The sequence below is a fragment of the Cervus canadensis genome, chromosome 2, assembly GCF_019320065.1.
Source record: "Cervus canadensis isolate Bull #8, Minnesota chromosome 2, ASM1932006v1, whole genome shotgun sequence".
In the NCBI taxonomy this organism is placed as follows: domain Eukaryota; kingdom Metazoa; phylum Chordata; class Mammalia; order Artiodactyla; family Cervidae; genus Cervus; species Cervus canadensis.
The window spans coordinates 94,592,976-94,653,923 of NC_057387.1; the positions used below are offsets into that span (position 1 = coordinate 94,592,976).

The 60,948-nt window shown below is 50.0% G+C and overlaps 2 protein-coding genes across 5 annotated transcripts; both read right to left on the reverse strand.

The window, feature by feature from the left end:
• Positions 1-2,353: 2,353 nt before the first annotated feature.
• Positions 2,354-24,795, reverse strand: LOC122437025 (vitamin D3 hydroxylase-associated protein-like). Of its 4 annotated transcripts, XM_043461446.1 has the most exons (16): positions 23,923-24,795; positions 17,812-17,925; positions 17,432-17,581; positions 16,985-17,118; positions 16,185-16,391; positions 14,534-14,574; positions 13,970-14,094; positions 12,724-12,849; positions 11,974-12,071; positions 11,555-11,654; positions 11,088-11,131; positions 10,354-10,393; positions 9,837-9,945; positions 4,487-4,632; positions 2,990-3,059; positions 2,355-2,883 (listed from the first exon to the last, which is right to left on the reverse strand). In XM_043461446.1, exons 1-16 carry the CDS (start codon positions 24,115-24,117, stop codon positions 2,417-2,419), a joined length of 2,166 nt encoding a protein of 721 aa, XP_043317381.1. In that variant the 5' UTR covers positions 24,118-24,795; the 3' UTR covers positions 2,355-2,416. The 4 variants fall into 4 exon arrangements, 3 of the variants coding, with proteins under 3 accessions (XP_043317382.1, XP_043317381.1, XP_043317383.1); XM_043461448.1 differs by lacking the exon at positions 2,990-3,059 and having other exon boundaries at positions 2,534-2,883; XR_006268164.1 differs by lacking the exon at positions 4,487-4,632 and having other exon boundaries at positions 2,752-2,883.
• Positions 24,796-33,489: 8,694 nt separating this feature from the next.
• LOC122437026 (fatty-acid amide hydrolase 1) lies at positions 33,490-52,580 on the reverse strand. Its single transcript, XM_043461449.1, has 15 exons — positions 52,154-52,580; positions 44,288-44,401; positions 42,316-42,450; positions 41,984-42,117; positions 41,695-41,901; positions 41,404-41,444; positions 41,059-41,183; positions 38,791-38,916; positions 38,176-38,273; positions 36,654-36,753; positions 36,361-36,401; positions 35,360-35,399; positions 34,756-34,864; positions 34,096-34,241; positions 33,490-33,876 (listed from the first exon to the last, which is right to left on the reverse strand). Exons 1-15 carry the CDS (start codon positions 52,346-52,348, stop codon positions 33,748-33,750), a joined length of 1,740 nt encoding a protein of 579 aa, XP_043317384.1. The 5' UTR covers positions 52,349-52,580; the 3' UTR covers positions 33,490-33,747.
• Between the last annotated feature and the right edge of the window lie 8,368 nt (positions 52,581-60,948).

Sequence of the window (60,948 nt, forward strand, 5' to 3'; positions counted from 1 at the left end):
TTCCTAAACGGTCCTAGGCTGGGGCCTCAGTCCCAGCCCCCGTAGAACCAACCACGACCCTGGTGAGATTTCCTGTCTCTGAGCTCAACCCCTCTCCGTGAGCGAACCACACTAAAGCTCTCAGAGTGGCCCCCCAGGAGGAGCTGGGGATTCTGGACACAGACTCGGAAACCTGAACCGACCTCTCGCCCCTTGGTGAACCTCAGGCCGAGGAGGGGCAGCCCTCGTCCTCTCCCACCTGGCCTTCACCTTCTGTGGAGGTCTTATCCTGAGGCGGTGACTGGGCCTCAGATACCATCATTATTTCCGTCTTAGAGAAGAAACTGAGGCTTAAAGAAGCTGGGAGACTTGCCCAAGGCCTTGGAGGAAGCAGAGCCAAAACCTGGACCTGTGGGCACCCAGATGAAGCTCCCCACGACGGGAAGTAATAGAAGTGGGAAAAGGAGGGCCAGGCGATGCCCTGTCTCTGGAGGTTCCATATACACCCAGGCACCTCGAAGAAGCCCCTAGGAAGAAAGGCTCTGAGAAAGCCAGTGACCTGCCTACAGTCAGGCAGACTGGGGTGGGGGTGGGGTGGGGGCGGGGAGGTAAGGGTTGGGGGAGAGGCTTCTGCTGAAGACGGTGCTGGCAGGAAGTGAGAGGTTAGAGGTCAGCGCTGGAGCTGGAGAGGAAGGCAGTTGTTGACCCCAAACTTCAGCTCAGGAGAAATGAGAGCAGCCCAGCCTGTAGGGAAGTCTGGCTCAGGGCAAGGGTTCCCATTTAACTATGCTCCTTGAGCTGGTATCTGCCACTCCCTTTCCCCAAGCTAATTTTAGCCAAAAATAGGATTCTTCCCCCATCTCCTAAAATCTGCAAATGCACCTGGTTTATTCCTGGTCCTCCTATCTCACTACATCTCCACCCAGTTTTCTTGGCAATGGAGCTAAGACTGGGAAAGTCCTGATGACAAGAAGAAGGCCAGGTAATGTCTGGACTATGTGAAGCTCAATGCTGCCCCCTGGTGCCCAGACTTGTGCGGCCAGCAGGGTGTAGGGAAAGGAGGCAAGAGGCATTTGAGATAGAAAGCCTCTCTGCTCCTCCACTTCTCTGAGCCTCTTGACAAGGTGTGTGTGTTGGTGCTCAGTCATGTGGTGCTCTTTTACGACCCCATGGACTGTAGCCCACCAGGCTTCTCTGTCCACGGGATTTCCCAGGCAAGAATACTGGAGTGGGTTGCCATTTCCTTCTCCAGGGGATTTTCCTGACCCAAACATCGAACCAAGTCTCCTGCTTTGCAGGCAGGTTCTTTACCTGCTGAGCCATCCGGGAAGGGCTGAGCCTTAGACCTCCCTCTTATGGGAGAGGAAGGACAGAGAAGGAGCCATACTAACCCTGACTGAGAAGATACCATGAGGATCCTTCTCCTGCAGAGATCTCAGACTCTGTGCTAGAGCCTAAAGAGAGGTGGAGGCCAAGGTGAAGTCAGCAGTAGTCCTGTCCAGCCTGCACCTGGACACCCCAGATGGCTGTTTGTATTGTAAGTGGAGTCAGAACTGCCTTTTTGGTATGATTCCTGGGGTCTCCATCTTAGTTCAACTCGAGCCTTTTTCTGCCTAAAATTCCATCATTTTTGTTCCTGAGAAGGTACTCAACAAATGTAGAATAAATGAATGGATGGGTGAATTCCATTTATTTGCACTGGGATATTATCTCCAGGAGTTCTGGGCTATCAAGCACAGGGAGGAATGAGTTCATAAGTTTGCCTTGTTGATTGGAAGTAGGGCTACAAAGAGGAATGGGATAGAGGAAGGGGAAGTTTTTTGGGGGGAGAACCTCAAGAGAGTTCAGGTGAACGGAAAATCATAGAGGAGATTGAGGGCTCAAAGAAGGCTTCCTGGAGGAAGTGACATTTGACACAGGACTTGAAGGGCAGTGAAGACAGTGATGATGTTTAGTTGAGGAGAACAGTATGGACAGAGGCACAGGCGTACGTTGTGCTGGCAAGAGGGCTCCAGTTTGAGAGAAAGGAGGGAGGTTACGCCGTGGTGGAGCATGCCAGAAGAGGCTGGAGAGGTCCTCGGAAAATTTAGCAGCTCGTGGGCAAAGCTCTGGACTGTGAGTGGGGGACTAACTCCTAACACAGGCTGTGTTCTGACTTGATTTCACTCCCATGGCCTTGCTCTATGGAACTTTCTCTAGAAAATGGGAGCCATGGCAAGTTCTTGATTAGAAAAATGCCTAGGAATCACCTCTCCCATAATAGTCAAGTACTGGCAGGTAGCACAGACTATATCAAATCTAACCCCCTCAATTTGTAGATGGTAAGACTGAGGTCCAGAGAGGGGAAGTAACTTGCCTAGCATCACACACCAAGCCAGTGGCAAGAGCCAAGATTTGGACCAGGTCTCCAAGCTCTCAGCTTGGGGCCTTCTCCCCTCTACTGCAGTCTGGGATAGCATCTCAGAAGCTGAACTGGAGGAGAGCAGCTGGAAGTAGAAGGCCACAGGAAGTCTACAGCCCTACCTCCCCATCTAGACCAGAGATCATGAAGCCAGCCGGTCAAAATGTTTATTGAACCCTTCACCCTGCTCCCCATGCTGGGATCATCTGGGAAGTCTGTGTACTCAGCAGCCACACAGAGGGACAACAAAGAAAACTTCTGGTGGGCTTCCAGGAGGAGGAGAAATGAGGCGGATCTGGTATTCTTGAGAAGGAAGGAACATTGAGTGCAGACTTGGATGAGGATGTAGAAAGACCTCCAGGAGGAGTGTCTTGTCACTTGGGTTCCATCTGGTTCTTGACCAAGGTCTCCACCTCCTTCATAAACCGGAGACACAGTTCCTCTTCCCATGGCAAAGCGATACACTGCACAGCCACCGAAAGCCCCACAGATCCTCTCACCGCCTGTAGGGAGAGAGGGTCTATGGACTCAGAGCCTGCTTCCTGCTCACAGGCCCCTTGCCCAGCCATCCTCACTACCCATAGGTGTGTATTAATCCAAATATCTCACCCCCAGTCTTTATTAAAGTAGACATGCCCTGGATCTCAGAGTTCCAGGCTTCCTCAGCTCTCAGCAAAACCTGGAAAAACTGTTCTGCTTTGGCTACAATTCTCCAGGGTTAGGATGGAAAACTTGCTCCCTGTGTAGACAGCTGACTTTAAGGATGAAATATAAAACTGAGTATCCACCCCATGTTCTCAGCAAAGGAAAAGAGAATGTGCAAATCCCTGACCCAGGGCCTGATTACACTTCTGCAAGGAAAGGAGTGTCTTGACCCCCAAACACAGTTCAAGGAGCATGGGGGTTTGAGCCTGAGTCCCTGCCATGAAAATCAAACATACTTGTAGGCATTCAAACATGTTTTCATTGCTTTAAGATACCATATAAGCCCTCACTTGCTTTTGTCTCTGGAGCCAGGTCCCATGGCTTCGAGTCCTGGCTCCTTCACTTCAGCTGGCTACGTGGCTTTGGTCAAGTCCCTTAACCTGCCTGTTCTTTCATTTCCTCGTTTGCAAAACCTCATGGGACAGTTATGGGATTTAATGATTTAATATATATACAGCACTTTTAAACAGCTCTTGGAACAGAGTAAGCGCTCAAGACACATTAGATAGTATCATTATTGTTATTTTCACAGAATTCAGGTCAGCAGTTCCACTGGGTAACTCTAGCACTAAAATCAATTTCCAGGAAAAATAAGTTACTTAATGTCTGACTCAGACACATGCATACTTTTCAGAGCCAGTTTCTCTTTCCCTCTCTCTCTTCCTCTGTCTCACCCAAGTCAGAGCTGTTATTTTAAACCATGAATTCAATAGGTCCATAGAAATATTTCCTTTGTGAAGCCCTCTCTGAATTAATAATAGCATTTTTTCAACAGTTCCTACATACTGGGCATTATGCTAATTGCTTCAGTCTTTTTCGATTTAACCTTTAGCACAACCCCACAAAGTGAAAGTAGAACAAAAAGTGAAAGTGAAAGTCGCTCAGTCATGTCAGACTCTTTGTGACCCCATGGACTGTATATAGAGTCCATGGGATTCTCCAGGCCAGAATACTGGAGTGGGTAGCCTTTCCCTTCTCCAGGGGATCTTCCCAACCCAGGGATTGAACCCAGGTCTCCTGCATTGCAGGTGGATTCTTTACCAACTGAGCCACAAGAGAAGCCCAAATCCTGTCTTCCTAGAGAAAAAACTGTGTCCAGTTGAGTTACATAGTGACCTGCTAACCAGTCCCTTCGCCTTGTAATCTTCACAGTAACCTCCTAGCCTTCACCTTGCTTCACCGGCCCTGTCTCTGGGACCGACCTTCCCCACAGAAGTGTCAAGGAAACCACTGCTTTTGCACAGTAGTCTCCCCTGACAAGGGCAAAGGCTGACTTGGAGGTCAAAATAGTGTGTCTTCAGTGATGGGGTGAAACTGTAGCTGAGGTGGTAAAGAGCAAACACTAAGAGGGACCGGCCCCACCCCACCCCAACAGCAGAAGAGGCAAAGAGGGCAACTGACCTCCAGGAAATTTTTGTCGGAGCTATCTCTGTAGTAGCCTTTGTAGAAGGCCAGTTCCTTCTCATCCTGTGGCGTCACAGTGGTGACGGGCACCACGCCGGCAGGGAAGTTCAGGAGGTTGTAAAGGGCCAAGTAGGAGATGCTTGCTGTAGAAAGATCCAGGTTAGCTCAGGAAAATGATCAGCTCGGAAAACTCAGGGGACTTCCCTAATGGCCCAGTAGTTAAGAATCCTCCTTGCAATGCAAGGGGTGTGGGTTTGACCCCTGGTCAGAGAACTAGGAGCCCCCATCCCTTGGAGCAACTAAGCCCAAGCAGCACAACTAGAGAGTCTGTATGCTGCAACAAAAGATCCCGCATGACACAATGAGAACTCCGAGTGCTGCAACCAAGACTGGAGGCAGCCAAATAAATAAGAGATTAATTTTTTAAAAAAGAAAAAGACAGGGGGGACAGAGTGTGGGTGGGTGCCCCCTTGGGATCTTTCCTGGAACTGCAGCCTTCTGCTTGCAATAGCCGTTTCAGTGCAGGGAGTCAGACAGCTGCCTACTGCTCCCCACAGTGGAGGGAAGGAGAGAGTCAGAATCTGCTCTGTGCAGATGGCCAAAAAGCACATGAAAAGATGCTCAACATCACTAATTACTGCAGAAAGGCAAATCAAAACTACAATGAGGTATCACCACACACAGGTCAGAATGGCCATCATCAAAAACTCTACAAAAAATAAATGCTGGAGAGGATATGGAGATAAAGGGACCCTCCTATCTACACTTACATTCATAAGAATGTAAATCAGTGCAGCCAGTATGGAGAACAGTGTGAAGGTTCCTTACTGTTAACAAAAAGTCAAAATAGAGCTATTCTATGATCCAGCAATCCCACTCCTGGGCATATATGCAGAGAAATCCATAATTCAAAAAGATACATGCACCTCAGTGTTCATCACAGCACTGTTTATAGTAGCCAAGATATGGATGAAGTCTAAATGCCTATTGACAGAGGAATGGCTAAAGAAGATGTGGTATGTACACACAATGGAATATTACTCAGCCATAAAAAGAACAAAATTATGTCATTTGCTACACGGATGGACCTAGAGATCATCATACTGAGTGAAGTAAGTCAGACACACAAGAACAAACACCATATGATACTATTTGTATGTGGATTCTAAAGTAAATGATACAAAAGAACTTAACTTATGAAACAGAGTCATGAACATAGGAAACAAACTTATGGTCATCAGAAGGGTGGCGGAGGGATAAATTGGCAGATTTGGATTGACGTATACAGTGGAAGTGACACATAGATTCACGGGATTAGATCTGATAGAGTGCCTGAAGAACTGTGGATGGAGGTTTGTAACATTGTACGGGAGGCAGTGATCAAGCCATCCCCAAGAAAAAGAAATGCAAAAAGGCAAAATGGTTGTCTGAGGAGGGCTTACAAATAGCTAAGAAAAGAAGAGAAGCGAAAGGCAAAGGAGAAAAGGAAAGATAGATCCATGTGAATGCATATTTCCCAAGAATAGCAAGGAGAGATAAGAAAACCTTCCTCAGATATCAATTCAAAGAAATAGAAGAAAACAATAGAATGGGAAAGACTAGAGATTTCTTCAAGAAAATTAGAGATACCAAGGGAATATTTCATGCAAAGATGCGCAAAATAAAGGAAAGAAGTGATATGGACCTAACAGAAGCAGAAGATTTTAAGAAGAAGTAGCAAGAATACACAGAAGAACTATACAAAAAAGATCTTAATGATCCAGATAACCACGATGGTGTGATCACTCATCTAGAGTCAGACATCTTAGAGTATGAAGTCAAGTGGGCCTTAGAAAGCATCACTACGAACAAAGTTAGTGGAGGTGATGGAATTCCAGCTGAGCTATTTCAAATCCTGAAAGATGATGCTGTTAAAGTGCTGCACTCAATATGCCAGCAAATTTGGAAAATTCATCAGTGGCCAAGAACTGGAAAAGGTCAGTTTTCATCCCAACCCCAAAGAAAGGCAATGCCAAAAAATGCTCAAAGTACCACAAAATTACACTCACCTCACATGCTAGCAAAGTAATGCTCAAAATTCTCCAAGCAAGGCTTCAGCAGTATGTGAACTGAGAAGCTCCAGATGTTCAAGCTGGATTTAGAAAAGGCAGAAAAGCCAGAGATCAAATTGCCAATATCCACTGGATCACAGAAAAAGCAAGAGAATTCAAAAAAAAAGTCTGCTTCATTGACCACACCAAAGCCTTTGACTGTGGAAAATTGTTAAAGAGACGGGAATACCAGACCACCTTACCTGCCTCCCGAGACATCTATGCAGGTCAAAAAGCAACAGTTAGAACCAGTCATGGAACAAAGATATGGTTCCAAATTGGGAAAGGAGTACATCAAGGCTGTATATTGTCACCCTGCTTATTAACTTATATACAGAGTACATCATGTGAAATACTGGGCCGGATGAAGCGCAAGCTGGAATCAAGACTGTCAGGAGAAATATCAATAACCTCAGATATGCAGATGACACCACCTTTATGGCAGAGAACGAAGAGGAACTAAAGAGCTTCTTGATGAACGTGAAAGAGGAGAGTGAAAAAGCTGGCTTAAAACTCAACATTCAAAAAACTAAGGTCATGGCATCTGGTCCCATCACTTTAAGGCAAATAGAGGGGGAAACAATAGAAACAGTGATGGACTTTATTTTCTTGGGCTCCAAAATCACTGCAGATGGTGACTGCAGCCATGAATTAAAAGATGCTTGCTCCTTAGAGGAAAAGCTATGACAAACCTAGACAGCATATTAAAAAGCAGAAGCATTACTTTGCCAACAAAGGTCCATCTAGTCAAAGCTATGGTTTTTCCAATAGTCATGTATGGATGTGAGAGTTGGACTATAAAGAAAGCTGAGTGCCAAAGAATTGATGCTTTTGAACTGTGGTGTTGGAGAAGACTCTTGAGAGTCCCTTGGACTGCAAGAAGATCAAGCCAGTCAATTGTAAAGGAAATCAGGCCTGAATATTCATGAGAAAGACTGATGCTGAAGCTGAAGTTCCAATACTTTGGCCACCTGATGCAAAGAACTGGCTCACTGGAAAAGACCCTGATGCTAAGAAAGATTGAAGGCAGGAGGAGAAGGGGATGACAGAGGACAAGAAGGTTGGATGGCATCACCGACTCAATGGACATGAGTTTGAGCAAGCTCCAGGAGTTGATGATGGACAGGGAAGCCTGGCATGCTGCAGTCCATGGGGTCACAAAGAGTCAGACACGACTTAACCGATACACACTACTATATATAAAATATATAACTAATAAGAACCAGCTGCATAGCACAGGGAAACTCTATTCAGTACTCTGTAATGGCCTATGTGGGAAAAGGATCTAAAAAAAAAAAATAGTGGGTATATGCATGTGTGTTAGTTGCTCGGATGTGTCCGTATCTTTGCAACCCCATGGACTGTAGCCTGCAAGGCTCCTCTGTCCATGGGATTCTCCAGGCAAGAATACTGGAGTGGGTTGCCACTCTTCTCCAGGGATCAAACCTGGGTCTCTTGCATCGAAGGCAGGTTCTTTACCATCTGTGCCACCAGGGAAGCCACCCTGGCCTCATTACATTGTTGTTGTTGTTGTTTTTTAATTTGACTGTGTCAGTTGTGGCTCATGGGGTATATGTGTGTGTGTGTGTGTGTGTGTAACTAATTCACTTTACTATACACCTGGAACTAAGACAACATTGTAAATCACTATATGCCAATAATTTTTTTATATATAAAAAGAATCCACACTGCAAAGCCTTATTCAGCGCCAGGCACTGCACTCCCCTCTCTACACTGCTGAGTCCTTGACTCCTCCCCTCCTCTGTGAGATGAGGATTACTATTCCCTGTGTACAAATGGGAAACCAAGGAGGCAGACAGATACACAAGTAGTGGCTGGCAGAGGATGCAGCTATGCCCTCCAGTACTCAGGGCTCCAAGAGGGCTGGAGTGCAATCCTGAGTTGAAAACGTAGCTCCTCCCAGGAGCCACCTGTGTGCAGGGAGTGAGCATCAGAGTGTCAGGGAGGTGGACAGAAGACACTAGAGCAGAGCCACGTGTGGGATATGCCTTGGGCGACCACTGTAGGGGGACCCAGAGGAAAGGAGCCCAGGCTTGAAGGGGATTTGCATTCTGCATGGCATTGCATCTGAGACCTGCACCTGCGCTACACATGGGTGGCTGCCCGGTGTTGAGGCTTGCTTGCATCTGCAGGTGGGCTGCTGGGCTGAGGTCACCTCTGGAAGTGAGGCTGCAGAAAGCATGTTAAGAGTGAATGGGTATGCTAAGAGAAAGAAGTCAGACCCCTGCACCTCATACCTTTTGATTTTACTTATATGAAATCCTAGATGAGGCAAAACTATAGTGATAGAAAGCAGACCAGTGGTGGCGTGAAACGCAACAGAACGTGAAGGAAATTTGGCTAATGATGGAAATAGTCTCTATTGTGATTAGGTGGTGGAGGAGAAGGGGAAGACAGACGATGAGATTGTTGGATGGCATCACCAACTTGATGGACATGAGTTTGAACAAACTCTGGGAGTTGATGATGGACAGGGAAGCCTGGCGTGCTGCAGTCCATGGGGTTGCAGAGTTGGACATGATTGAGCAACTGAACTGAACTGATACATGTATACATACATATGTTAAAATTCACCAAGTTACTTAAAACTGGTGAATTTTATCTCATGTAAATTATACTTCAATAAAGTTCATTTAAAAAGTGAATGGAGGGACTTCCCTGGTGGTCCAGTGGCTAAGACTCTATGCTTCCAGGGTAAGAGGCCCAGGTTCGATCCCCAGTCAGGAAACTAGATCCTGCCTGATGCGACTAAGATCCACTGCAGTGAAATAAATTAAAAAAAAATTTTTAAGTGAATGGAGGAAATCCCCTGGTCGTCCGTGCTTAGGACTCCGTGCTTCCATTGCAGGGGGCCACAGGTGCGATCCCTGGTCAGGGAACTAAGATCCCAGAAACTTCACAATAAAGCCAAAACAAACGAACAAACAAACAAAGGGAATGAAAATTGGTAGGGACTGATAACGGGTACGAGGTTTCTTTTCAGGATGATTAAAATGTTCTGGAACCAGATGGTGGTGGTGGTTGCATGACATTCTGAATATACTCAAAACCACTGAGTTGTAGGCTTTAAATGGTGAATTTATGTTATCTGAATTTTATCTCCATTTAAGAAAATTTTTTAAAATAATAACTAACATCAGAGGTAAAGGCCAGAGGCTGTGGGAGGACTCAGAACTCCTGGACACCACACCCCCACCCCAACCCCACCCCCTGCCAAGGACCCAATGTTCTCTCACTGTTTGCCTTGGCAGGATAGCCAATATAGAAGGCGGGGTCCAGAGCTGGAGACAGCAGCACATCCAGGTCCAGGGACCTCCACTTGGCTATGAACTCTTGCTGATATTCCTGCAGGAATAGTGGCAGGCAGGAAAGGTGAGACTGGCAGAGGTCACTGTTTGCAGGACAAAATCGGACGCCGCCAGGCTGAGTCAGGTTAAACACCAGGAAGAATTCCCAGGCTGTGAGGTGCAGACTGAGATGGGGGTGGGGCGGGGGGAAGTCAGGGTCTTCCCAGCGGCCAAGGAGGAAGGATGGGAAGGACAGTCTCAAGCTACAGTAATCTGGGGACAATGTATCATCCTGGCCCCAGGGAGACAGACTACATTAACTTCCTGGTCATCATCCGGGTGCAGCTGAGCTTCCCCTGAGGGCCAAGACAGAGATCTACCATCTGCTGGGCTACTTCTGTCACCACCCAGGGGTCTGCTGCCCCAGTTCTGACCATCCCTCGAGGTCTCCCCAGGCAGGTATTACCTCCACTGCTTGGTGCAGCTCCCACAGTTTCTTGGGTGTCCTGGGGAATGAGGAAGAAGGAGAAGTCCAAAGGTCAGCATGGGAGGACTGCTTTTATACAAACGAGGCATGACACCCAGGAGGCAAGTTCTGGACTCTATGCAGGCTGCAAATCAGCTGATGGGCTGGGAATCACCCTGTATCTTGTCCCCTGGCCAAGACCCATTACCTCTCCAATGTTCCCAAGGGGACCCATCCTCTGGTCAAAGCCCCACCACCTATGACAGGAACCTACAGGGTCCCTCGAAACCCCAGGTCCCTTCCCCTAAACTATGAGGCCCCAGGTCAACCCTCAGGCTGCTCCAGCCCCAGTTCCAACCAGCACCTCAATTCCAAGCCCACCAGGCCAAGCCCAACAGCAAACCCAAACCAGACTCCTCTCCCAACCACATCCCCACCCCAATTCCAATCTTAACCCCAACCCTGACCCAAACCTAACTTCAACTCAGGCCTGACTTTTGTCCCAACCTAACTCAATTCTAGTGTGTACTCAGAGTTCAACTCCAAAGTAAACCCCAGTCCTACCCAAAAGTCTAAATTTAACCCCATGCCAGGCATGATTCTAAAGCCGTTATTAGATCCCAAAGCCTTAAACAGCCCTGCTCACAGTGGACAAGGCCTCCAGCTACATGACCCTCACCTAGTTCCCAAGGAAACCCCTTGTGAACTGGACCTGAGGAGCCTTGATCACTTACCCTACTCCACACAACATTTCGAAAGTCTGGCTAACCCGGGGCTCCTGGAGGTGGGGAGGGAGGGGGAGGGCACTTTCAGAAACCATAGGGCGATGTCACCTGCCCGGGACAGGGGTCTAGGAAGGGAAACTCTGCCCCGCTGCCCCCCAAGCCCCTGACCACAGCACCAAACCCTCATCCCCCTCTGTAAATCCCCTTCCCTCTCGCTGAAGCCGCATCTCTCTGAGCTTCTCTGAAGCCCCCTCCCCTCTCAGACAGCACTGCTCTCTTTTGACCCCCATCTCCCTTCTTTCAGTTCCTCTCCCATTGAGTCTTTCTCTGAACCACCACATTCTCTGGGCCTCATCTTCCTCTCTGACCTGACCCCCACCCCCACCCCACTCCTCACCTCCAAGGGAGCCCCTTCCCCTTTCTGAGCCCCTTGTTCTCTCTGGGCACCCCCCCCCCAACTCTAAACCCACACTCACAATATACTTCCAGATCCAGGCCAAGAAACGTTTGAGTGAGTCTGGCAACCTGAGAGAGTTGACTGTGTTCTTCATGGAGGGGTCCACAATGTCCCCCTGACTGAGGAACCACAGACACACAGCTGGTCAGTTATGGCTTTCAGCTGGCCATCACCCAGCCATCAGCTTCCCCGCTGTAGATAAGCTACAGAGAGAGGTTTGACCCAAAGAAATACTCTGTTCCCAGCAGCACCACCCCAGAACATGTGCATCCTAAAGGCAGGGCTTCGTTGGGTGACTTGCTGCTTAGGGTCACACAATGAGCCAGAGGCACCAAAGCAGCCCAGGCCTGCAGCTCCCCACCTAGGGCTCTGCTGCCACCAGCCCCTTCCTCAACCCCATTTCCACCACACCCCACATCTGAGTCCCAGCAGACATACAGTTTCTCCAGAAGGGTGGCCCCTCCATCAGCAAACAGAGTCCCTTGGTACAGGTGAAAGAAGGCATACTCTGTTCGGGGGACAGAGAAGGGGATGACCTGGGGAGAGAGAGGCCGAGTCAGGGCCTGGAGCTCCTCCTGCTCTGCCCCATGTTCTCTCTGCATCCCTCAGGAATTAAAGAGAGAATACCACATCAGCTCCTCAGCAAGCTTGGGAAGCATTTGTGCTCTGCCCACTCCCTCACCCCCACACAGAGATGAGGCAGAATTTGAGCTGCTTGCTTAACAGTGATCCAACCCCTTGCCAAGTGCTTTATTGGGAGCTCATTCAATCATCACAGCCACCCAGTGCGGTAGCAACCTGAGGCTCATAGAGATGAAGAGACTGGCTCAGCAATTCTCAAAGGGGTGTGGGGGCAGGGACAAGCCACTGGGGCATGGGAAGTAGGGGAAGGAGGGGGGCACTCTGAGGACAAGAGGCTCCTTACAGCCATTTGATGGAGACAACAGAAACCCAAGCTCTAGGAATTACAGGACTGAGTCTCAGAGTTCCTGCTACTGAAGGGGGATGCCTTCCTCAGGGGATGGGACCCATTCTGCCCCCACCTCCACTCCGTCAGTCTCCAGGAAGCCTAGGGGAAACACAATAATCTCACCAGCACAAACTCAGAAGTAACCTTTCTCTCCAAGAATGGACCAGCCCAGCATCCTCACTGATCTGGCCTCCCTCCCAAGGGCTAAGTAAGCCTACCTGATGTCCAGCATCCCGGAGCAGCCTGGATGTGAGCTTCACAGCCCTGGCCATGCTAGGTGATGGCTGGGTGAAGCCATCTGATTCATAGTAGCCAATTCGAAGGGGACGGTTACTGGAGTACACCTTAGGGAAAGAGGGGCTGGGTAGGGCTCTGAGGGGAGATTGGCCAGAAGACAAGGTGGCCTCATTCCAAGGGCCCCTTGAAGCCTCCCTATATACTCTCCAGGGTTTAGGTCCTCTGAAGAACCCTCCAGAAGAGGAAGAAATGGATGGGGACATGACTGATTGGATAGCTGGAGTGGATAGTTAAACAGATTCACGAATGAATGGGTGGGTATATGAGATGGTAAATGGGTGAGTGGGCAAGGGTTAAACAGATAAATGGGTGGGTGGGTAAATGAATGGATGGAGGTGAGTGGGCAGGCAGACAAGTAAGTATATGAATAGACACAAATATCTTAAAGCCAAAGAAGGGTCAGGAGAGGAAAAGGATGAAGAGACCAATAGAGGCGAATAATAGATAACAGACTGACCACAGACTGATTGTACTACAATATGTGTAGGGAATCAGATGAATAGCCACTGGCTGAATGGTAGACAAAGACTCTCCCTACGCAGCAGATCCTGGAGTCAGATAGGGCTGGGTTCCAAGTCACTATGTGATCAGAAAGTCATTTCACTTCCCTTCAGTTTCCTCACTTGTCAATGGGAGGAGTGACACCCATTCTATAGAGTGAGTGTTAGAATGAACTACAAAGAGCCACCACATAGTAGGTACCAATAAGTATTCCTGAGTGAGTTCATGCAAAAATGAAGAGTCAGAGCTAGAAGAGTCTGGAGCAAAGTTCTCGTTCAACATCTTCATTATACCAATGTGGAGGCTGAGGCCTAGAGAAGAGATGTGACTTGGCCAGGGTTACGTAGAGGCCTAACAGCCCAGCTTCCCTTGATACCAGGCTCTCTACACCATACTTGCTGAGTTTACTGCCCCTGTGTGTTGGATAAATGATGATGGAGTTCCTCTCTGGAGTAATATCATCTATGGCTCCAGGTGGCACAGAAGCCAAAGCAGCTGGCATCTGGTCAGGTTGGGGAATGAACTGATTGAGCATGTGGGCTTCCCGCTCGCTGCACCTTGGGCTGGGAAAGGAAGGCTTCCCAGGGAATGGTCCTAGTGGCTGGTTGTTGAGGACTGAAGGGAGAGGAGAGGGAGCCCTCCAGGCCTGCTCCCTACCCAGCTCACCTGCTCCCTGAAGGGCAGGAAGGGTGTGGTGGGGTCCAGTCGGTGCATGTGTTCACTCAGCAGCGCTCGCAGGCACAGTGCCAGGCTCTCCACGTCCCTGGCCAAGGGGCCAGCCACTGTGATCCCTGAACAGAGGGGGTGGAAAGAGGCAGACATGCCGCATCCCTTCTGCTCTGGGGACCCACACTGCCTGGCCTCAAAGGGTGGGATCCAAGGTCATGATCAGGGCAAAGTGAAGAGGCCCTGGGGCCATCTTGAGTCAGGGGTTGATAATGAGTGGAGTTGGCAGACTAGCTCAAACAACCTTCTGGCCTTAAGGGAGAGTCTCCTCTGGGGCAGAACACTAGGAGAACTAGGAGACCAGGAAGCGAGGAGAAAGCTAAAGAACAGGAAGCACCTCTCCAAGGGGCAAGGGTCACTGGATTAGAAAGCCAAGCAGAACCTTCCCCCATACTCCCTGGTCACTGGTGGTGCTGGTCTGTCTGAGATACAGTGAAATGTCCTTGGGAGAAAGGCAAGCACGTTGCCTTTGAATGGATGTGGCCAACACAGACAAGAGCTTACCTGCTTTCCTGCCCTTGACAGCAGAGGCAACTCCAGAGTAGCTGCAAAACCCACCCACCCAGAGCCCAGCTCAGCACCTGAAGGGAAGGACTTAGGTGCCAAAGAGGCTTGAACACCCAGCCAGTGCATTCCCCCAGGGCCCAGCACACAAGAATAAAAGCTGCCTCAACCCTCCCATGACTCTTTACTGTCCACAGCATAAATCTGAGCCCTTTTACTGCCCTTCAGGGCTCTAAATTATCAACTCTTTCCATAACTTTCTTTTCTAGCCCTTCCACACATACTCACACATTGCTCCAGGCAAAATAGGCTGCTTATAGAATTACAGCCTTCTAGATGCTACTCGATGGACATGAGTTTGAGCAAGCTCCAGGAGTTGGTGATGAACAGGGAAGCCGAGCATGCTGCAGTCCATGGGGTTGCAAAGAGTCGGACACAGCTGAGTGACTGAACTGAACTGAACTGAAGATGCTTCTCCAACTCAACATGTTCATCCTTCAAAACCAAGCTCAAATGCTGCCTCCTCCAGGAAGCTTTCCCTGCCCTTGACCTGCTTGTAAAACTTGGCCTTTAATAAATTCTATTGAAGAAAATGTCAACTTCATCCCTCTCTTTGACCCTCTCTTAAGCCTGGATTCAGTTCAGTTCAGTTGCTCAGTCGTATCCGACTCTTTGTGACCCCATGGACTGCAGCACGCCAGGCCTCCCTGTCCATCAACGACTCCCAGAGTTTACCCAAACTCATGTCCATTGAGTCGGTGATGCCATCCAACCGTCTCATCCTGTGTCATCCCTTTCTCCTCCTGCCTTCAATCTTGCCCAGCATCAGGGTCTTTTCAAATGAGTCAGCTCTTTGCATCAGGTATAAGCCAGTTGGATGTTAAAGAACACAACAGGGCTGGGGGCTGGGTCTGAGAGTGTTCTGTGTCCCTGTTTAGGGCTACACAGTGTAGGTAGTCAGAGTGGGGTTGAAATATGGGTGAATGGGTGGATAGATATATGAGTGAGTGCAAAACAGATGGAAAAATTAATGGAAATATGGATGAATTGGTGGGTGGATGGATGAATGGAGGCAAACGTGGATTAATGGATGGCTAGTTGAGTAGAGGATGGAGAGATAAATATCCAAATGAACGAATAAATGAATGGAAGGAAGGATGTGTGTAAGTTCTTCAAAGGCTTGGATAATTGTCCATTTTGTTCACTGATGCATCCCAAGTACCTAGTTCAGTGTCTGGCACAGAGTAAACACTCAATAAACATTTGTCAAATAAATTAAATGGCAGATGAATGGTGAAATTGTTTGATGGATAGAAACTGGGATGGCGACTGCAAGGATGCATGAATGGATGAGAAATTGATATTGATGGATAAATGGATGGATTGATGTATGAGGAAGGAAAAGGCGGGGAGTAGATGAACAGATGGACAGATGAATGAATTAATGAAGTAATGAATGAGTGGACAGTCTACCCACTCCCTCCTGTACCAAACGGTGTGTTTAGCTGTGGGGCTGAGGCAGGAGTTACTGGAAGCCCTCCTACCTTGTCCACTTCCCCTAGTACTGAGCTAATGAGAATCATTATATGGACAAGACCCCTAGTTCCTCCAGGCTGGGCTGAGCCTACCCAGACCCCCCACCACCAAGTACCTGAGACGGTATCCTGTGACCCGGATACCACAGACACCACAAAAGCTGGCTGGAATACGGATACTGCCTCCAGTGTCGGTACCCATGCCCAAGATGGAACCCCCTTCTGCCAGGAGAGCTCCTTCACCCCCTGAGGAGCCCCCAGGTGTCTTCTTTAAGTTCTGAGGGTTCAGAGTCTGTCCATAGATGGGGTTGCTGCAATCATAGCTGAGGGAAGCAGAAGAAATGGGGCTGGGAGGGGAAGATATAACTGGAGAAGACTGCTCTGCCCAAAGAGAGGCCAACCTCCCTTGGAGTCAGCCCCAGGACCGGTGAGCTCCCCTCGTGGGCCAGGAACTTCCTGGTGTCCCTTCAGCTGAGGCGAGAGGCTGCTGCTGCAGGAGAGACCAATCGGGACTCCTAAAATGAGAATCAAGGAGCCCACGGCTCTGCTGGATAGTGGGGAACAAGTTACAGAAACAGAAATAGATGCACTAACGGCTGAGTGGGGTGGGAGGAGAATAAGGAATGAAAACAATTAGAGAGCTGGAGTAGAAACAGAGATGTAACTTTTCAGTACCTCTGGGCCTGAGGGCCCTTAAAAACCATGGAGTCCACCCAAGTGTTGTCAGATGAGGACACTGAGGCTCAGAGGGCAGAAAAGACTTGCCCAAGACCTCCGTCCCAAGGTCTACATGACCAGCCCCACCTCACCCTCAGCCTTTCAGCGGCAGCTTCATCCTGGGCCCATCCTTGGTCCCAGCCCCGGTCCCAGCTCTGGCCCCTGCCCCAGCCCGGGTTGGCCTGCCTGTTGCAGAGACCTTTGCAGTGTCTGGGAGATGTTGGTCTTAACAAAGGGAATAGCTCCCTGAGCCTTTAACACTTTCACAATGACTCCGTCCTTGGCTGCCGGCTTCTCCAGGAACTGGGCCAAGCCACACGAAGAGTCATGGCCCTGCAGGGAAGTGACACAAGCTCCAGCCCCTGGGGGTCAGAGTGGAACCAGCCACCAAACAGACTCTCTCTTGTGCGCCACTCCTGCTCACAAGCATTCTCTCACCTGCTGAGATGCAGGTGCTACACCCTTAGGATTCATGAGTGACAGGAGAGATCAATGGTGAAGAGATTAGGTTTGGGAGCCTGACCGCTGGTTTGGTTTCCAGCTGGCCATTTTCTAACCATGGGGCCTAGATTGGGCAAGTAACTTGCCCAATGTCACACACTCAGATGCTCACATGTACACATGCACATGTATTCCCAAGGCTCACCATGCAGTCATAGGTGTCCTTGAGACTGATGGGGACCCCATAGAGGAGTCCTCGCTCACTCTTCTTGAGTTTCTTCAATGCCTGCAATTGATCCTCACATTCATCTAGGAAATCCGTCAGGCAATTCACCTCCTGGTGTGCCTTCAGTGCCTGAGTATCATTGAGGGAAACCAGAGAGGGGCTCAGGGCGTGACCAGGCGCAGGACACTGAGTCACCTCAGCCCCTCTGCCCATCCTGACTCAGAGCAGAAGTGACGAATGACTGTGGCACAAGTCATTCCAAGCCAGCCTCCCAAGCTGGCTGCAGTGCCACAGGGTTACACCTGTCCCCCAACTATTCCACCCAGAGCCCCAGGATTGGGCTCTGACTGGGACTGCACCTCCTCTAGGTAGCTGCAGAGGACACTCTCCAAACTCAGTTCGTCAGCAAGCATCTTCTGAACCAGCTTCTCCAACGGCAGCTCCAGAATGGGCTTGGGGTCCAGTTCTGGCTCCTGCAGAGATGGGGGGGCAGGCAGGTATCACACTGCTCCACTCAGGGCCCCCCACACCATCAACATCATGCCCAGGTGGACACAGAGTACTCATCACATGTTCCTGGGCCCATCCTTAGCTTTAAAGACATCTCCTAATCAGTCTCCAGGTTGGCATAAGAGCCCTCCAGGGTCACAAGTGTCCTCCTCTGTGTCAGCCTCCCCAGAGTCCAACCCCAGGGCCCAGTGCAGAGAAGGCCAGGCCCTTCCTCATGCAGCTATCCAGCATGGCCACCCAAGGAGTAGGAGGGACTCTACATGAACATCTTGGGATGCAGGGCTTATGAAAAGTGAGGCTCAGTTCTGTGAGGTTTGCCTTCAGGAGTCACCCCCCAGCATCCCACCTTTCCTTCTTCTCTGGTCCTCCCATACCTGCTGATCTGACCTTGGGGAAAGGTCAGGGTGGCAGGAGAGTTGGGAGCCAGCCTTGACCACAGCCCTGGTCAGTGGGGTAACTCAGGTGAACCCCTTCCCCTCCTGTGACCTAGGTCTCCTCAGAGAGGAAAGTATCAGAATACAGTCATGAGTCAGCCATGCAGCGGAGCATAGACAAGCCCCCCAGCTGCCCTGAGCCCAGCCCCTGGGGTGTAAGGCAAAGCCTGAACCACCCTGAGGACTCCTAATCAAGGACCCAGCACTCAGTGGGCATTCAAGAAGATGAAGTTGCCTATCTTTGTCCTCCATGGTCCCAGCTGAGCCCCCCATGCCTTCAAGTTGTAATGTGGATTGGGTGGGCCTTTCTTGGTCCTGGAGGGGAGGTAGGGAGACAGAGGGATTTTCCTGGGAGGTTAGGGCTTTGAGGCTTCTTGGACTCTTCCAGTCCTCATCTTATTCTCCTCCGTAGCATCCGACTGTTAGAAACTTTCCTTCTGGAAGCTCTCCATGCCCTCAACTCCCCTGACTTCCCTCTCCCTTCCAGCAATTCCTGTGCAGTCTCCTCTGACCCTCTTCCTCCAGTAAATGTTGGCTACCTCTCTCCCTACCTGTCTACCTTCTCTGGTGAACTCAGTGGCTAGTTCTCCCCATTTCTCCAGTCCAGACCCACTTCCTTTCAGGTCTCAGGCCCATTTACCCACCCATGGGCCCACAGACATCCAGGACTCATCATTTTTCTGTCAAACCTGTTCCTCTTCATGAGATTCCCAACCGATGACACTTGTGTCATCAACACAATGAATCTCAGTTCTGATCATGGCTAGATAAATACCAACACAATCACACATAAAATGTGTTGCAACACTTAAATATATGCCAGGCCACCTTCCAAGAATTTTACATATAATAGTCTATATTACTCCTTGCAACAACTCTAGGAGGTAAGTTAAGCTGTGTGATTTTCTCATTTTATAGAAGAAGATGCTGAGGCACAGAGAGCTGTTTACCCAAGGATCTAGATTCACTGGGAAGTGCAGTCCCAGCCACCATTCTCTTATCCACACTCAGTGCTGACAGGTGGTTCTGCCTTCTTCAAATCTCCCACTTCTGACTTCTCAGACTCCTTCCTGCCTAGAACCTTCTCTGTCTCTCAGTTTTCTTCTAGCCTCCTCACTGGCCTCCCTGCCTCTAGTCTTTACCCTTCCAACTCAGCCTCTTTACTACGGCCAGAGTAATACGTGTAGTTCTTGTCCTCAGTCCCTCAGTCATGTCTGACTCTTTGTGACCCTTTGGATTGTAGCCCACCAGGCTCTTCCATTCATGAAATTTTCCAGGCAAGAATACTGGAGTGAGTTGCCATTTCCTCCTCCAGGGACTGTCCCGACCCAGGGGTGGAACTTGAATTTCTTGTGTCTCCTGCTTTGGCAGGCAGATTCTTTTTCTGCTGAGCTATTGGGAAAGCTCGAGAATACTGGTGTGGGTAGCCATTTCTTTGTCCAGGAGATCTTCCTGACCCAGAGATCAAAACTGTGTCTCTTGCATTGCAGGCAAGTTCTTTACCGCCTGAGACGTAACTACTTGTTTAAAACCCATGACATGTTCTTAGTGCAGTAAGTACCGGGTAACTGAGAATATTGGTGTATCTATATGTGAACACGTTAGATGTTTATGGTGACCCTTGTAGAAAGAGAATGTTGTTGCAACTTTATTCTGAGGGCTCCCCTGGTGGCACGATGTGGACAAGTGCCCATCATCCATATAGACCCTGGAAGCCATTGCTCCCTGGCAGTTGTCCTTGTGTGGCCACTGGTGAAAATGACAGCCTGACAGGAACTGGGGAGAGATGGGGAGAGAAGGCCAGGGAGGTGTGAATGGTGGCCCTGCAGGCCTCTGCTGGGACTGCTCCCTGCTAGCACTCCAGTGACCTAGGGTGGGGGGCTTTCAAGGGTCCGAGAAAGCGTTTTACCAACCCTGATGAACGGAACAAATCTACTAGAACAAATTCACTGAAACTCACTAGAATCCCACTCAGCAAGGACAACATTATTGCTGAAATGAGAATATCACTTGGAAAATGCTTGCTGTATACCGAGGCACCACTGTCAAAATTATTAACTTGTGGACAATAATTATAATGGTCACTCCATCATAGAAGTGAGTAGGTTAAGGCACAGAGGAATTATTTAAAATGTAAACGTTAGAGTCAGGATTTGAACACAGGCAGTCCAGCACGGTCTTAACTACCACACTCTTAACCAGCGTGTTACAAAACTTTTCCAAAGGCTTGTAAGATTAGGTTCAATGAAATTTATATGACATTCTAATAACAATGTTTATTGTTAACAACAGAGATCCCTGAAGACTATATAAAATCTCAAAAGGTATCAGAAGAGCCAGGAATTCTGAGTGTCACTGCTACTGGTTCAGCAGAAACTGAGCGAGACTCAGCCTAAGGAATGATGCATTAGTGTTGAAAGTCTCTACTTAATGAGACTGCAGGTCACCTAATGTTTCAGCTTATTGAGAGAGCTTAATAAAGCTCTTAATAAAGCTTGAAAGATAGGGACATCTTCAAAAGATGATAGCCATATCAGAAGAGCCCCACAAATTTTCAAAAAAAAAATCAACAAATTATTTGGAAATTATTACAATAATTTGATGAAAGAATTGAACTTCAACTTACATCACTTTTAAGCCATTTTAGTATATAGTTTAGAACAAATCACCCCCTCCAGCCAAGCCCCACAGCTCCCAGGACATCTGGCCTTCTGCACACTAAGCTAGTGCTGCCTCCATGTTTGGTTTGAAAATCAAAGAAAATGCACTTCAAAGTTTTTAGTAAATTGGTTATTAATATTTCCAAAGTGGTCATTACATATGTTTAATATCAAAAAATCCCTCAACCTTCAGGGTGGCAGTTTCCACCTGAAGTGACCAGAGCCTCCTAGCCAACAGTCGTCAGTCAGTAGACCCTACAAATATTATTTTCTAAGTGTTCTATAGCAGCAGTCCCCAATCTTTTTGGCACCAAGGACTGGTTTCATGGAAGACAATTTTCTCATGGTTGGGGGGGTTGCAAGCAATGGGGAGAAGCTGTAAATACAGATGAGGCTTTGCTCACTCACCTGCCACTCACCTCCTGCTGTGAGGTTCCAGGGGTTGGGGACACTCCCCCGCCTCCCCACCACTTTATAGAAACAGTGCCTTACCTCAGGTACTCTCTCTGGTACTGCCTTTCTTGTTCCCTCCTCCTTTTGAAAAAACTCCTACATATCCTTCAAGGCTTAGTTCCAAAACCACTTCTCTGTGAAGCCTTCCCCACACAACCCTCTCCAGGTAGCAGATCACCTCTCCTGCCAAGTCCCACAGATTTGAGGGCATCTGACCTTTGCCACCCTCAGCTGAACTGCCTACCTCCCTTCATGGTTCTTGCAGCTCTGCCTCCATCACACCCCACCCAGACTGGGAGCCTCTTTAAGGCAAGCTTGGGTCAGAAATCAAATGTCAGATTATCTGAATAATGCATCTGTCCTCAGGGTCCAGCAGAGGCAAGACCCAGGAGAATCCTTTGTGAAATATTCCTAAATGGAAATGAATTGGATTTGTTTGAACCCTGTGAGGGTCTGACCTATGTTTCAGCCTCGCATCTGCCTAGGTCAGAAAGCTGCTAACCTGACCTTGAGGGTAACCCTGACAGAGGAGTGATCTGATTGGAAAGGTGCTCAGGACAGACCTGTATAACTTTGTTGGGAAGAGAATAAGGTGCTGAGAGCCAAGAGAATTTGAGGGAAGGCTGGTGGCACCATGGGTGATCTCACTCCAAACCCTTTACAGTCTTCCAGCCAACCAGACACCCCTTTCCAGGTATAGACTAATAGCTACCTATCCCAGATATCCACATGTACACCAACCAGATGCCTAGACACACCCAAAACCAGACATCCTCACACACCAGGCAGAATCACATGGGTACATACTCAACCAAACATACAGACCCAAACCAGCCACACATATCCAGATGAATATACCCCAATGAATAACACATATACACTCAGCCAGGCCTACACGAAGGCACATAACCAAACACAAACAGCTCACAGCAGACACACACCCAGCCAGCACACAGGAGGGACACAGTAGCAGACCCTGGTGTTTGCAGTGTAGGAACCTAAACCCACCACTTTGCACAGATGGGGCCTCCCTGCTCACACAGGAATCCTCTCTATCACACGGAATTGCTGCAGCAACCCCATTAGCCCCGATTTCCTCCTCCTCAACCAGGGAGGGGCAGCTGCTCTCTTGGGGCAGATTGATTTATCCAACTAATTAGCCCCAATTAATATTAATACACAGTCTCAGAAACTGCAGCAGCTAGGGCAGAGGAACTGTCCACCGGGGCCATCAATCACCATCCAGGGAGATGGCGAAGGACACTCAGGAACTCTGGAGCATGGGGACAGCACCTCAGGCACTACCCCAACCCCCACTCCCAGAGGGAGTCTACCACAATCACCAAAGATACCACAAGCCCACCTCTCCTTGGGCAGATGGGGAATCCAAGGCCCAGAAAAAGGATGGTCACATCGTGCAGGCTACCCAACAAACCACAGTCGCAGTATAGAGTTGTCTCTATGCCTCTCCCTCCCCACTCTCTGCCACTATGGACAGGCTCCGCTCTGGACAGACAGACCCACATCTCAACTGCCAGCCACAGTGAGTGCCTCGTTGTCTTCCACCATTGCCAGCCAAATTGGCAGACTCACAGATTTAGAAAACGAACTTAAGGTTGCCAGGGGGAAGGATGCAGGGAAAGGATAGTTAGGGAGTTTGGGATGAACATGTACACACTGCTATGTTTTAAACTGGTAACCAACAAGGATCTACTGTATAGCACAGGGAACTCAGCTCAATGTTATACAGCATCCTGTATGGAAGGGGAATTTAGCAGAGAATGGATACCCGGAGACATGCATATACATGGCTGAGTCACTCTGAAGTCCACCTGAAACTACCATAGCTATACCCCAATATAAAATTAGAAGTTTAAAGGACAAAAAAATTAATTAACTCAGATTCACTTCAGAGCCTGTGCTCTTAACAATTAAAGGAAAGAAACATAGCTTCCTGTGAAGACCCCACCTTCAGTGATCCCCAGTGTTTTGCATTTGTGATGTGCTCAGCAAACATTTGCAGAACCCCCACGTGGGGTATGAAGGGGACGGGAGGCAGAATTTGAAGACCAGGGTCCTGTCCCGGTGGGGTCTAAGGGTGCTCAGGGGCTGAAAGAAGCCTGGCCTCCTACCTCCAGTTGCCTCCATCAGTTTTAGTTCAACAAATAGCCCAGGTAAATACCCACCATGCAGCCGATCCCTGTGACAGGCACTGGAAGAAAAAGAAAACACACTGCCCCTGACCTCAAGGGGCTCAAAGGACACAGATGAAGGAGGAACTGATAGGGACACAAGAAGCCAGCTTAGGAAGCTGGCGGGGGCCGTTCCGTCTTCTGAAGGAGATGAGGTCATGGGAGGAGCTCTGTCCTGAGGTGGGACCCACTACTGGGACTGAGGGTCAATGTTCACTCACCTGCTGCCGGAGACGTTCTGCCAGGGCTGCCATCCGCCTCAGAGCCTCCTCCCTACGCTTCTGCGCCCTGGGGATCTTGCTTCGTGCTGGAGCCTGTCGCCAGAAGAGCACGGTGGCCCCCAGCAAGACAGCCCCTAGCAGGGCCACCAGGAGTAACACCACTAGCGGGTGAGATAGCCAAATCATCCCAGGCATTGTGGGACCCTTGTAGATGCACCAACTGCTTCTTCAGGAAGGCTGCCTTTTTATTTGTCAGCTCCACCCTCCCACACCTTTTTCCCAAAGGGGCAGGAGCACCAGGTGTTGACAGAACCTAACTTCATCCCAACTAGTTCTTACAGCCATCTGGACCTTTCCTTATGCAAATAAAGTCCTCTGTTCCTCAGGCCAGGCAGATGAAGAGGCTGTGGCAGAAACTAGCCTGAAGAGGAGCCCAAGACACCAGGTGGGCAGGTGACTAGGCTCTGATCCCACTTACTTCACATTCTCCTCCCTCATCCCACCCCTCAGACACCCCACCAGCACCCCAACCTGACCCTCACCAGTTCTCAGGGGGCTGCTCCTATGGTTTCCTGTGGTTTGCAGGATAATCACCAAACCCCTTAATGTGGCTCTCAGGCCACAGGGAGGTGGACTGAACAGCCCACCTGCCCAGAATCAGCAGCTCACTCTGGGGGTGTCTGAGGCCCAGGCAGAGAAGAAAGGAAGGGACACCTGGGGATGCAGGCAAGGTTCAGAAGGCATCCATCCCAGGAGACATGATGTCAGGAAGTGAGGACCAAGGCAGGCAGGCATAGTCCTCGCTCCTTCCTCTGCCAGCCCAGCTGAACTTTTGTTCCTGATTCCCCAAGCAAGGCCACTGCTGCCCCTGGGATTGAAGCCTCCCTAGTCTACTGCTTCACCCTTCCAGACCCATCTCCCATTTTATCACTGGACTAGGGACTCCCTACCACCAAGGAGAGCAGGCATCTTCAGGGTGGGGTGGGGTGGGGTGAGGAGGTGAATGTGACTTCCTGCAGGAAAGACCAAGAGGATGTGCAGCGGCAGAGCAGGAAGGACTTGATTTGGGCATCCTTCTCTGCCCGTCTGTTTGGGCCTGATCCTCTGTATCAGAGAGGGAGAAGGGAGCAGTCGGAAACATCTGAGGCTGCCAGTCACTGGCAACCTGGAAAATGGTGGCTCTACCCTCAAGCCTGGGAAGTCAGAAGCAGATTTGGTGGGAAAGAGATGGGCCTGTGGTTCGTAACGTTGAGTCTGAGCACCCAGAGCCAGATTGGAGTCAGCAGTTGACCTACTGATCATGTCCTAAAGGGTAACCCCGAGGTCATCTACCTTCTACCACTCTTAACCATCTCCAAGAGGCCTCTGGAATTAGCCTTCCTTGACATTTGCAAACTCCCTGTGACTTCCTCCTGTTCTCCCACCGTTCCTTTCCCCACCCCCATGTGCTGTCACTGAACCCTGACTTACCCTGACAGCTCAGGTCCCCCAGGCATCGATTAGCAGAAACACCCCTGCTGCAACCGGGGCCTTGTTACATCACCCTTTCCAGAACTGCACCCCTCCGTTTCATCACCTCATTTTATCTCTGCATCACACTTACCAGTCACTGAAATCATTGTTACTTATTTCTTGCCTCCCTCCCTGAAAAACAAGTTTCTTAAAAGCAAGTACTTCATCAATCTTTTGCAAAGTGCCTGGCACATGGCAGTTGCTCAATGATATTTCTTAAATGGAGGAATAACAAATGGGTCGAGCCCTTTATTTTTGCCTTTACCTCTATGGATCTCCTCTATTACCTTTATGGCTCCTTTCTAGCAGCATTTAACACCTTATGTCTCTCAATTCTTAAAAAAAAAAATAATAATAAAAACAAATTCTTGAAGACCTTCTCAGATCTACATCCTACATAGCTACCACATTGACATGTTTCTTCTACTCCCAGCCAAGCTTCTCCAGTTATCTACACTTGCTGCCTTTATTTGCTCACCTTTCATTCACTCCTCCACCCAATCCAGTCTGATTTATGCCAAGTCATTCCAACAACCTTCCTAAAGTTAATTCAGCAGTATTTGAAGTCTTTGCCTCCACCTTCTTCCTTAATTAATTTATTTATGGTTGCGCTGGGTCTTCATTGCTACATGTGGGCTTTCTCTAGTTGCAGCGAGTGGGGCTACTCTTCCTTGTGATGCATGGGCTTATTTCAGTAGCTTCTCTTGTTGCAGAGCATGGGTTCACTAGTTGTGGCGCACAGGCTGAGTTGCTCTGCAGCATGTGGGGTCCTTCCAGACCAAGGATCGAACTAGTGTACCCTGCATTGGCAGGCAGATTCTTAACCACCGGAACACCAGGGTTATCGCTCCATCCTTCTCTTTTTTCTTTTTTTAAATTGTATTTGCTTATTGGCTACACCATGCAGCATGTGAGATCCTAGTTCCTTGACAAGGGATTGAAACTGTGCCCTCATACTTTGGAAGGTGGAGTCTCAACCACTGGACCTCCAGGGAAATCCCTCCACCCTTCTTAAAATACACTCATTTCCTGGCTTTTGTGACAATGCAGCTCTTGGCTTAAATGTCACTTCCTTCAGGAAGTGTTCCCTGACACACACACACACACACCCCGCCCAGGATGAACGAGGTACCATTTAGTTTACTTTCATAAAACAAAATAGTGCTTCAGTTTTATGGCACTTCTAACAAGTGTCTTTATGTGATTGTGCATTTGGGGTCTGTTTGCTAGAAAAGTGGGAAAAGCTTCCTTCAGCAGGGACAATTTCTGATTGGTTACCCAGAGGTGATACCTGGGGGAGGAGTTCAATATATTTATTGGATGGATGGTTATGAAGGGGGTATCCTAGAGATGGGGAAGTGGATGGATGAGGACTTGCAGACTAGGAGAAAGTCACAGAGTGAATATAGACTGGGAGCTATTTGTCCTTATGGGCACAAATCAAGGTCACAGCTATAGTAGGATAAACTTGAAAAGGGCTGAGGGCCAGGGCTGACCACGACACTCCTGTGTAGGATGAGAGAAGGAAAAGGAGGAGTCAGATGGGTTCACTAATAAGTCATCCACTCCTCCATTCAACAAGCCTTTTTGGGGTACCCACTGAGTACCAGGCACCATGCTGGGTGCTGGACCTACAAGGGCAAACCCCACACAATCCTGATCCCAGGTCATCTCATCTGCCGCCGTACACAGGGACAGATGCCACCTGTGCCATCAGATGCCACATACAGACAGTACCACCACTCCCAATCTACATGTGGGGAAACTGGGAAGACCCGCCAAGGCTGGATGGGACGTTCAGGACATGATGAGACTTGATTATGTGGCTGTCTTTTATGCCCAGGTTATCTGGGGTATAAAGCTTCTTTCTTTGGCTCTGATCTGATCGATTATTTATTGGTAACTTGAATGAGGTTGGAGAGGTTCAGTGTTCAGATTTGTGGATAGACAAAGCTGGGAGGCTGAACAGAAAGTGTGAACAACAGAGCCAGGATCCCAAAGACTCTCAGTGAGCTGGGGTTCTGGGATAACCCTACAAGATGGTGCCTCTTAGGGACAAGTGGGAGGTACAATACTGAAACCCTTCTGTAAACACCTGTTACCAGATACCAGCAGAGGAGCACAGTGCTCGGACATGGCTTCTGTCTCCAGGGTTGTGGTCACTTAGCACAGAACTTGGCTCTCAGAGAGGGTTTACTGCATGTTCTTGGGATGATTGTTCAAACAAAGCATGTACACCAAGTTTAGAGTTGGGTATGTAGATTCAAGTTTTCTCTGCTCAAGTCTTTGACCTTTAGCAAACTTGCTGATCTACCCAGTGTGTGGGATCTTAGCTCTGACCAAGGATTGAACTCATGCAGCCTGCCTTGGAAGCACTGTATCTTAACCATTGGGTCATCAGTGAAGTCCCTGTCAGTAACCCTTTCTGAATTTCAGTTTTCTTATCTACAAAATGGAAGCAATAGTGTCCATTTTTTCCGGTGAGATAATGGATTATCAACTCCACAGCCTAATTGATGTTGGATTCTATTATTAAGATGCAGACCCTGCTTTCATGCTTTTAGGCATGAACAGAAGCACCAGGAAGCCCTTTCAATACAGCCTGACAGTTGTAAGAGGATGGCCACCCTTAACTTGGATTGGTGGGGCAGGGGGCTCCTTAGGTAGAAAAATGAATTCCAGGCAGAACAAGTACAGTGAGCAAAGGGCATGGAAATGGGAGATATACAGTATCCCAAGAACTGCCTGAGGGTCCCAAGGAAGGGGAGGAATTCAGATTGGTCAGTTGCACGGTCAGGTGAAGCATGGCCTTGTGGGTCAGAGCCAGGAGTCCGGACTGAGTACAAGCTCTTAGGCATGATGAGATTTGCTTTTAGAAAGGCCACTCAACTGCCATACGAGTCCTGGCCACAGGACTGGAAAAGGTCAGTTTTCATTCCAATCCCAAAGAAGGGCAAATCCAAAGAATATTCAAACTATCACACAATTGCACTCATTTCACATGCTAGCAAGGTAATGTTCAAAATATTTCAAGCTAGACTTCAACAGTATGTGAACCAAGGACTTCCAGATGTACAAGCTGGATTTAGAAAAGGAAGAGGAACCAGAGATCAAATTGCCAACATCCAATGGATCATAGAAAAAGCAAGAGAATTCCCAGAAAAACATCTACTTCTGCTTCATTGACTACACTAAGGCCTTTGACTGTGTGGATCACAACAAACTGTGGAAAATTCTTAAAGAGAATAGCTAAGACCACCTTACCTGCACTCTGAGAAACCTGTATTCAGGTCAATAAGCAACAGTTAGAACCAGACATGAAACAACTTACTGGTTCAAAATTGGGAAAGGAGTATGTCAAAGCTTCATATTGTCACCTTGCTTATTTAACTTATATGCACAGCACATCATACAAAATGCTGGGCTGGATGAATCCCAAGCTGGAATCAGGATTGTTGAGGAAAATATCAACAACCTCAGATAGGCAGATGACACCACCCTTATGGCAGAAAGTGAAGAGGAACTGAAGAGCCTCTTGATGAAAGTGAAAGAGGAGAGTGAAAAATCTGGCTTGAAACTCAACATTCAAAAAACTAAGATCATTGCATCTGGTCCCATCACTTCATGGTAAATAGATAGGCAAAAAATGGAAACAGTGAGAGACTTTATTTTCTTGGGCTCCAAAATGACTGGACAGTGACTTCAGCCATGATATTAAAAGACATTTGCTCCTTGCAAGAAAAGCTATGACAAACCTAGACAGCATATTAAAAAGCAGAAACATCACTTTGCCAACAAAGGTCCATATAGTCAAAGCTATGGTTTTTCCAGTAGTCATATATGGATGTGAGAACTGGACTATAAAGAAGGTTGAGCATTGAAGAACTGATGCTTTAGAAGTGTGGTGTTGCAGAAGACTCTTGAGGGTCCCTTGTACAGCAAGGAGGTCAAACCAGTCAATCTGAAAGGAAGTCAACCCTGAATACTCATTGAAAGGACTGATGCTGAAGCTGAAGCTACAATCCTTTGGCCACCTGATAGGAAGAGCCAACCCATTGGAAAAGACCCTGACATGGGTAAGGATTGAGGGCAAGAGAAGGGAGCAACAGAAGAGGAGATGGTTGGGTGGCATCATCAACTCAATGGACATGAGTTTGAGCAAACTCCGGGAGATGGTGAAAGACGGTCTGACCTGCTACAGTCCGTGGGGTCATAGAGTCAGACACGACTGACCAACTGAATAACAACAACAACAACTCAAATGCCAGTTGGAGACAGTTGGAGACGACCAGTTTGGAGTGGGGAGGCCAGGCAAGAAGCTCTTGCAGTGGACTAGGGAGTAGAGGAAAGGCTGAGACCAGGCAGTAGTCACGTGACTTAGAGAGCCTTGAGGCCACAAGACTGGTGGTCAGACAGGAAGAGGCAGTGGTTGGCAGTGGTTGGCTCCTCTGGGCCTCCACATCTTGGGACATCAGGTATAGAATAAATCAAATATTGATTCTAATTCCCCACCTCATTTCTATATGTAGAAAACTGGGTGGACCCACAAAGGCAGGTTGGGTCATTCAGGACTTGATGAGACTTGTATTATGTGGCCTGATCCAAGTCACCAGTAGGTACTTAGTCAAATCAGAGCCAAGGAAAGAGCCCTGGGGTTGTCCTGCCCAGAAAACCTGGGCATGAGAGATGGCCACATAATCAAGTCTCATCAAGTCCTGAATGTCCCAACCAGCGTTGGTGGGTCGTCCCAGGTTTCCTACATACAGAAACTATGTGCTTCTAGCTGTGGGGCCTTTCTGCAGTGAGAACACAAATACACACAACAAGGTTAGTAGGATAAAATGACATGATGACTATGAAGGGCCTAGATATTAGTTGGCTCATATTCAGAATGTTCTTCTCACTTGCCCTGATTAAAATCATCTTATCACTCCATGTATTAAGTTGGAGAAGACTCTTGAGAGTCCCTTGGACTGCAAGGAGATCCAACCAGTCCATCCTAAAGGAGATCAGTCCTGGGTGTTCATTGGAAGGACTGATGCTGAAGCTGAAACTCCAATACTTTGGCCACCTCATGGGAAGAGTTCACTCATTGGAAAAGACCCTGAGGCTGGGAGGGATTGGGGTCAGGAGGAGAAAGGGGACGACAGAGGATGAGATGGTTGGATGGCATCACCGACTTGATGGACATGAGTTTGAGTAAACTCCGGGAGTTGGTGATGGATAGGGAGGCCTGGTGTGCTGTGATTCATGGGGTCTGAGCAACTGAACTGAACTGAACTGATGTGGAGGAGAGTACAGCAACCCACTCCAGAATTCTTGCCTGGAGAATCCCAATGGACAGAGGAGCCTAGCAGGCTACAGTCCATAGGGTCGCAAAGAGTCAGATATGACTGAAGAGACTGAGCATGCACATTAAAGATGTAGGTCTTTAATAGCACACCTGCCTGCCTCCTTTCATTCAACAAATATGCTCCAGAATGCAGCTCTGAGAAGACAAGATCCTAGTCTGCCGCATTTATCACTGCAGTCCCAGCATCCAATACAGCTCCTGGTCCCTAGTAGATGCTCACTTGGTGTTCACTGAATCAACTAAACACCTTATAGGCACCATTCCACACACTGAGTACTGTGATGAGCATGACACAGTACAGTTCTCAGGAAGCTTATTTGAGTGGAGACACACACACACACAAAAAAAAAAACCCCAAATGATCCTAGTGACAATGGTATTAAGTCTAAGGGGTGGCATGTTAGGAGAGGTCAGAGGAAGCTGTTTTCCAAGTAGGTGATCAGGGAGGGTGACATGGGTGTCAAGTGTTCCAAGCAGAGTGACAGCTAACACAAACACTCTGGAGTGGGGACCAGCTTGAGATGATCGAGAGACCATAAGGTCTCATGTGGCTAGAGCACAGGGAATGAGAGGAAGAGACATCCAAGATGAGGCAAGGGAGGTGGGCAAGGGCCATGTCATGTGGGACCTCAAAGGACTTGAAGAGGCCAGATTTTTGTCTCGTTTGATTGGGAAGCCATTGTAAGGTCTTAGGGAGAGAGGTGACTCAATCTGATATACACTTTTATGTGATCACTCTGGCTGCTGTATGGAAAATGGACTGGTTGGACAGGTGGGAAAGGAAGCAGGGACCCCAGTTTGGTTATTGGTGTCCAGGTGAGGGGCAGGAGGCTTGGACCAGAGTGTAGCTGTGGGAGTGGAACGCAGTGGGCACTTGTTTCCTCACTGACCACCTCCCCTGCCCTTGGCAGCACTTGGCCCCATCGTCTAACCTTTCCCTCATCCCTGATCATGATCGAGCCAACATGCTTGTGCCAAAATCTGCCACCCACACAGACCCCAGAGCCTCTCAGAGATGACAGACAGGCTTGGAGGAGCTTCAGCACCACTAAGAACAGGGCTGGGCATGGCCATGCTGGGATTAAAGCGGGGAATCCATAACCCAGTTATTGACTGGAATTAGTGATTAGAAAGAATGGAAGTGAGGTCTGAAAGCACAAGGCTATCAACCAAAGAGAGAAATGGGGCAGGAAGCTGAGGCAGATGCTGCGTGATTCCATGGAAACATATGAGCCAAAATGACAATAGCAGTTATGAGAAATCAGAGCAAAGTGCAGCAGCTTCTTGATCATCCCAATCTAGGTGTCTCTGTGGATTAGGCCCTCTAGTCAGCTCCCAGGGAGGCTCTTGTCTGCCCTGAGACTTGCCCCACCGAGGCCAGGTTACTACTGACAGAAAGTACAGGGGCCACCGGGCACATGATGTGGAGGGGAAGACACCTCTGGAGAAGCAGGAAAATCTGGGCAGAGAAGGAAGCCTTGGGAAAGCAGTTGTCCTGGAAAGAATCTGATGTGGGTCAGGTGGGAGCCAGGGGACAACCCTGCCCGAGGGCTCAAGCCAGACACATCTTTGACAGCAAGAAAGCGAGTTAGGGCTGGAGCCAGGGAGGCACGAGGAAGCTCTGCTTGTGGGCCCAAGCGGCCCCCAGAACAGCCCAGATGAGCTACCTGCTGCCCACCAAGCAACACAGGCCCAGACAGCTCACTTCCACCCCAAACCGCCGCCCTAGCTCAGGCCTCAGGCCCTTCCTCACACTAGGATCATGGAACAGCCTCGTTACCCCCTCCAGGCTCTGCCACTCCAGTCTACTCTCCTCAGCACACCTGGGTGATCTTTCAAGAGCACCTCATTGCCCTGGAGACTGGATTCAAGTCCCTGAACTGGCCCCCCAAACTCCCTTCATCTGACCCCCACCTACACCTCTCTGCTGCTCCTCCTGGGCCCACACAATGCTTCCATATACCAAACTCGTCCTAGTTTTCAGGCATATTTTTCCCTCTCCCTGGGATGTCCTCATCCCCTCCCTCAGCCTCTGGGAACTGTCTCTACACAACACAGGTTCTCCTCCTTTGGGAAGCCTTCCCAGAACATCCAGTCCTTGACTGGTCCTGCAAGCACTCTCTGCCAGATCACCTTGTCTTGGGCTTGCCTCAGGCTTGCCTCCCCAGGCCTGTGGGCTTCCCTCCCCATACAGCATCCCAGACTCCCTGCTGCCCTGTGCCCAGCCCTGTGCTGGCCGCTGAGGACGAAGATGTAGAAACAGTGCCCCTTCGTCAAGGAGAGCCAGTGTGCTGAGGCGACCCACCTGCAGATGCCCACCACCCAGGGCTGACTGGACAGAAACAGCCCCCCTACTCCAGGGCTCAGAGGGAGAAAGAGGGATCTGAGCTGGGCCTCAAAGGATTTAATGGTCGAGGAGCAGAAAGGGCCTCCTCAGCAGAGGGAGAAGAGAGAAGACAATGTCTGATGAAGTAGGGCTTAGTCTGAGGGTTGGGAGGCGGAGACGGGGAGGCAGTGGGTGAGGGTGAAGAGCTGGGGCTGCAAGAGCCACCCCGAAAAACCTGTGTCCATGCTGTGAGTGATGGGAACTAGAGGAGGTTTGGGAGCAGGAGACGGACATGGCTAAAGTCGGGTTCTAGAAGGGCGGGTGTCCAACCCCCGGGGCCCGAACAGTGACCGCCAGAAAGCACACACGCCAGACACCAGTTCTTGACTGTTAGTCATCATGTCATGCCCACTGGCTGCCACAGTGAGGAGGGTGGTCAGGACAGAGAGCGGACCTGGAGAGGAAGTGAGGTCCAAATTCAGTGGGTCTGGGCTTCTTGTAGAGGGCAACAGGGGAGGGACTCAGAAGCCTCAGCCCAGGCTGAACATTCCTGGCGGGGCGGCAGCTGTGCCCTGACTAGGCTGGATGCAGCTCCGGGCGGGTCTCGGGTCCTCCAGGGCCGGGTAGGCCGCAGTCAGGATAGCTGCTTGTCTGGGTTCATCAGTTGCTCCACCTCCCGCATGAACCGCAGACACAGCTCTTCCTGCCAGGGCAGAGCCACACACTGCACAGCCACGGGCAGCCCCACGCTCTTCCTCACAGCCTGCAGGGGACACAGGGGTTAGGACCCGAGGTGTCCAGGCAGGGCCCCACCTGGGCCCGGGAAGCACCCCAGCTGGGAAGGAGGGGCAGCACAGCAGGGCCCGCCCGCAGTCTCTAGGGGTCCTGCATTAAGAAAGGCCGACAAGGCCTGCGCCTGTTTATACTGTCCTCTCCACTAGAGGAAGGGGTCCCGGCGGGGAGAAGAGGGGAAGGGACTCACCTTCTGCAGCATCTTGTCCCAGATATCGCCAAAGTAGCCCTTGTAAAGCTGCATCTGGGCCTCGTCCTCGGCGGTCACCGTGGTGACGGGTACCACCCCCGCAGGGAAGTCCAGGCAGTTGTAGAGCAGAGTATAGCTGATGGCCCCTGAGACACAGCACAAGGGGCTGAAGCAGGTCAGCCGACCTTCCGTGACGACTGTCCACTCCGAGCCCCCATCTTCCACCCTGAGAGAGAGCACTGGCCTCCACCAGCAGGGAGGGGTTCTCTCCGAGGGCTGAGACTTGAGTAGAGTGACAAAGCCCAGGGCAGGCTGGAGAGCCCGCTGATGCTCGCCCTATGCCTCCACCCCTGCAGCTTCATTGCTGTTTTCTTGGTTTATCTAAATCCCACCTGGACTTCAAACACCACCTCCCAAAAACCATAGACTCTGTAACAAGACCTCCAACTTGAATATCGCTGAGGACGAGGAGCTCATTCCCTCCCAAGGCATACCACCTGACTCCCATCTCTCCAGCCAACCAGACTGCGAGCCTATCGGGGGTGGAGTCCTCCCCCAGGGTTCCTCTCCTTCTACTTCCCAGCAACCCCACCAGGCACAGGGCGGAACTTAGAAGAGAAGAGACAGGTGAGAGGGATGTGATGGGGCTGCCAGCCTCACCTGTGGCCTTGCCTGGGCCGTTCAGGTCTAGAGCAGGGCCCAGCATGGGGGTGAGCAGCACATCCAGCTCCAGGGCTCTCCACTGGGCCACCACGGAGTGCCGGTACACCTGCAGAGGACAGCGCACACCCAGTGAAGCGCTCAGACCCAGCCCATTACACGGACTCTGCAGCACAGGCACTGAGGCGGGGTGACTGGCCCCATGCCTGCCCCAGATCCGAACTGAACCACGATAGGATGGAGGGCCTCAGGACATTCAGACAGGGATGCTTTCAGGGGGCATCAAATGCTCCACGGAGCCACAGAGACCACTCTTCCTGCCAGGGCAGGGCCACAGAGTGCTGGTTACAGGCAGCACCAGAGTGGGGAACAGGTTTCCAGGGCAGGAGTCCCACCCAGGCCGACCCAGGCCCTTAGGACGGGCCTCCAGGCAAGTGAGGGTCACAGAGCAGGCCCCAAATGGCCCGATCCAGGGAGTAGGAGTGGGGGATGATGGGCCACTCCAGGGGAGCAGAGGGACCAGTGCCCAAGAGACCCCGAGGCATATGCCCTGTCCGACCCCACCCCCACCCGCCCTACTCTAGACCAGGGGCTCTGGCCTCACCTCAATCTCATGATGCAGTTCCCAGAGCTTTCCAGCTGACCTGGACAGAGGGAGTGGAGTCACCGACCATGACAATCATAGCCATGAGGATTAGCAACATCAGGCCCCTACTCTCAAAACCTCCCAGATCTCCTTCCTCCTCAGACCCTTCTCAATTCCAGGGCACTCTGAGAGGAAAGCAGTGCAGGGCAGAAGTTCTAATCCCTAAAATTCATATCCCATGGAGTCCCCAAGAGGGAATTAGGCCAGACCCCCAGCTACTCTTAGGACACAGAGCCGCCTGAGGTCCTCAATGCCTGGTGGTGAGAAAAGGAATGGGCTTCCCCTGTGGCTCAGCGGCAAAGAAGCCACCTGCAATGCAGGAGCCACAGGAGACACAGGTTCAGTCGCTGGGTGGGGAAGATTCCCTGGAGGAGGGCATGGCAACCCACTCCAGTATTCTTGCCTGGAGAATCCCTTGGACAGAGGAGCCTGGCGGGCTCCAGTCCATTGAGTCACAAACAGCTGGACACAATTGAAGCGACTTAGCACACACACATAAAAAAGAAGGGAAGTCCACAAGTTGTAAGGGCTTGAGAATCAGGCAATTTACTCCCATCTTTTCTGCCTTGAGGCCCCGAGGGGCAGGCAGGAGCAGGCGCAGTGCAGTTCCGTCTCTACGACCAGCACTTCTCATGGGTCCCCAGTATCCCCTGCTCCTTGCCACCCACTAGCTCCTTTCTGGGCCTTTCCACCCATATCCAGGCAGGGCAATCTCCTCCTCTTCATCCTCTCCCAACCCTGTTCTCCCTCAGGTCCTTACTCTCCAGCCTTTCCTGTATCTTGCTAAGACATTTTCAAGATTGCCCCCCCACCCTAACCAAGGCCACTGAGGTTGCCACCCTGCCTAGACCACTTCCAGCCTCAGAAGCTACTTCTCTCATCATTTCCCATTGGAGAGCACTTGGACCCAGGTCAGGGGAACAGGCGTGTAGGCATCTGGGCGTGGGAAAAACTCTTACCGAGACTTCATACTGCTGAGAAAGTTTGAAAACCTTGGGAGCTGTAAAAGAACAGACAGTGTCAGTGACTGTTTAGGCCGCGTGTGGCAATAATCTTCAGGCCACCTAGGCCTCCTCCCTCTGTCCCTCCCCGCAGGCCCCAGGTCAGCACTCCTCTCAGCACGCAGGTTGGCTGAAGATGGAAGAGCATGAGGGGAGGAAAAGAGATAGGGTGGGGGCTGAGAAGAAGAGGAGGCTAAGGGAAGTGGGAAAGAGCCCAGTGGCGCCCACCCTTCCACTCCTTGTGTCCTCACCAGAGGCTTCATCATGAAAGCCAGCAGTCCTTTAAGCCATCCAGGCAGCCTCAGAATTGAGATCAAGTCCCCCAAGCAGGGATCCACGAAATCACCTTTGCTGGGAGACAAAGGGTCCGGTCCAGGTGCATCCACCCAAAGCGTCCCTCCTGGCTCACCCCCACCTGCGGCATCCCCCAGTCTCCACTCAGTGACTCAACCTCCCTCCTCACCAGACTCCGGTAACCGCAGCCTCCAGCCCCTTCATCCCAGCCTCTCCTTTCCAATAGGTGACATGTGTCTGCAGACCCTTTGGGATGCTTGGGCTCCACCCATATCCACTGGAGCTCCCCAAGGCAGGGCTCCCTGTCTCCCTCCATTGCAAACTCAGCTCGGAGCAATAAATAAGAACTGTGGGCAGCATCTCCCTGGCCCAAAGATACTGCCTAAGGCATCTCCCCACAGATGCTGATGCCAGCCTGGAGGCACGAGTGGTGTAATCCCGAGTGGGTGCAGTAATCCTTGCCTCTGAGGCTATCTCTGCTCTCGATCTCAGGGAAAGGTCTCAGGCAGCTGATCCTGGAGCCTCACCCCTAGGGCCAAACTGAGGGGTGGCCCTTTCCACTGAAGTGAAAGTTGCTCAGTCGTGTCCAACTCTTTGTAACCCCATGGAATAGTCCATGGAACTCTCCAGGCCAGAATACTGGAGTGGGTAGCCGTTCCGTTCTCCAGGGGATCTTCTCAACCTAAGGATCAAACCCAGGTCTCCGGCATTGCAGGTGGATTCTTTACCAGTTGAGCCACCAGAGAAGCCCAAGAATACTGAAGGAGGTATCCCTTCTCCAGTGGATCTTCCCAACCCAGGAATTGAACCGGAGTCTCCTGCATTGCAGGCAGATTCTTTACCAGCTGAGTTACCAGGGAAGCCTCCCAGACCATACTTGGCTACTGGCAGAAGTCCATTCAATCTGGGCATGTCCCCAGGAGGCAACTTCAAAGACCTGCCCTGCCCCCAACAGCCTTTAGAACTGAAAACATCCCCGTGGGGCCAGCTTCTCAAATATGAGCTCTGCAAAGCCCCATAAAGCAGGTGTGGTCCAATCTTCTGACTTTTCAGACAAGAAAACAGATCCTGCTCAAAGGCGGAAGATGTGGCACAAATCCAAGGAGTGTGGAGTAATGGCAGGTCTATGCCTCTGCCCTCCTGCTTGACTCCACCCTTGTTTCTCAATCTTTCCCCAATAGATAGGTGACTTCCTGCACAACTCAGCCCAGGGCCAGGCCAGGGCTGCTCAATCTTGCCTCTCCGCACACTGGCACCTTTCCAAAGTCTCCCTGACAAGGCAGTTCTAGGCTCAGCTTGAAGCGGGAGGGGTGGTAAGGTCCCTGCCCAGAAAGCTCCAGGCCTTCTTCAGGTTCTGCCGAGGCCTGTCCTCCATCTTCCCCAGTGGCCTGTCCCAGGGAGGAACACAGCACTCAGATGCTCTCCCTGTATCTACCCATGTCCTGATCCCACCACCCACCCCCAAACCCAGTTACTCACAAGTTCTGTAGGAAGGTCGTGCCACCATCACTGAACAGCCCACCCGTGCCTAGGATCTCCAGAGCATGGGGTATGTTGCTCGGCAGGAAGGGAACCAGCTGCAGAGATGGAGGCATGTAAGGTTCCAGACCTAGAAACCCTTGGGTCCCATCCCCCAAAACACACTGTCCAGGCAGCCCTCGGCCCTCACGGTGCCCTCACTGGAGCCACAGAGGCACCCTTGTTGGCCCATGATAACTCCCCGTAAGATGTGTATCCTGAGAGGAGTCTGGAACCACATATAAGCTGTCTCAGGTGAGTGGCCCCAAGCCTGCCATCTCAGTGCCTTGAGAACTCCTGGACAGCTGTGCACCACTCTTTGTGGTTGACGAGGAAGGACCACTCCATGCAGCTCCCACATCCCAGCTCAGAGGTGAGGTCACCATCAAGCATGTACCCCAATACTTCTGATCAGCCCCTTTTAACTGGTCCCCCAGGGGTCAAATTTGCAACCCCAATCTCAGACAATCAGGGTGCAAGGGTGCCAGGGATGGGTGGCAGCCATGGATACCTAGAAGGCTTCCCTGAAGGAGAGGCAATGCCAGGACCTGTGGGTTCCCCCCTCCCCTAGCATACCGTGTGGCCAGCAACCTCAAGTCTCTGCTTGGTCTCCAGCAGGGCCCGCTTCATGGCTGGCGTGGGCATGGTATAGTTGTCGGTCTCATAATACCCTATACGCAGGGGCTGAGAGCTCCTGTAGATCTGGGGGCAGCACGCATGAGTCAGAGTCAGGTCAGGAGACGGTGGCCCGAAGCAGGGCTCCCAGAGTTCAGAGCCACTACTCAGCCCCAGACACAGCTTTGAGGCTGCTGCCTAGATCCCCCAAAAACTGACCGCCAAGGAGGCCAGCCCCTGTTGTGTTTGACCCCTTCACAAAACACCTTCCCAGTGACTCCGCAGGTGGACAGAGCAAGAAGGAAGATTCCACAGGCTTCAGGTCTAGATAGGGAGATAGGCCCTGAGCAGGGCCGGGACTCGCCCCAGGCCACTCGTCAGGGCAGAGTGGCAACATCAGGGCAGAAACCCAGGCGTCCACAGCCTGTTTCAATAATGCAAGTCCTGGCTCCCATAATAGATTGCTCCAGACCTTGGGACAGGGGCCTCATTGCCTCTCCTCCCTCTCGGGAAGGGGCCCTTTGGTAGAGTTAGAACATCTCCTCAGCTGAGGAATGGGAGCTTGCCCTCCCTCGCCCCAGCCCAGATCTCCTGCTGCCCAGGGGTCTTCACCGTTTCCCAGGCAAGAGGTCTGTAGTAACGCCAGACCGCTGAGAAACGGCACTTACATCACACAGCTTACACAGCCTACATTAACATGGTTTTACTACACCACTCCTGGAGGAGGGCATGGCAACCCACTCCAGTATTCTTACCTGGAGAATCCCCATGGACGGAGAAGCCACCAAGAGCTACAGTCCATGGGGTTGCAGAGTCGGACACGACTGAGTGACTAAGCACACACTATACCACTGCTCACATCTCTAACTTGACTGCTCCTGAAATCTGTTGCCCGTAAAGTACAGATAACTTTATTAGTCATTCTTAAAAGACCCGTCAGCTCTTCAATAGGATCACCAAACGACAGTTTATCCTCCAAGACTCCTTGAACTGCTCTCCTCAGAATCCTCACTTCGCTGCACCCACCAGTCCTAACCAATTACATTATGACCCAATCCTAACCAACCCCCTACACTGACATGAAAGTGAAAGTGAAAGTGACTCAGTCGTGTCTGACTCTTTGTGACCCCATAGACTATACAGCCCATGGAATTCTCCAGGCCAGAATACTGGAGTGGGTAGACTTTCCCTTCTCCAGGGGATCTTCCTAACACAGGGATCGAACCCAGGTCTCCCGCATTGCGGGCGGATTCTTTACCAGCTGAGCCACAAGGAAAACCCAAGAACACTGGAGTGGGTAGCCTATGCCTTCTCCAGGGGATCTTCCCAACTCAGGAATCGAACCGTGGTCTCCTCCATTGCAGGTGGATTCTTTACCAACTGAGCTATCATTGACATATCCGCAGACAAGACAACATCAATATTCTAACTTTGTGCTCCTCCCCCATGCCACTAAGGCTCTGTGTGGGCAGCGCCCTCCCTCACCACAGACAGTAATACACTCAGCCTTATCTGATCTACAGGCTGTTTGGTGATATTTTGGAGGAGCCAGTATCTGACAGATCCCTGCCCACAGATTGCAGTTTTCTCTGGGAGAGAGATCGCTCCGCTTTTAACTGTTCTTAACTCACTCAGCCTCCATGCCAAGCATTCTGCTGGAGGCTGGAGATAGAGAAATGAATGCTGTAAGAAAGGCTCCTGTTCACTGTCTTGTCAAACGTGGAAGAGGTTCGGGAGTTCTCCCTCAAGCTGTTCTTAGCCTCAAGGTCCCTCCTGTTCCACAGCGACAGCCCCAAGGCTCTGGCTCCCAGCCAGCCAATTTGAAAGGCTCGGGATTTCCAAACGCAGGAAAGGGCACCATCTGGTGGCTGTTTGCAGAGGTGCTACTGCGCTCAGTCACTAGGTCGTGTTGGACTCTGCAACCCCATGGACTGTAGCCCACTAGACTCCTCTGTCCATGGGATTATCCTGGCAAGGATACTGGAGTGGGTTGCCATTTCCTTCTCCAGGGAATCTTCCCGACTCAGGGATTGAACCCACGCCTCCTGCGTCTCCTGCATTGGCAGGCGGATTCTTTACCCCTGTGCCACCAGCAGAGGCGCTAGTGCTGGCCTTAGACTCCCGGGGGCTGGTTTGCAGGAGACAGGGCCTCCCAGGCCTGCCTGCAAGGGCTCAGAAGCACCAGTGAGCCCCGAATCCAACCCCATGCCCACCCCCACCCCTGCTCACCTCCTCCCTGAAGGGCAAGGGGGGCACGGTGGGGTCCAAGCGGAACATGTCCTCACACAGCAGCGCTCGCAGGCACAGTGCCAGGCTCTCCACGTCCCGGGCCATGGGGCCGACCGCGAGCTGTACTGTGGGGCAGGGAGGGGAAGAGAGAGAGATCACCCAGCCCCGAGGGGTTCCGGGGCTGGGTCCAAGCAAGAGCTGGGCCAGGGCCCTGGAGTGTGAGCAGACAGGAGGTAGGAATGCAGACCTAGAGTGACCTGGGGGCCCAACACTGCCCCAAGGAGAGGCAGGGGCAGAGGTGCAGACCCCCCTCCTCCAGGGCACAGAGGGAACCACAGACCTCACCTGCTACCTGTCCATAGACACAGCCCTTCAGGCCACTCTTGCTGGATAAGAAACACAAGAGGTTGGAAATGGGAAATGGCCACCCCCTGCCCAACCCCACATCCAGTCAGCAGCCCTCAACTCTCTCACCACTTTGGCAACTAGGAACCAGGGGCTGGTGGTGCTATGACACTACCTCTTAGCAAAACCCCAGTCAGGGAATCCCTGCCTGGAGCCCGGAGAGGTGGGAAGCTAAGCCAAGGTCACACAGCAGGACTCAGAGGCTCCCTCCTCCTGCCACCTACATCCTACCTGAGGCGGTTCCCCGTGGGTTTGAGGCCGCAGATGCCACAGAAGGCTGAGGGAAAGCGGATGCTGCCTCCAATGTCGGTGCCTAAGCCCAGTGGGGAGCCCCCAGCAGCAATGAGGGCCCCCTCGCCTCCTGAGGAGCCACCTGGGCTCTTGGAAGAATTCCATGGGTTCATGGTCGGGCCAAAGAGGGGGTTACTGCAGTCAAAGCTGGAGGAAGCGGGAAGGGGTCAGCCCCTGTCATGTTGGTACCAGTGCCCCTGCCCCCCACGCTGCACCCCTGGGACCCAACCTGAGCATGGACTGGGGGACATTGGTGTGCACGAAGGGCAAGGCGCCCTGCAACTTCAGCACCTGCACCAACACACAGTCACCCTCCGCTGGCACCCCCTGGTTCAGGCTCAAGCCCAGTGTCGAGTCCTGGCCCTAGAAGGAAGGATGGGTGAGAGGGACATGGTTGATGAGCCAGGGGGGCTTCAACACACAGGGTCTGCTCCCACTACCACCCCACAGGCCAAGCCAGGACACACCTGTGGTGCCCTCTCAAGGCCTTTGGACCTAGGACTTCCTCTGAGGGTGACCCAGGACCCAGAGCTGGCTGGCAGGGACTGGGGCAGGGCACACCTTGTAGCTGAAGCATTCCTTGAGGCTCACGGGGACACCATAGAGCAGGCCCTGTCTTGGGACCTTGCACAGCTGAGTCTCACAGTCTGCCAGGTAGCTGATCACACAGTTAGTCCCTTTGTTGACTTCCCAGGCCTGGGGGAGGGAGAAAAGGACATACGAGGCTGGCTTCTTTTGTTTTTTCAACTGTGGTATAATCAACATAGCGTAAGATTGGCCTTTTCAAATCTACCACCAGTGACAGGGTAACCATTAACATGACCCAGAGCCAGGAGCACAGAGGGTTAAGTAGGCCCAGTACTGGCCCCACTGGGGACACGCGGCCCAGCTTTACCTAGGCTGTCTCTGACCTTCAACTCCAAGACAGACAGAGAGAGAGTGCTCCGAGGACCAGGACACTCAAAGGAACAAGATACTGACCTCAGATGTCCTCCAGAGATGAATAGAGAGTATGTGTGTGCTGCAAGGACCACAACACTCCAGAGGAACAAGATAGTGACGTCAGATGCCCTCCAGAGGCCGAGCTGGGGGGAGGGTGACCCTTGGCCACCCCACCCACCTCCTCCTTCAAGCTACACCAGTGCCCAGTGAGGCTAGATCCCCGTGTTGAGTCGCACCAGGAGTCAATGTAGAGCAGGGCTAGACCCAGGCTTCTGCTTCCTGGCACCCAGCACTCTCCTCTGCCCCAGGCCTGGCCCACACCTGCCCAGGTGAAACCTCCACCCCTCCCCAAGAACACCTGAATCTGAGGAATGGCTGGCTATTACCAGCTAATAAGATCATGAGTGTGGCCCTACTGCCAACTCAGGTATGTGAAATCTGTCTGCTGCCCAGGGCAGGAAAAGAGGAGGCCAATCTGTAGCCAGAATGCTCTCTGTGGATGCTCCCTCTGAAGGGCTGGAGCTTTTTCAGAGACATGGATTCAAAACAAGCAGCCCCATCTGTTGAGACTGTGTCCTTTCAATGCACCTAGCCCAGGGGTGTCCAGTCCTTTCTCCATGGTCCCTCTCTGTCCCCCTCTCAGCTGCAGTCACTCACACCACTCTCACACCCCTGGCACTCATGTCCACCTGCTTAGGGGTCAGAGTCACTGCCACGTACTCTCTTCCAAGAGATCATATCACATACAAGTCATTCTCACAAAGCACAATTTCTTCCTTCTTTTCGTTTCAAACACATTTCTTGAGCACTTACTATCAACATATAAAAGACATAGTGTTAGGCCTAAGGTACAAAGACAAATAAGACTCTGTCCACCAAAAGCCCACACATGTGCCTTGGGAAAGAGAAAGACAAGGCAAGCCCTACAATGTGATGAGAAATGTGCTATTAGTAAGTGAACGCTGAAGAGGAAACCCTAACCCAGACTGGGAGGGGAGGAGGGTTATGGGAAGCTTCCTGGAAGACGTGACTCCTCTCTGAAGACTCATCAGGGGAGCCTGTTGCACTGTGCAGGGCAAGAGCAGGGAGAAGAGCCTTGCAGGAAAAGGGAACCCAGAGCACAGCAGGCTCTGGGGCCAGGTAACTCCAGCAGCTGAGCCGCCGATGCCCCAAAGCCCGGAATCCTTGACCAGAGAGGACGCTGGAACGCTGAGCGGGCAGCCGGCCAGGAGGCTGGTGCTTGGTCCTGGAGGGAGACTGGTGGAAGACTAGGGTAGTGGGGGAGACAAGGGAATGGTCTAGAGGGAGCTCTAACAGGGAACAGACCAGACTCAGTGACTGATGGGGTGGGGGCGGAATGGGGAGGGAAGTCTGGGCTAAAAGCCAGGTTTCTAGCTAGGACAACATGCTCAGTGTCCCCAGCACATGCACATACACAGAGCCTTCTCTCTCAAACACACACAGCTCTGGCTCCCTCCCTCTCTCCCTGGCAGCCCTTGGCACTGTGGTCCCACCATGGCCCTCCAGCCAGGTTTTCCCACAGCCTTGCAGAGAGAGAGGAGGAAGGAGCAGGGTCACTCCCTGGCCTTACCTTTCCCATGTAGGTGAAGAGCACAGCCTCGGGAGACAGGTCCCCATTTTGTAACTTCTGTACCAGTTGAGGCAGGGGCAGGGCCAGCAGCGCCTCTGAGTCCAGGTCAGGGTTCTGGGGAGACACCTTGGATCAATCCCTTACTCCCCCCAGGCCCCATGTGCCTGCAACAGACACCTATGGCCCATGCCCCCAAGTCCCAACAACTACCAAGCACGTGCTCACTGTCACATGCCAGCCCATAACAGACATGCCTACCCGCAGCTGACATCACAAATGTGCTCCAGCCTGGGCAGGCCCTTGCCACCTGTGGACAGTACAGATCTATCTCTTCCAGAAGCTCACTCGAGGGGGGCCCAGGGAGAGGCCACGTCCAGGCTGAGTATTAGACCATTATGAAAAAATTTCCCAGGTGGCGCTAGTGGTAAAGAACCCGCCTGCCAATGCAGGAGATGTATGAGACAAGGGTTCAACCCTTGGGTGGGGAAGATCCTCTAGAGAAGGGTATGGCAACCCACTCCAGATTCTTGTCTGGGGAATCCCATGGACAAAGGAGCCTGGCGGGCTACAGTCCATAGTGTTGCAGAGAGTTGGACATGACTGAAGTAGCTTAGCACAGTGGTTGCTGAGTGTGGCCACACAACTTGTTGATGTGCTCTGTGTTTGGATTAAATGTTACCACCATTCCCATTGCACAGCTTAAAAAAACTGAGGTTCACAGAGGGGAAGTGCCTTGATTAGGACTTACAGATAAACTATAGTTCTCTGTCCATTCAGCACAAGCTGCCCACTGGTTGTCCACCTGCACCTAACTACTCAACCCTTTGGCAGGGGAGGGCAGAAAGAAGAAAACCCTGTCCTAGGTGGCTGGGGTTGAAGTTAGAGCCACATCCAAGAGAGAGGTTTTTTTCCATTCATTCCATACATATATATTAGGCATCTACTCTGTACCAAGGACCATGCTAGACATAGGTATACAGAAGTGAACAAGAAAGTCACCTCCAGGCTTTGCGGAGTTTGAACAAGGTGCAGAGTTGGGAGTGAGGAAATAATTTGGTGGCTCAGTGATAAAGAATCTGCCTGCAATGCAGGAGACCCGGGTTCAATCCCTGGGTCAGGAAGATCCCCTGGAGAAGAAAATGGGAACCCACTGCAGTATTCTTGCCTGGAGAATCCCAGGGACAGAGCCTGGGGGGATACAGTCCAAAGGGTTACAAAGAGTTGGACATGACTGAGCAACTAACACACAGAGATCATTTATAAGTAAACAAATAAGAATTTTACATAGTCAGAAATAAAGAAAATAACAAGTGGGCAGCACACAGGTAGAGAGGGTGGTCAGGGAAGAGCTCTCCGAAGGAGGGACGTTGGTCAGACACCCACTGCCAGGCCTCGGAGGCCTCCAGAGTCTCTGGGATCAGCCCCTGCCTGCAGATTCCCGCTGGCTTCCCCCTCAAGGGCTTTGGGCTAATCAGGAGAGAATCTGAGTTCAGCCACCACATCTCATCTCTACCCTCCTCTGCTCTTGCCAAAGTCACCAGGGACTTCCTCGTTGCCCAATACAGCAAACACTTGACTCTTCATTCTGCTTTGAGTCTCATGGAGGCGTTCACAGGGCTGACTTCAGACTCCTCCTGGGCACAGTCATACCCCTTTCCCGGGATTCCCTCCCTCCTCTACGCTGTTTCTGTCATCCACTCATTCAGCCAGTCAACACACATGTTCTGAGCACCTACTCTGTATCGAGCACTACGTTAGGGCTATGAATTTAGAGATGGCCAAGACAGACAAGTCCCTGCTTTTAGAGCTTACCTTCAAGAAAACAAATTAATTAAGAAAAGAATTTGAAAAAGAAGAAAAGAAATTTTAATAACACAAGGGACATCCCTAGTGGTCCAGTGGTTAAGAATCCGCCTTCCAGTGCAGGGGATGTAGGTTCAATCCCTGGTTGGGGAACTAAGACCCCACATGCTGCAGGGCAACGACAGAGCCTGCGTGCGCTGGAGTAGCAGTCCCCAAACTTTTTGGCACCGGGGACCAGTTTCATGGAAGACAATTTTTCCACAGGCAGGAGGGATGGGAAGGAGGTATGGGGGTGGGGGGTGGTTCCTCAGTAACGCGAGCAATGGGGAGTGGCACATGAAGTTTCGGTCACCTGCCCCAGAGCACACCTCCTGCTGTGCAGCTGGTTCCCAACCCACCATGGACTGTTACTGGTTGGTAGGGGCCGGGGACCCCTCCCCTAGAGCCTATGCTCCACAACAAGAGAAGCCCACACACCGCAACTAGAGAAAGCTGGCGTGCCACAATGGAGACCCAAAGTTTTTTAAAATAAAATAAATTTTTAAATTAAAAAAAAAAGAAAGTTAACAAATGATGACAGATCACAATACGTGTGAGAAAGGAAGTAAACAGAGTCTGTGACAGAAAGAACAGCAGACAGACTCAGATGCGCGGGGCAGGCGGAGACATCGTTTCAGCTACGACCTGAAGCACAAGAAGGAGCCAGACACAGGGAGAGGCAAAGGCTCCCGGAGGCTCCTCTGGGCACCTGCTCTTCCCTCTCTGATGCTGGGAGAAGTCATGCCTTCTCTTGGCTTCCGCTCCAGGCCCCTACACCTATCACATGGCCTCTAGATCGTCCTTCAGCCTCCAAATCGTCCCTTGCCTGACCCAACTGAGCTCAGACCCGCTCACTCGACTATTCCCTTTGTCCCCTCTGTTCCTGTGTCCTTCCCCTGAGCTCACTGCCTCCTATCTCCTTTCCACCAGCTCCTCTTCACCAAGGAAGGACGCTGCCATCTATCCTCATCTCCGCCTCCTTCCAGCCACATCTAATCAGTCACCACGCCCCTAAGCAGCTCTGGAAAATGGCCACCTCTCTGTCTCCTCTACTGAGACCCTTGCCACTGCCGATCCTTTCTCTACTGGGTCACACAGGGGCCACCTAGCTGGCTTCTGTGCCCAAGCTTTGTCACCAGACCACACAGCACAACAACGAGCTCACCTTGCCTGTCCCCTTCAGGTTGCCTCCCACCACAAGGTCCAGAAGATGCTTCTAGGCTGAGGTCCTGTCAGACCCCCCTGCGCCCCCTCAGTGTGACACAGCCCACTCACTCCCACCTCACGCCCAAAGCTGAACACCCATCACACACACCCACCACACAGCCTTTGAAACCCAGCCTCAATATCAGGAATATTCTACCCCTTCCCCAAATTTGTTAGAGATACAACACTTACTTGGGATTTTTTTATTTTCTTTTTTCCTTTTTTAATGATATAAGGAGAGACAAGCAGAAAAAACGGATCCATGATCTACCCCCAACATACTAGATAACTCCTGTGTGCTAAATCTCTTCAGTCAAGTCTGACTGTTTGTGACCCCATGGACTGTAGCCTGCCAGGGCTCCCCTGTCCATAGATTCTTCAGGCAAGAATACTGAAATGGGTAGTCATGCTCTTCTCTAGGGGATCTTCCCAACCCAGGGATTGAATCTGGGTCTCTGCATTGCAGGCAGATTCTTTACAATCTGAGCCATCAGGGAAGCCCAGACAACCCCTGATGACTTTCTTTTTTCAAGATATGCAAAATGGAAAGGAAACACTCCCCCCACCTCTAGGACCACACTGACAAGTCCCTCTTCTGAAAAGGAAGTCATAGTTAACAGTTTCTGATGAAACCTCATAGGGGAAGAAAAGTTTGTGAAAAACCCACAATGTATATAGTTGTTTATATATATTCTATTTTTGGACAGAGGGATCATACTATATACACAGTCCTATGCCTTGCATTTCTCCCCTCACAGTGAAAATAGCAAGATTTTTTTCTGATTATATAAATATGTGGTCATTGTAAAAAACGAAAAACGGCCTACCAATTTGTGGAAGAAAGTAAAAATCACCAGAGAGCCCACCACACTGGGGTAATGATCACCAGGAGCCTGATCACCACCATTCCCCACCTCACCCAGGGTGTCCACAGAGGTCCTGTGCATCTCAGCTAGAAGCTGTCAGTGAGCTCCTCTCAGTTCTCAGCACAAATGTTCATTCTTTCCTCGCTCTTCTGTGTTGACAGTTGATGACACTGTTGCTAACAGCTATTTTTAAGTCTTCAACTAGTTATCAGGCAGCTGAGACATTTTCTCTTTCACAAGACACCAGAGTAAGTCTGAATGTCCAGGAGGCCAATCTAAGAAAATGGAGGAAATTAAAATGTATATGGAGAATGCAGGGAAGTATACAAATAAGATCTCACCAAGCATGTGGCCATCTGTATGCCTTTTTTTCCAAGAATAGGATATTACAGCTATCATTGAATCACTGCCCCTCCTCAACCTGTTTTTCTTGTGAACCACCTACTGTCTTAATTTCAGATACCCTAGATGGTCCTTCAAGTTGTTTTTTTTTTTAATTTTATTCATGGTTGATTGTTGTTATTATTTTTTAAAATCACTTCTGTTCTGTTTCAAGATATACATTCCATTAGATCATGTGACCACTGACATTGACTGAAACAAAAACCATACTGTTCTTCCATTCATTTACTGAACTGCTTTAAAATCAGCTTCTGGTTGGTCTTGGAGATGCCAGGAGATGGAACTACAGGTCAGATCCAGTTGAAGGGAGAGACATTTGTAATCCAGTGGGATTTTGACAAAGGGGCTTGTAAGGTCTGTGCGGCAAGGGCGTTCAGGTTAAAACCAGAGGTGTAGAGGCACTGAAGTGTGGGCAAGTGGGATGGCTCTCCCAGTCGTCATGGTCTATCAGTGGCAGTCCCTCACATCAGTCTAGAAAGGATATTAAAACTTACTTAGGGGGCTTTCCAGGTGGCTCAGTGGTAAAGAATCCACCTGCCAGTGCAGGAGAAAAGGGTTCAATCCCTGGTCTGGGAAGATCCCACATGCCATGGAGCAACTAAGCCCATGTGCCACAACTACTGAGCCTATGCTCTATAGCCCAGGAACCATAACTATAGAAGTCCATGCACCCTAGAGCTCATGTTCGTCAACAAGAGAAGGCACAGCAATGAGAAGCCCGCATGCCGAAAGGAGAGAGTAGCCCCAGCTCACACAACTAGAGAAAGGCCCATGCAGCAACAACAACCCAGCACAGTCAAAAATAAAACAATTCATTTAGGCAGTAAGGTAGAAGCAAATGGGCAAATGCATGTTACAAATTAAGCCTCATGGTCAACAGAGCGTATGAAAAGCATGCCTCACTCTAAAGTTGCTCTAGAGTCCTGAAAGAGAGGAACAATTTTGTGAAGTTCAGGAGGCGCTTGGGACCTCCCCTCCTCCAGCAGCACCTTGGGACACAGGAAGTATCTGGGTCCCAACTCACTTCTCTGCAGTCTATCAGGCAGGATCTGTACCACAGGCTGCTGTATTCACCCAGGGGCCCCCTGACCTCAAGGCCCCCTTCTCAGTATAGGGCTGGGCTGAGAAAGCCCCAGAAGAAAGGCTGCTGAAACAGCCTCAAAACGCCCAGCAACTCCAGAGCCAAGCAGAAAGAGCCTTAGGGATGGGATGGAGGAGGGGCTTCTCCCTAAGGTCATGTGTGAGCTCAGCTAAACTGCCCACCTTCCCCAATGGCTCAGTGGGTTAAGAATCTGCCTGCAGTGCAAGAGACACAGGAGATGTGGGTTTGCGTGGGTTTGATCCCTGGGTTGGGAAGATGCCCTGGAGGAGGAAATGGTAACCCACTCCAGTGTTCTTGCCTGGAGAATCCAAGGACAGGGGATTCTGGTGGGTACACAGACCATGGGTCAAAAAAGTCGGACACAATTAAGCAACGAAGCACACAAACTGCCCACCTCCTACTGATCCCAAAACTATTGTCTGCAAGACCTCACCCCATGTGCTGACTGCTCAGAACAAGACTGCCAAACTAGTTCTCCCTTTCTTCTGCCAGTCACTAGAAAATCAGAAGGGAATTTCCCTACTTACTCATCTGTGCGAGCCAAGTTTTGGTGTTCTGAGGCCAGGCTCTGACCCACAGAGGATGTTTAAATAACTTTTGGTATTTAAAAGCCAAAACCTGCCCTGGAAGTTATTGTTGTGTTGTTGTTCAGTCACTAAGTCATGTCCTGCTCCTCCCAACCTCATAGACTGCAGCACGCCAGGTTCCTGTGTTCTTCACTATCTCCTGGAGTTTGCTTAAATTCATATCCATTGAGTCCGTGATGCCATCTAACCATCTCATCCTCTGCTCCCCACCCCCATTCTCCTCCTGCCTTCAATCTTTCCCAGCATCAAAGTCTTTTCCAGTGAGTCAGCTCTTTGCATCAGGTGGCCAAAGTACCAGAGCTTCAGCTTCAGCATCAGTCCTTCCAATGAATATTCAGGGTTGATTTCTTTTAAGAAATCTACCATGGAAGAGTTGGTTCTTAAAAATAAGGAAAGGCTGTTGCTCCAGAAGGAAACTGGATGCTTGGATCCAGATGCTGATGCTTGGAGCTGAAGTGAGGGAAGACCCACCCTTCTACTACCCCACACCCCTGCCAGCTGGTGGGTTCCTTGCAACCAGGAGGAGAGTCATGTGGGCAGGAACTGTGGGTAGATTCCTGCAGCTGCCCCCACACATTCCTTGGAGCTGGCAGAACTCAGCTAGCTAGTTGCACAGGACTTGTAGTCTCTGGAGCAACCAAGGTTCTCTAGGCTGGGCCTGGCATCACTGCAAGGATCCCTAAGCAGGGCACCAGGGAGCTCAGCCAGAGAAGAAGGATCAGACAGTGACGAAGCTTTGCTCAAGTAGATAGGGCAAGTGGCCAGTTTGGATTGAGTCCCTAAGAACAAACTGTGTACTTTCACTGATTGTGTGCCAAGTCAGTGTGTGAGGGCTAGAACCAGATATGTTCTTATTTCAGTAAATAAACAAATAAGACATTTTCCTGGTCCAGGAATGGTATGGTGTAAATTCATACCAGTACATCCAGCTAAAACCTCAAAGCAATCAAGGCCACACCCAGGGCCAGGCATCCAAGGCTGGGTTCTCCCTTCCTAATCTTTCTTTCCTGCTCCTCTCCACTGGAATGAGGCTGGATGGTTCCACCAGGCATCTGGGTTCTAGTTCTAGCTTCTGCCTCATCCTGTCCCATCATCTGGAATGCCTTCCCACGTTATCACATCTGAATTCCATCCAACACCCCTTGGGGCAAGTCTTCTCTCTCACAGCACAAAGGAACTGAGTTTGGTATTTTGACTTGTAACTGAGTCCAGCGTGTCACACCTAGAGGAAAGCCTCCTCTTCCAGGCCACTTCCCTCATCCCCATACACACACTGAGCTGATCCAGAGGGAAAGAAGCTTGTTGACAGGTCACCCAGGGAAGGGCTGGAACTAAACCTATCCATGAAAGGAACTTATAACCCATCCGACTCCACAGCCAGGTGACAGGAGTCCACCTCAGCAGGTAACACCCTGTGGACTTGAGCAAGTCCCTCCCCAGCTCCCTCTGAGCAGCCTCAATGAATTTGAACTGTAAGCTCTCAGAAGCCCCTTGGCCATCACTTTATGATTCCAAAGTCCTAAACCCAAGCATCCTATTGGTTCTCATCTTGCAGTTTAAGCGTCCAATAAGTCCATGATCTTGAGATTATCTGGCACACAGCAAAGCTCCTCTTTGACCCAGTGAGGCGACAGCCTTCGACGACCTGCCCTGTCCCTTTCGTTTCCATTCTGCCTCTAGGCCCCATCTGGCTCAGAAAAGAGTACGGAATGCATGATGGCGAGAGGGGTGTCAGAAAGTTACAAACCTGCGCTGCCCACACACCTGAGCTGCCAGCCGCCCGCCCCTCCGCGCGCCCGGGAGGCTCAAAGCGCTGCTACCACCCCTCCCCCCCAACAGCGATTCCAGCCCCGGCTGTCACCTGGAGCCGGAAGCGCTGCGCCGCCTTGTCCATGGTGCCCAGGCCCGCTTTCTGCCTCCGTCGCGCCCGGACCGCCGAGGCCCGCGCTGTCCGGCGACTGGACCAGCGCAGGGCCAATGCCGCCGCCACGAAGCAGCAGGCCAGGGCGGCCCCGGAGACGCCGGACAGCCCGGCCCACGGTTCTTCCAGCACCATGATCTCCCGCCGCCGACCGGTTGCAACCGATAAGGAATCTGTGCTCGCGGACTCCGCCGCAAAACCCGGCCTGGATCAGCCCGGGATCCAGCGCCCGCCTGCGCCGGAGGGAAGGCAGAGGCTGTCGAGTCGCCGGGCCAAGCGCTGTTGCCTGGCAGCCGGCTGGAGAGAGATGGAGCGCAACGGTCAAGGTGAAGCGCCGCGGTTCCGCTGGGACGGCTCTCCAAGTTCTAAGGCTCTGGGCGGTGCCGAGAGGGAGGAGCACCCGCTTCCCGTGGGCGCCCTCGGAACCTCGAGCCTAGCGGCGGTTCGGCACCCGCGTCTGGCCTGGCCTCAGCCCGGTGCACCCAAGACCCTCAACTCACAGAAGATGCTGTGCAGCTCGAGCCACTTCGGGAAAGAGGATGGAGAGCAGCGACAGTCTGTGCTCGCGGACCTGATTAACCCTGCAAAGAGTTTAGCAGTATCATTCCTGGAGAAGCTTGTGTTGGGCTGTGTACCGCAGGGCACTCGCCTCTCCCCTGCGTGGGGCTTGGGGGTGCCAGCAGGAGAGGGGCACAGGATGTTTCTCTCAGGGAGCCCACCTGCTGCCCCCTCCCCTCCCCAGTCCTGGGACGCGGTGTCTTTAGGGAGGTGGGGGGAGGGGAGCGGATTATCTATATACACACACTACTTCTCCAGTCTAGGCCTCTCTCACAGGTATTTATGTGCTTAATTTCATTTGTCCTCCCAACAGAGAGATGAGGATAGCATTTTTATCATCTTCATTTACCAGTGAGGTAACTGAGGACAAGAGGGATTAAATGACCCCCCCTGTGGGTCATGCAGGTGTCTGAGTGGAGATTCAAACTCAGGTCTAATCCTAAACCATTGCTCTTCACCATCAAGCTGTACTACCATGACTGCCCCTGGAAGTGAGGCTATGTGGGGTGGAATGGGATGTGGGGAAGAGTGCTTTGTAACTGGAAAACGCTGTCTGCCAAAACACTGCTGTTCATCCAGTTCTATCTTTACCTCTGAATCCATGCTTTTTCCTTGAAAAGGAGGAATGCCTATAATCTAAGATTGTTAGGAGGAGTCTATGAGATCCTGGCTGTGAACTGGGGAACTTGAGGATGTACCAGATCTTCAGTCTGGCCTCATGGAGCTCAAGGTCTGGTTGAGAAGGAAAAAACATGCATAGAAAAAACAAAAGCCATGCTTTGGTGGAAATGCAGAAATCATGTGACATGAATCCGAAGAGCAATAAATGCTGGGCCCTTGGACTGAATAGTCCTTGGAAAAGCCAGATAGCACAGTGGTTTAAAGTTTGCTTCTGGAGCTAGAGTGTCTGGTAACCCATCCTTGTTGCATGACTGTCCCCGTTTCCTTACCTGTAAAATGAGGATAATAATACTCCCTCCACTGGCCAATTCTCTAGTACTATTGTAAGACTCAAATGAGCTAGTACTTGAAATGCAACCAGAACAGAGCCTAGCCTATAGTAAGCAATCCATGAATATTCATTATTATATTACTGTTGTTGTTCTTTATTATTAGAATAGAGTCCAGCGCGCTGGAGTCTATGGGCCCCGCAAAGAGTTGGACACTACTTAGCAACTGAACAATAACAAACAGAACTACAGAGACGGTTTTTCTGGCCTGAGAAGCCCAAGTTCAGGAACCAGACTATCTGAGTTCAAATCCTAACTTTGACACTTACTGTGGAACTTTCAGTAAGTCACTCTAACCTCTTGTGCCTCAGTTTCCTTATCTGCAAAATGGGAGCTAATAATAGTGACTCCTTCACAGAATTGTGAAGATTAAATGAATTAATTCAAAGGAAGAGCTTAGAACAGTACCTGGTCCTTTGTAAGGGCTCAATAAATGTTGATTCATTGTTATCTTAAGCAGAGTCATGATGCAAGTGTTTTGGAAAGGCAACATGGAGGACTGGGAGAGGCAAGCTGGAGGCAGAGATGTGGAATGGGAGAGCGGGGAGACTTGAGAACCCAGCAGGGAAAGGTTTCCAGGGCTCCACCTGTATTATCAGAAAAGCATCTGTACCTCAACACCACACCATTCCAGGAGCCAAAACAGCATGTCCCTGCACTCAGACTGTGTTCATATTTGCAGTCACTCAAGCAGGCCCTGATGGGTTTCCTGAGCAGGATCTGGGTCTTCACCCACTCACTGGTGACCTTGAGTGTGTCATCCTTCTGTATCCTCAGCTGTTGAGTGGGAAGACAGGTCAGTATCTTGCCAAGTGCAGTTGGAGGTAGGGGCAGGGCAGAAAGGATGAGGGGGAGAGCTTGCAGAAGGGAAGGAAGCTTCTCAGATTCCAGAGGGTTTGAAGCCTGTCTTTGTTCTAGGGTGAGAAGGGGGAGTGTGGCCTGGTTCTCAGTAACTGCTCTGCTTTGCTTCCCTTCATCTCTGTGAGCCTTTCCTCAATACAGAAGGGGCTGGCAGAAGCAGGGCACGGCCTTGCTCCCAGGAACTCACAGGTCCACAGGTGACATAAGATTACCACACTCAGAAGCACTACCTGTGGAGCACTTTATAATTTTTAAAGCACTGCCAGGTCTTGGCCTCAGTTGCCTGAGCCCCTCGCCACCTCAGAGGTAGTACTATTATACTATTATACTCTCCTCAGAGGTAGGGGAGACTTTGTCTTCTCTGGTAAATGATTTCAATCCCACACCTTTCTATATCTTTGCTCTGTGCAAAGAGCTCCTCCATCCCTTCAGAAGGGAGCTATGTCCCCACCCCTGCAAATCTGAGCTGAACTTTGTGACTTATTTTAACGAACAGAATGCAGTGCACAGGATGTTGTGCTAGTTCTGAGCCTAGGCTATGTCAGCTACAAATTGGCACTTGCCTTTGGCACTTGCATCTGTCTCTACAAAGATTAAATCGTGAGCCACTACAGCTGCAGACTTTCAACACCCCTTGAAAGGAATTCGAGTGGAGAGCAGAACTGAGGTGCTCTGGGGAAAACTGGCAAAACAGGTCTTCAGATAGTTAGATATTTTCAGGAGCCACCTTTATGAGCCCAATTATTGTATTTCCTCACATGTCCAACTCTTTGCGACCCCATGGATTAATAGCATGCCAAGCTTGAGTCGATGATGTCATCCAACCATCTCAGCCTCTGTCGCTCCCTTCATCTCCTGCCCTCAGTCTTTCCCAGCATGAGTCTTTTCCAGTGAGTCAACTCTTCGCATCAGGTGGCCAAAGTATTGGAGCTAAAGTTTCAGCATCAGTCCTTCCAATGAATATTCAGGACTGATTTCCTTTATGATTGACTGGTTTGATCTCCTTGCTATCCAAGGGACTCTCAAGAGTCTTCTCCATCACCACAATTCAAAAGTATCAATCCTTTGGTGCTCAGTTGTCTTTATGATCCAACTTTCACATCTGTTCATGACTACTGGAAAAACCATAGCTGTGACTATATGGACCTTTGTTGGCAAAGTGATGTCTCTGCTTTTTGATATGGTGTCTAGGTTTCTTATAGCTTTCCTTCCAAGGAGCAAGTGTCTTCTAATTTCATGGCTGCAGTCACTGTCTGCAGTGATTTTGGAGCCCAAGAAAATAAAAGATGTCACTGCTTCCACTTTTTCCCCTTCTATTTGCCATGAAGAGATGGGACCAGATGCCATGATCTTAGTTTCTTTAATGTTGTTCCAAGCCAGCTTTTTCACTCTCCTCTTTCACCCTCATCAAGAGGCTCTTTAGTTCCTCTTCACTTTAGTTTCTTCTCATATCTAGAAAAACACTAAAATTCTTCATGGTGACTGCTCCCCATGACTAGCGGAAACTTTCTGCAAAAATATGTACCTGATTGCACATACTCCCCCTTCACTAAAATCACATATATACTGACCTTCCCCCTCTGCCTCTCTGGAGCAGTTTTTCAGAGCTATCTGAGATGCTGTTTCCTGGGCTATAATCTTCGTTTTGCCCCAAAGAAAACTTAGCTCACAACTCTCACACTGTGCAATTTTTCAGGCCAGCAGCTGCAAGAGAACTGTTTCCTTTCTCTCTCCTGGAACCCTACCAATGCCATGAGAAGCAGCCCAAGCTTGCCTTCCAGAAGACAAGGCATGTAGTGTAGAGTTTGCTCAGCCCAGTTGTTCCTGCTCAGGCCCTTATACAGGTCCCAGCCACAATGAGAACAGCCAGCCACTTGAATGCAGATACGTAAGTGAGCCTAGCCAACCAATAGACTCAGAATCATAAACAGTTGCTTAACTTGCCAATTTGGGGGTTGGTTTACTACAAAGCAATAGCTAACTAATCTACCTTCCAATCCCCATCGCCCAGATGAGTAACTGAGCCCCACAGACAACCAGGGACTTGCTCAATCTCCATAGTGAGTGGGAGCCCACTGCAAGTCAAAACTGGATCTTTGAGACTCACTGCTGCCTCTGTAACAGGGATACAGACACCTAGACTCTAGAGCTGTTATCAGACTTCCCTGGTGGTCCAGTGGTTAAGAAACCACCTTTCAGTGCAGGGGACAAGAGTTCAATCCCTGGTCAGGGAACTAAGATCCCACATGCCACAGGCAACTAAGCCCATGTGCCACAACTAGAAAAACCTATGAACCTCAATGAAGAACCGATGCAGCCAAAACAAAAACAAAAATCTGTTATCAAAAGTTCCTAGTCGCTAACCTAGAAACACACCCACCATGTCTTACCCTTCATCTGTTTTCCTCAACCTGTTTTAACCCATGTCATCCTTCGAATATACACAAAATGCTTTCTCCCTCCTAAATTTATTTGAAACTGGGAGGCAAGTTTCTTCACCATTCTGCCCCCTGAGTTTCTTCATCTGTAAAATGGAGGTATTGTACTACCTCATTGGTTATTGAGAATTAAATGAGTTCACTTTAGTAAAGTGTTTAGAACAGTGCCCGACGTATAGCAAGGGCTAAAAAATAAAATAGAGTAAAATAATGTGACTAAACATGAGCCATAGCAATAGCAATTTTATTAGAGAAATGTTTTATTTTGATCCTGAGAGCTACATATTTTTCACTTGGCTCTGGGGACATCAGTATGAGTAGAGTCAGCTTGTATGCCCTAAGTTTGTATCCAAGACAGTGTGGAAGAAAATATCTCATGGGTGGCAAACCAGTTTTTGAAAACCAGACATGGAGAAAAGCACATGCCTCCCTTCTTGAGAAGCATCAGTAGGACATATATATTTACCTCATATTTCACAGAGGGTTTATTCTTGATAGCTTGTGTATAAATCAAATCTTAACACATAAATCTATCTTATTTAAGGAACTTACCTGGGGAATCATTCTACAAAGTGAGGATGGCTTTTTATAAAATCAGTATACCTTTGAGGGACATTCAGAATTTTGACTAGACATGGGCAGAATTTTTGCCTAAAACAAACCTGCGCACCTAAGGTTCCCGCAAGTGACTCCGGTCTTTCTCTCTAGGGCTGCCTGTTACTGAACCCTGGTACAACCCAAAGAGGGCCCTTGCCCTTGGTTCTCTAGGGCTGGAATCTTTGCAAGGTGAATCCCTTTGAAACCAGACGGTGTGGGGCTGTTGTCCTCAGTGACTCTGACGTCACTGTGCTGAAAGTCTGGATATTCAGCTACCAAGCCCTTTGGCTTCTGCTCAAGCTGGCAACAACCTGCTTACAATTTCCCTCACAAATGGGGTCCCCTAAGAGAGACAGAGCCCACAGTCCCAGCTGGTGCCCTCATCTGCTTCTGTGAGTTGGGTTAACATACTGGTAGAGTTAAAACTCAGGCTTCCCTTGTAACTCAGTCGGTAAAGAATCTGCCTGCAGTGCAGGAGACCTGGGTTTGATCCCCGGGTTGGGAAGATCCTCTGGAGAAGGAAATGGCAACCCACTCCAGTATCCTTGCCTGGAAAATCTCATGGATAGTGGAGCCTGGTGGGCTGCAGTCCATGGGGTCACAAAGAGTTGGGCACAACTGAGCGACTAACACTTACTTAGAGTTAAAACTCGGTATCTAATGATGACTGGCAGGCTGTCAGGATGACAACAGGTACAAAGAACTGTACTCATTTCTCAGCCTTCCTCAAACACTTTAGGCCCCAGTGTTTTTCTCCTTTGAACACCCTTCCTTTGATCTCTAATGACTGATGTTCCTCCATAATCTTCACCCCCACCCTGCAGCACACACTGCCTGGCAACTTCTGTTCATCCTTTAAGACCCAATTTAGGGGCCTTAGGTTCCAGATGGCAGATGAAGTACATGCATTTACCTTCTTCATTAAAATAACAGAAAAACATATTTTTAAAAGAATAACAGAGGTGTTACTGGTAAGCAAACAAAAAGAAGTAAAATTTTTAAAAGATAGAAAGCAGGTGATATCAAACTGAAGGAAAAGGAAACAGTCTAAGACACTAGAGGGAGCCAGGGTCTTCCCCCAAGAAAGACCCGGGGAAGGTCCAAGCAGGAACGGACCATGAGGACAGTCTTGGGAATATATAGAGTACTGTTTGGAACTGCTGTGACTTTGGGGCTGTTCCCTGCCCCCTTCAATAAATAAACAATCCAGGTTCAAGTCTGAAGAAATACTCTCTAAACGAAGTGCCCCTGTTTGAGAAAAGCTGCCACTAAGGGCATCAGGGCTTGTGAAGAACAAAACAAAGAGGAACTAAGTGACTCTGGTCCCCTAGAACAGACAAAGAAGGGGAAAAAGGGAAAGGGACAGTGATTTTGTAGGAGTCCCAGTCAAGCTGCCCACTTCTTGGTCACATCCCCTCTCCTGATCAGTGAGCCCTCTGGGTCAGGGGAAAAGCCTCCTGGGAGGTAAGAATGACACAACTCAGGAAGAAAGGCCTACCACTAGTCACTCTCCTAATAATTCATCCATTCATCTCATCAGGTGCAAAAGGCTGAGTTCACTTCTATTCACAGGGCAATACCATCATTGATGCATCCAAGTCCCTCTCATATCTTATCTATTTACTCTTTTTATCTTTGTTTCCCAATCTTATTTTCCCTCCACCCATAAAGCAACTCTTATAATTTAATGCCTATTTTTTGCTTGTATATGTTCTTTTAAAATGTTGTTTTATATGCATATATGTAATAGCTTTATTGAGATATAATTGGTGTATAATAAACTGCACATATTTAAAGTATACAGTTTTATGACTTTTTTACATATGTATGGACTTGTATACATTACTACTGGCCATTCCTGGCCACTCCTTCAGAGCCAGCCAGTCCTCACGCCTTGGAGGTGTACTATCTTTTGTTTACCAAATAAAATTCTGATCCATAACTGGTATGTTTAATACTATAAAGATAGCCATCATCCCCAAGTTTCCTCATGATCCTGTGTAATCTAGCTTTCTCTAGGCAACCACTGTCTGTTGTCACTATAGATTGGTTTGTGTCTGATATTTTCTATTCTTTTGTTAAAAATATACATAAAACAGATAAGTAACAAAGATTTACTGTATACTACAGGAAACTATATTCAATATTTCAGTATCTTGTAGTAACCTATAATGGAAAATAATTTTTAAATATATGTGTGTGTGTGTGTACGTTTCTGAATATTTTTTGCTGTTCACCTGAATCTAACACAATATCATAAATCAACTATACTTTGATTTTAAAAATATCAGCGAGGAAATAAGGAGCTGGTCCATGCCTGCTCTACCAGTGAAAAAAGACCAAGTTAGGGGCTTCCCTGGTAGTCCAGTGGTTAGGACTCCATGCTTTCTCTGTTAAACGCCCAGGTTCGATCCCAAGCCAGGGAACTAGGATCTTGCAAGCTACACGGCCAAAAGGAAGAAAAAGGAGACCAAGTTATACTTCAGTAACCACATAAACTCTCAGAGGCTGAACACAGCATTTTCCACTCTCACTCCATGTCTAATGCAGGTCCACAGCGGGTTCTGCTCAACACAGTCACTTAGGTACTCAAGCTGATGTAGGTTCCATCGTAACATATGTTTCCATGATCACTGTGGTTGGAATGACAAGGCAAACCCAAAGTTCACTCTCAACACTTCCATCCAGAAATATAGAAGACACCACTTCCACTAATATTTCATAAAGCAAGTCACATAGCTAACCACAGAGGTAGAGGGGAGGCAACCCTTCTGAGGAAGAGGAGTAACCTTTCCTTCAGGAAGAGGAGTAACTATTTCTGAAATGTCCTCATGCCTCCCATACCCACAAAATTGACTCCATGACTATAAATAAATCATGGTTGTGAACCACAGTTCAGTAAGCACTAGTTTAAAGGGAGATCAGTGGCTCAGCTGGTAAAGCATCTGCCTGCAACACAGGAGACCCAGGTTCAATCCCTGGGTTGGGAAGATCCCCTGGAGAAGGAAATGGCAACCCACTCTAGTACTCTTGCCTGAAAAATTCCATGGACAGAGGAGCCTGGGGGGCTACACCCCATGGGGTCACAGAGTCAGACACGACTGAGTGATTTTACTTCATTTTCACTTTTTTCCCCCCAGTGGCAGAGATAGTGACTCAATGGGTAGAGGGAGTTTACACACCTCAAGCAAGATCCTGGAGCAGTACTCCACCACGGTCAGCCAGGACTTGACTGCAGTCTTTGCTGCCAGGGGTATGTGCTCAGTCGCTC

Coding starts and splice junctions, on each gene's coding strand:
- LOC122437025 (XM_043461446.1), bottom strand. CDS start 24,117: ATGCCTGGGATGATTTGGCTATCTCACCCGCTAGTGGTGTTACTCCTG. Junction 12,072..12,723: donor TCCGGGATGCTGGACATCAG/GTAGGCTTACTT, acceptor CTCTCTCCCCAG/GTCATCCCCTTCTCTGTCCC. Junction 3,060..4,486: donor CCGACAAAAATTTCCTGGAG/GTCAGTTGCCCT, acceptor CAGTTTTTCCAG/GTTTTGCTGAGAGCTGAGGA.
- LOC122437026 (XM_043461449.1), bottom strand. CDS start 52,348: ATGGTGCTGGAAGAACCGTGGGCCGGGCTGTCCGGCGTCTCCGGGGCC. Junction 41,184..41,403: donor TGTCTATGGACAGGTAGCAG/GTGAGGTCTGTG, acceptor CCTGCCCCACAG/TACAGCTCGCGGTCGGCCCC. Junction 34,865..35,359: donor AACTGCATCATGAGATTGAG/GTGAGGCCAGAG, acceptor TGTCCTCTGCAG/GTGTACCGGCACTCCGTGGT.